Source organism: Mangifera indica, chromosome 11 (assembly GCF_011075055.1).
Source record: "Mangifera indica cultivar Alphonso chromosome 11, CATAS_Mindica_2.1, whole genome shotgun sequence".
NCBI lineage: Eukaryota > Viridiplantae > Streptophyta > Magnoliopsida > Sapindales > Anacardiaceae > Mangifera > Mangifera indica.
The window spans coordinates 11019893-11091981 of record NC_058147.1 but is presented as its reverse complement, the minus strand read 5'-3'; the positions used below and the strand labels follow the sequence as shown (position 1 = coordinate 11091981).

The following is a 72089-nucleotide window of genomic DNA, read 5'->3' as shown; positions in this document are numbered from 1 at the left end:
CAATGTGAATAGTTATCATTGATATTATGTTTAATAATCAATAAATATAGTTATAATGATGAAAATATTTATGGTTAATAGTATGATGATAAAAATATTTATTGTTATTACTATTTTTTAATGACAAAGCTTATGTCTCTTGCTATATATATATATATATATATATATATATATATTTATATATATATTAACAATGTGACTTATCTTTTTGTTTTTAATACTTTTAATTAGGAAAGCTTTTAACGATGGATAACAGAGAGATTTTTCTCTAATTAAAACTCTTCAATATATTTGCAATAAATATATATTAAATAATATAATAAATGACATGAAAATACAAAAGTATGTGTTTATTAAAACATATATATATTTGTAATAACATATTTGCCTAATATATTTCCATGACAAAATTAATGGACATGGCAAACAGATAAGCCAGATATGGGTAAAAAACCAATCACCCTATGATGATAGAAAATATGAAACACTTATCTAATCCTATGGGTATAAGTGTTTTTCGCAGGTAGTCATAATTGGATCCAAGTGGTTTTAAGAAACTCATCTCTTTATTTCTTTTCATATTCTAGAATTTTTATTCTCTCTTTAGAAACGTCTAATTCATATTTAATATCTTCTTTCTTTTTCAATTCTCAGTCAATCTTTCTCTCATACTTTTCCTCATGTTTTATTTCCTCGTCTATTTGATCTAATACTCTTATTATCTTTTCACAAACAAAGCATCTATGAGAACGGTTTTTTCATGGATAGAGTCTCTATCTTTTTATAAATTTTCAATCTCTCTCTTTTATTTTCTTCGTTTCCATCAATGCATTCCCTATTAAATGATAAACTTAATGCATAGTTGTCCTTAATAGATCTTTCTATTAGAAGTCTAACAACCGCTTCTCTCCTAGAGCTTTCTTGATTAATCTATAAGATTTTTCCTCTTGAGATCCAGAGGATGGTTTGTTAGCTGACATAATAAGACTTTAAATTGACGTGATGAATGCTTAGTCATTTGACTCACACATTGCAAACGGACAACCAAGTAAGGGTAAAAAGCCAGTCAACTTTTACAGGTAAAAAATATGCACACTTACTTGACCTTGTTGATACAGGTGGTTTCATAGGTACCTATAATTTGATTCAAGTTCTTTTAAAAAAACATATCTCTTTATTACTTTCAGTCTCTAAAACTTTGATTCTCTCTTTAGAAATGTCTAATTCACATTTAATATCTTCTTTCTCTTTTAGTTTCTTATCAATCTGTTTCTCACACTTTTTCCTTCTCTTTCAATTCCTTGTCTATCTTGACCTCATTCTCTTCGTCTCTTCTTTTTTAACAAAGTATCTATTTAAACAGTTTTTTCATGACGGGAGTCTTAATCTTGTGATAAATCTTTGATCCATCTCTTTTATTTTCTTAGTTTCCATCGGTACAATCTCTATTTGATGATAAAATTAATGTACAATTGTCCTTGATAGATCTTTATATTAGAAGTCAACACCCACCTCTCTCCTTTTAGAGCTTTCTTGATTGATCTTTAAGATTTTTCTCTCTAAGTTCCAATGTTTGGTTTGTTAGCCAAGAAAGAAAGACTTTATATTGATGTGATGAATGCTTAGACGTGTGACTCAACGGTGTGAATTAGTGAAAGAGAAAAAAAAGTAAGTAATCTTGAAGTATTTTGTGAAAAGCGATAATAAAGAAAAGTTAATTTTTTTATTCTGAATTACAGGTATTCATAGGTATACCTGACTCATCCACAAAAAGCAAGTATTTTATTAGTAAAATTCTAAAAACTTAAAACCCATATAAGCTTTTTTTTTTGGTTTACAGGCTCAAATTCTTGATTGGTAGAACTCAAATATGTTATAACTATTCATTATAAGAATAATTATTTACATTGATGAATTTTTATTTTATTTTTACTTTTACAAGTTGAAGTCATGTTTAGTTAAAAATATACAATTTGATAGAAAATATATTATCAGGCTTGCTCTACCTATGATGGGTTGACTTGACTCATGTCATAGTAAGGTGAAATTGTTTGAATTGCCCTTATAAATGGGATTTGACCAAACTACTCTTCACAGTTACCAGTAGTTGAGATTTTGAAATCCCAATTGCCTCCCAAATAAAATAACGCGGACACACAGGGTGGAAGCGCGCTGCGTATTTTCTTCTTCTGGTTTTCTTCTCTGCGCTTTGTGTACCAAGAACATAGAAGCACAAGCAAAACAAAGAGGGCAAATTGTGTTATGGAAATTCAAAAGATAGTGGCAGCATCTTTATCAGATGATCAACAATCCGGTAAGTCCTAAATTTTAATCCTGTGATTTTTCTGGAAATGCTAACGTATATATTAAACTAATATTCATTTAAACTTTCGATTTTCTAATGTTTTCTATAGATTTTAGATAAAAAACAATAAAAAATATACAACTTTTCGAGATTGACATATCCATGGGCTATGTCGGACCACATTCGACACAGCTCGTCACGTCCATGTTTCATGTCATGCTAAGTCCCATCGAAGGGAGGGCATTTGTTGGTTGTGCCAATCTATGCACGTGCTTTGCAAACTAGCTTGATATACTATATATATATTTTTTTTTTTGAATTTTTGAATTATTTAAAATTTATTTTGTAGGTGAACCCATGGTCTTTACTTTAATGTCCCTAATAAGGTTCACATAGTCCCCTGACTTGGTACAACCCACAAAATTGCAGGTCATGCCCTCGTGGACAAGGCTTTTTTGTGTTGGTTGGCCTAACCCCTCGGATATGTCTACCTTAAGGATGAGCTCTTTTGTTATTAATAGTAGAAAATTTTAACTTAACTAGTAACATATTTAAGGCTATCTAATGTAATTACAAATATTATATTGATCCAATTGTAATATGCAATAAAACTATATGCTTTAACAATAAGGGGATGTTTGATTTAGATAATGTTTTATTACCAAAATAGGAAGATTACCTTGAAAATAGATTACTGAGAAGATTATTTGGTATAAATGATTACTACGTTTGATAAAATTTGGTAAAAATGGATGGTATAAATAATTAATGCATTTGGTTAACGATAATAAAAGAATACTAGTAAATTATTTTACTTAAATACCCTTAAATATAATTATTTTTAAATATTTTTTTATATTATTTGTTATATTAATTAAAAATAAATTTATTTTTATCTTAAAAAATTAATAAATAATAATATAATTATAATAAAATCAAGATTACTTTGGTAATCTTTTAATAACTACTATATTACCTGTCACGTCAGCATTGGTAATAAAAGATTACTGTAATATTTTATTACTGACAAACCAAACAAAGTAATGTAAGTAATAAAATATAGATTACTAAGGTAATCTTTAAAACACTCCAACCAAATGACCCCTAAGTATTAATTTGTGTATTAACGATATAGTGTGACTATGTAATTAGATTGAATAAAATTACTTGCGCAAACAAATCTTATCAGCTTATCTATACAACATGTTGTGACAACAAACAATTGAGTGATTTTGATGTGAGAAAAAAAGTAAACAATTATATCACTCAATCATATGCTACTACCTCGGTTTGTATGAATAAATTAGTAAAATTTATTTATACGCATAGTTTTATTCAATTAGATGATTTTTAATTAAAATAAAGTAACACTTGATCACATAATAATATGTCATTATTAGTACTCAAATTAGTGCTAGTAGTTAATGCATATAGTTTTTTTTATATAAAAAAATAAAGTTTCTAATATTTATAAATTCTTGAAATCGATGAATTTGTTGCTTTTAAAATACTGCACTTGTGTTTCACAACTAGTATGAAATTTGATGGAAAATATGAAATCAACTCAATTACATTATCCATCTAAACTTTTCTTAGGTTTCCTTAGAATTTTCTGAAGTTTTATAGTGAACAAGAAGAGCTCTTGTTGTTCACTATAAAACTTCAGAAAATTCTAAGGCAACCTAAGAAAAGTTTAGATGGATAATGTAATTGAGTTGATTTCATATTTTCCATCAAATTTCATACTAGTTGTGAAACACAAGTGCAGTATTTTAAAAGCAACAAATTCATTGATTTCAAGACTTATTCCCATGAATATGACATTACAATCAAAAATAAAAATTTTGATTTATACCTTAATCGGATTAGTGACCAGAATTTTGAAACCACTAACGGAAGCCATATCTAGGTGCGTGATCTCTCTATTGATTTCTTGTTTGTGCAACTGCATTGCATAAAACGTGTATGTGATCTACTCTTGTGATGACACATGTAGATGATGTTGCCAAATCATTACAGTAATGGAGGTCCAAGGAAAGGAAATGGAAATGGTTTGTTGCATGCATGTCGTTAACTCCTTTGATTGTTAAATCTTAGAGATTCATAAACAATAATTTATAAATGTTTCTTTTTAGATGGAACTCATCTAGTAAAATTGACCTTTGCCTCTAAGATTGATGCTGAATGCTTGGAAGTTACTGTTGAAATCAGCTTGTCATTCTTCTGGGAATTCTGTGTAAGATATTTTTATTAGTGTGGTCCATGATCATGCCCTGTGCTTTCGAACTGAACATCGGTAGCGACAATGACGACCATGCACAGCAACATAGGCTTCTAATTAGAAAGGCTTAATTACATAATTACTAACCATCACTAGGTTTTTTTAAAAGTTTCACTTACACAAAGAATTTGCATCTTTTGTACAGAAACCCTGTTAGAAATTGGCCTTCTCATTTGAATGATTTTCGGATGATGGCTTCGTGTTCCATTTGAATTATTTCTTGCCTCATTGTACCACTTAATATTAAAGAATTTATTTTTTTTCATGTAAATATTAATTAAAATCAGCAAAATTTTTTCCGCTTAAACTTTTTTAGGCAAACGTACAGCGGTTTTACCTTTATAAGCAAATTTACTTTTAATTCCAAAAATACCCTCCTCGACTTATTATGTCACTTTCAACAACTTCTGTGTGCGTATCACAGTATATGGGGGCGTAAAGGGTGTGTTGGTGCGTACAAAGTACGTAGGTGCGTACAGGGTGTGTAGGTGTGTAGGGTGCGTACAAGGTGCATGGGTGCGTGCAGGGTGCATACAGGGTGCGTGAGTGCATGCAGGGTGCGTATAGGGTGCATAGGGTGCGTGTATGGTGCGTGAAGGTGTGCAAGTGGAGAGTTGATGCATGGGGTGCACGACTCTTGGAAAATGGTGAGCCAATAACTAAAAAATTGAATATTTCTAATCAATTACATAAACATATTTAAAAATATATATATATGTATGCAGGGTGCATAGGTGCGTCAAAAATATATATATATATAAAAAAACATAGTGAGGGTGCGTATGCACCCTCTTCGCACCCCATATATATATATATATATATATATATATATATATATATATATATATATATATATTTTTTTTTTTTTTTTTTTTTTTTTTTTTTACGCACCTTGCACTCCACACCCCGGACCCTGCATGCACCTTACGCACCACGCACGCTGCACGCACCTTATGCACCCTGTACGCACTCTATATGCATCCTGTATGCACTTTGCACACACCATTTACGCTTCATACACACCGTGATACAGCATCAGTTCACACTTATCATTCTTATCATCTATGCTATTTTTTCATTATTATCTGTATTTGAAACCTAAATAAAAATTTATCAATTTTTAAGTATGTTTTTAATCCTTAAAACGTGAATTAGTGATAGTTCGAATAAAAAATTATCAAATCTATTAAGAAAATTTTAGGCGATCGAGCCTAAAATTGCTGAGAGTGACACAATAAGCTAGGAGTGGGTATTTTTGGAATTAAAAGTAAATTTGTCTATAAAAGTGAAACTGTTGTACATTTGCCTAAAATGGTTTACGCGAAAAATTTTTTGCTGATTTTAATTAATATCTCAATTTTATATCTCTTAATCAATCCATATTTCAATGGCGATGCTTGATAAAGATCCCTAACTAACTCTTCTTTTTTCTTTTATTTAATTTTTTCCGTAAAAAAAATATATTGATAGTAGTACTAAATTTTATTTTTATATAATTCGCCTATGTATCTGGCTCTAATTTGGAAAAGAAAACATTATTACTTAAATAGACTTGCCAATAAGCCTGCTAACAAGATGATTCTTATTAATAATTTATAATAAATAGACTAGCCATAAAGCCTGTTAGCTCAAGTCCTAGAAGATCAATTTTTTTAGTCTTTTAATTTATAATAATTTATTTTTAATAGTGTTAATAATAATTTATAATAATATGGGTCTGTTGAATGACAATAATTTTCAATAACTTGACTGAGTTATTAATGTAATTACCAACATTATCAATCTGATATTCTCAGAATTTGTCAAACTACAACTATTTTTTTTTTGTATAATGCTTATTTATTTGGTTGTATTAATACATTACATATACTTCATAAATAGTATATATTTGTATATAAATAATAATTGCCAAGGTAATTAATTAAAATAAGCAAACGGGTTGTTGTTTATACGTTTTTAGGTAAGCATTTATTTATTTTACTTTTATAAGCAAATGGTAAATTCTTTACCCATTTTCTCTTTTAAGTTAAAAAACAAAATAACTAAGTCGAAAAGGGAAATTTCAAAGCCGAAAATGGAAATCTCAAACCACAAACCACTAGCGACTATCCTTGGAGTAGAAGCCTCGGGCAAGCAACAACACCTCCAACAAGAAGCAAATTTCAGGAAGCGGCAAAACATCGACAATGGCTTCAAAGTTAAGTTAGCATTTGTTATTTCATATATTTGGGTTTATGCCTATTTTTATTGAATGAGTGGAAAAACTCATTGTGGATATTGTTTATCGAGTGTTGTTTGATTGATTGGAATAGGATCAACCTCTTTCACAAATTATCACTGAAGCTTTTGATATTTATCCACAAAAAAGTTTTTCAATTCAAAGTTTTTTTAATGCAAGTTTCTATTTATATATAGGAAACTTTCTTGTTATATGATAATGATAAATGACAAAGAAAATAACTAGAATATGTTATTGTCGAAGTGTTGAGAAAAAAGATAATGACAAAAACAAGATGGAAATGGTGAAAATAAGTTAGTTAAGTGAAGTGAAAAAGTTTATTGGAACAAAAATATGAGTTTGCTTAGAAAGGTAAAAGGTACAAAAGTTTGCCTAAAAAAATATAAACGGTAGCTTGTTTTTCTATTTTAATTAATTTCCCTAATTGCCAAATATATTTTGATGGTTTTATGATTTCAAAATGTTGATATAAAATCTTGTAGATTTCTTGCTTACCTTTATTTATTTATTTTCCGAAATGTCCTCTCTTTAAATGGAAAGATAAAAAAAAAATTTCACTATCTTAATGTTTTAAGCTAATTTGGGAGTAAATTTAAAACATTAATTTGTTTCTTTTTTTACTTGATAAAAAATTGAAGAAATATGTATCTTACCAAACAAAATCTGCATATTAAGAAACAAATCTAGAATAAAATCAATATTAGGTAACAAAATCTTAATCAAAAGAAACCAAACCTAGGATGCATTGTCCACTTATCTGCAATAATGACACTATGCTTAGGGATGTATTCAACCTGAGCCACTCAAGGTTAGATTAAACGAGTCGAGTTCAAGCTAAGGTTTGAGCTTATTTTTATAAATAAGTTAAGTTCAAACTGATTTAAACATTTGAATTCAAACAATCTCAAATCATATCCCAAATTAAATTGTTTTTAGCCAAATTCAAGTCGTAGCCCATCAATATTGAGTTGGGCTTTATTCAAGCTTTTCCTAGACTAAATTTAACCCTAACCCTAACTATGTTTCAATGTCATTAACCCCACCCTTTTTAAAATAGGCCAAATGACTATGTCCCACCTAAGGCTTGATGAAATGACAAATTCTCATACTTTAAGTTTCAAAAAATCGAATTCTCTTCCGTCATTCACTTTCGTTAGTAAATTTTATTTAGTTTTTCTAAAAATAATTCTTTAACATTTTTATTGAAATTACAAAACTCTCATTATCACATAATATAAATGTCCAATTATAATTATATTCTTACTAGTTTAGAAATTATCATTTAAACTTATAAAAAATAATAAAAATCTAGTCAATTATAGAATGGTGTGTTTTCTTTAGTTTTTTGGAAGTGTAACTGTCATTTTTTAAATATTAAAGGGCATATTAGAATTTTAAAAGCATCCCCAAACTTTTTTTAGTTTCCAAAAGACTCTTAAAAATTAATAACACCCTTAATATTTTCAAAAATTATAGTTCATCCTTAAACTTTTGAACATGGAAAATAAAAATACAAGGGGGGAAATAAAAAAATAAGGGGAAAAAATGAAAATCAAAAGAATAAGAGAAAAAAAATAAAATAAAATATGCAAAACCTTTATACCCTTTCACTTAACGAAATTCACTAACTGAGTGAATAATAGATGAGAATCTCATTTTTTGCAACTTAAAGATAGAAATTTATCATCTCAATAAACTTAAATAGATAATTAAATTAGTATCATTTGAAATGTATATGAAATTTTAAATGGATAATTAATTAGTATCATTTGAAATGTTGTTGTCTATCAATATACTACCAAGCTTCGCATGGTAAGTATTAATGAACATATTTTGGATATATATTATTTTTACTAAATTAATTGAGAATTAACTTGTCATGATTAGTATCCATCTTACCATGATGGCAATCTCTACTATTATTTTAATGACAAGTAAATATAATTATAATAACTAGAATATCAATCATTTTTATAATTTTTAATGACTAATAAATATATTTTTGATAATAGTAGTAACAATGTTGTTATAATTTTTAATTACCAATAAATATAGTTATAACAATAAAAACATTTATCATTAATATTATGTTTAATAACTAATAAATATAGTTATAACGACAATGCAAAACATTCAAATCAAACCCACTATCCCAAAAGTATACTAGAATAAAGCACTGTAATTCAAACATTATATGGATAATATGAATAAAAACATCTAAATGTAAGTCAAAGTTTATACAAGTCAATCCAAACCAATAACAGTCAAATCCACATGCAGTAATACATATAAAGAATCCATAAAAGTGTAATGAATGGTTTATGAGAGTAACAATGAAGAACATCCAAGTCCATTGCCCTTATGCGCCGAAACGAGTTATACTTGTTGCTCCAAAACCCTACCTACAAAATCACACAAAAAACACGTGAGTGAATTTACACTCAATAAATAACAAAAGTAATGGGTGAAGTAGTGTTACTTCCTTCGTAAGGAAGTTCACGGATGTATTCTCCATCATCCTAGATGCCTATGTTCCAATAACAAGGTGTCATCCCGAATGACTAACCCTTACGATGTACATCGACGTCCTAAACGTTAGGTGAAAGCTTATGATATCTCGAATGTCATCCTTATGTGCAAATCATATACTTGTCGACTAAACTTGGGCTATTGAGAAAATATTACTTATATGATGGATCCTTAGACCTCTCTCTTCTTTGCACACGTATCCCAAATGCTACAACACCCGTCATTAATGTAGAATCACATTGATTTATTAGCCTTGTTGCTTTCATTGCCACTTTACATATAGTTTGGTGGCTTGTAACATTATTGTACATTATATCAAACTTTTCGATCTGAACTGGATCCTGGTAGATACGTGCCATCATCCATCTAGTTATGCATGCCCTTATTAATTCTCATTACCAATGACTCTCATTAGGGTCTTAACATTAGCCTTCCTTCCTTAATACCCCTCATAGGGGTAAATCTATCATTTTTCTAATCCGTATATTCATGAAAAAGCCTCATACATTCTAAATCCATTTCCAGAGATTACACTTTCAAGTTTTCCTAAAAGTACACAAGTGTATGTTCTTTATACATAGGTGTGTATTACCCCATCTACATGACCTGCGACAAAAACACACAGGAGTGTATCCTTGATGCAAGGCACATAGTTGTGTGTCCCATACCACAAAGGCGTGTGTCCATGCCTAATTCTACACCTCTGTGTACCCAATCTTACACTGGCAGATATTTCTAAATGCACACGAGTTTGTGTCACAGAAATTCCAGAAATTCCAAAATTTTGATCTGAAGTCTTCTGCATTTTCCACACATCCAAACATAACCAAAACCCTTCTAAAAGCACATACTTCATAACCAATACCTCACCATACCACCCTATTCTACACTACACACATGGTTTAATGATTTTAACAATATCAACATGGTACAACACATGCCCAATATGTTTATCCCACTCTAAACTACACATCAAAATCTCATTCTCCCACATACCAATTTCAATGAGTTTTCTATCATTCTACCAACCTAAACAATCCATTAACATTAAATTAAACAACCATACATAAAGGAAATCATTACTAAATCCAACTCAAACAATTCTAACTACAGATAAGACTAGATTCATGTAAAAACTCAATCAACCCTTACTTCTACTATCAATATAGATATATAACTAACCTCAGCCATCAAGTATCTGTTTTCATTCAATCCAAAACCATCAATAACACCCAATACATACCATCACAAGGAATCATGCTACTTACCTTGATAAAGCAATGACACTAGCCTTCCCATGGCTTGAACGACTCCCAAAAACTTTTCTCCTAGTGAAAAAGTGACTCTAGCTTGGTTGAAAGGTTTTGAGAAAAATAACAAGTGATGCCACTTCTGCAACCATTTTTATTTTCATATTAAACATACGTACACAATCGTGTATGCTAAACACACAGGTGTGTACGTCAGTTATCAAAACATTAAACCACATCGCGAGATTCCCATGGAACATAACCTTATCCCAAAATTCAAAATTTGCTGACTAGACACGACCATGTATCCAACTTACACGGGCGTGTATCCTGGCCAAAAATTGACCGAAACACACGATATGCAAAAAGACCATTTTTCCATTTTTGCCATAGCATACATGGGCATGTAGCTTCTCATACATTATCATACATGTCACAAATCAAATAATAGCTTCTCAAGCACAAATTCACATAGGAAAAAATACCAAAAGATCAAAATAACCTTAAACATTCATGCAGATGTTACGAAGTACAAAAGTATGTGGTTATTAAAAAAACAGTAAAACTATATGCACAAACAATGATACGTTATTATATGACTGAATTTACTTTATTTCTAATTTAAAACTACCAAATCACATGGTGACATGTCAATGTTTATGCATTAAGTTGTGCACATAACACTACTTTTAAAATATATATATATATATATATATATATATATATATATATATATATATATATATTTGTAACAGAGTAGTGTTATGTGTACAAATAATGATGTATCATCATATGATTGGATAGTTGAAAATTAAAGATAAAACAACACTCAATCATATAGTGACATATCATTATTTGTATACATAGTTTTATTGTTTATAATAACATATCTGCCTAATATATTTTCATGAAATGATGAATAGATATGACAAACGAACAAGTCGAGTACAGGTGAAAACCAGTCTCCTTATACAGGTAAAAAATATGCACACTTCTCTAATCTTGTAGGTATAGGTGTTTTCGCAAGCAACCATAATTTGATCCAAATTATTTATAAAAAAAAAACTCATCGCTTTATTTCTTTTCATATTGTGGAACTTTGATTGGCTCTGTAGAAATATTTGATTCACATTTAATATATATTCTTCCTCTTTCAGTTCCCTAGCAATCTCTCTCATACTTTTCCTCCTCTTTAAATTTCTCGTCTATCTTGATCTTATCCTCTTATTATCTTTTCGTGGACAAAATATTTATGTGAATGGTTTTTTTCATGGAGAGAATCTCTATCTTATGATAAATCTTTGATCCACCTTTTTATTTTCTGTGTTTTCATCGGTGCAATCGCTATTAGATGATAAAGTTAATTTAGAATTGCCTTTGATTAATATCTATATTAGAAGTCAACAAACCATCTCTCTCCTTCTAGAACTTTCTTGATTGACCACTAAGATATCTCTCCTTGAGTTCCAAAGGTTGACTAATGAATTCTTGATTGATAAAACTCAAATATGTTTTAACTATTTTTTATAAGAATAATTATTTATTTTATTTTAGTTTTACTTTTATAAGGTTACAGTTATGTTTAGAAAATATGTATTAAATTAGTATTAATTTAAACTTTAGGTTTTCCAATGTTTTTCTATACTATTTTAGAGAAAAACAATGGAAAACATACAACTTAAGATTGACTCATTTGTGAGCTATTAAGCGATTAAAAAAAATAAACAATCACATTAATCAATTACATATTACCATCTCAATTTGTATTAGACTTAGCAAAACGGGTGGGTCACCCACAATACCCGTAAGTTACCCATAAAAAAGGGGTACAGGTATTGAGTTTTTAGACCCGTACCCATATATATCTATTTTTTAAAGGCAGTTTGGGTATAGCCACGGGTAACCCACAATAATTTCTAACCACATTATCATTATTGATCTTTCCACCATTGTTGGCGGCTCTACAGGTTCTTTCATAGGTCAACCAAAATCTATAAATGTATTTCAAAATCTGGTACAAAGTATTGACAATCCTAAATTACTAGCATCAAGGTTGTTGAAGTGGCATGCGTTATTCGATCAAAAGCTGTTGAAATACAGAAGTGAAGAAAAAGAATGGGCTGTTAATAGTATGCATGGTTCTTCATTTGATTGCAAAATTGATGCCAGTATGAAGGGTAATGTAAATCTATTTCACAGGAGGATGCTTTATGCTATGTATGATCTTTGCAACACAAACTCTGATTACTTGGAAGCAGAACTTCCAGGGGGAAGATTCAAAACTTAGTTAAGTGGAATTACTTGATGGGTAACCTGCGGGTTTACCTGTATCTGTCGGACCGAGTATGGGTTTATATATTATCTACCCATATAAGTCAACTTGTTTTCGACAACACCAATTTCAACCTAGACTATACCTGACCTAGCCCGCCAGTTTGTTAGGTCTAGTTTGTATAGATAAATTAGTAAAATCTGTTTATAGATATAATTTTTTTTTAATTAAATGATTTTGAAATAAAATAAAATAACACTTAATCACATAATAATATATTATTGTTTGTATACAAATTAATACTAATAGTTAATGTATATAGTTCTTTTTTTAATATGTATGATTATGATTGAATAAAATTAGATGTAAAAACATATTGTTTACTAATTTATTCATCCAAACTGACATGATGGTTGAGTTAAAACATTATTTATAGTAACTCAAAGAGAATCTTGCATTGTTTTTATAGAATCTAATACTACAATTATTAGATTTAATTTGTTTCTAAATATTAATTTTCAAGGAAAAAAACTATGAGTAAATTAAATTTTTTCACATAAGTTTTCGCTTTAAAACCCTTTTTCACCCGTAAATAATATAAATAAAACTTGTTCACCCTAAATCAAACCCTATTAAATAAAAAATAATAGTATAAAGGTAAAATAGTATTTTATCTTATATTAATTTTGACAAAAATTTAAAAAATGATCTCTTTTTTAGATAGATTCAAACGTTTTAAATATGATAATTTAACTTTTAAAATGTTTAAAAACTCATAAACTAACTCCTAAAATATTTTGAACCCTATGTAAGATTTTGGTAACAAAATTAAATCATGTAGATCATGTTCACACATGCAATAATGGTAATACGAAATTTACATGTTGTTTCAAGAAATAAAATATAGAAATATGTAAACTACTTTGCACCTTGTAATTTAATTTAAAGTTATGAAGCTTGAATCACTAAAATAAGTAATCTTTTGACTTGCACCCTTAAAGGAAGAAAAATGGAGGTTTTCGTGGCTAAAGGAAGAAGAAAAGGAAAAAATCTATATTTTTCAATTCTTCTTTCCCATTTTTTAAGCTTAAATTGATATTTATCAAGTTAATCATGTGTCCATTTTCTATTGGTTTATAATTAAGAGTAACTAATATTTTGACATATGTTGAATAATTTGTGCCCAAAATTATGTATTCAACTTGCTAAACAATTTCAAAAGTGTAAAATAACAATTTTGCCCCTTTTCTGAATCTTATTTGAAAAACGCCTTTTTTATCCTCGAAAAGTCTAGCCAATCGTGGATAAATATTTTCATCTTCATAACACCATTTTCTTCCTTGAAATATGGTTGTGACCTTCAAGGCTCATAGTGATATAGTTGTAGGCCCCATATCGAATGATACGTTTTGTTATATCACTGTATAACCCAAAACTATCGTTAACCGATATACTTTGTTTTTCGCTACAAAACAAAGCTCCCACTAATCATGTGGTGTCATTTAGCAATGTCTCATGACCCCTACATCACTATGAAGTACAAGCTTCACATAATGTCAAATGATGTTTTCTTACTTATACTTACCATGTAGTCCAATCCTTTCGTCGTTACATCTCGATTAAACTTAGATTCATAGAATATCAAAATCCAATAGTTAATCTCTTTGAATATCAAGTAATACATCAAAACGTGCCACATCAAAACTCTACTCATGTGGAGTTTTATATGCATTGGCCAGTGTCTCAGATTTTCATGTTTCTCAATATTAGCACGGGAACTCGAGAGTAGTCGAGTCGACGGATCCCTGTATAGTCATCACTTTTCCTCTCGCTCAACAACATATGATCTATTCAGCTTCTGAATGAGACATTATTAGTCCCGTGGTATATACCATATGAACTATATGTCCAAGAATGAAGTACAATTATGATATCTCAGGTCAAAGGATCTATATACTAGTATGATTTACAATATATCATTGACTACATATCAATGCCTATGTGATCATTGTTTAGCAATCACGTTTGATAAACAATATAATATTATAACATTTGATCAATTATCCAACCATCAAACGGTTCTATTGTTTACCCATGTGTACATCGACCATGTCTAATATCATCTAATGATATTCTATGGTGATATAGCACACACCCACTATGTAATACTATTGCACAAATAGATTGCCTATATAGAGAACAATTTGATGACGTTTTTTTAAAACTCATCGGAACCTCTCACATGTCATATGTATGTAACTAATATGGATGTAATATACAACTACAATATAGATATAAAAATGACGCAGAAAATATGTGAAGTATGACAAAACTCTTCCTTTATTAATAATGTATATACAAGATATACATAGCCCTAAAACCGACAAAACGATTGGTTTGTAGCGTATACTCTAACACCCTAGTCGTAGCACCACTCTTTCTAAAATTGTCATATTCATTCTCATATATTTTAAAAATACTAACATTGCATTAATATTTTGTAATATGACATTTACAATTGTAATTTGTTACATTTTTTTTTTATTCCTTAGGGGTTTAACTATATTTTTTTGAGCAAACGAGAGGCATATCGAAATTTCAAAAACACCCTAAATTTTTTTCAAGTTTTGAAAAAAAAACACTAAAAATTTTATTAACGCACTAAATGTTTTTAGAAATAACTATTTACCCCCAAACATGTGATTATATGTCATTAACACTCTTATCCATAGAAAGAGAAGATGAAGGGAGTGAGGGAAAGGAAAAAAAAATAAGTGAGTTCTTATGTAGTTTAAATATTTAAAGTATTTCTTTTTATTTTTTTTAAATTTAAGGTTATGTGATAATTTTGAAAGATGAAATACTAGGAATAAAATAGTTGTTTCAATTTCTAATATTATCTTTTCATGAACAGAGTTTGACTTTAGAAGAAAAAGTATTATTTATTCTAACTAGATGTGTAAAATTGTTTTAAGGTCAAACATTGGATAGAAAAATATAATTTACTCGTATTTTTTCTTGAAAATGAATATTTAGATACAAAATCTAGCAAATTTTGTATTACATTCTGTATCAATGATGATGGATTTCCTTCAAGTTACTATAAATGGCTCCTCACTCTACCTTAACTCTCACAATCTCTTATGAATTTCTCTTTTTTGAGTAGTATTTTTTCTTTTGCTTTTATCTAAAAAAATTCAGAAAATTCTAGGGAAATCTAAGAAAAGTTTAGATGGATAATGTCATTGAGTTGATTTCATATTTTCCATCAAATTTCATATTTGTTGTCAAACACAAGTGCAGAATTTTAAAAGCCAAAAATCCACCGATTTCAAGAATTATTCCCACTGATAGAAAATTTTTTAATTATACCTTAATCGGATTAGTGACTCACCAGATTTTTTTGAGCCCACTAGTAGAATCCATATCCAGGTTCATGATCTCTCTATTGATTTCTTGTTTGTGAAAATGGATTGGATAAAATATTTATTTGATTTACTCTTTTGATATGTCTGGTAGAAGATGAGACTGAAGCGGAGGACAGAGGAAAGAAAAATGAAAATGGTTAGTTGCATGCATGCCATTAACGACGAAGCTAATTTAATTATTTATGAATGTTTCTTTTTAGTTGGAACTATCAAGTACAGTTGACCTCTACCACCAAGATTCACACTGAATGCTTGGAAGATTACTGTTGAAATCAGCTCGTCCTTCTTCTGAGAATTCCGATCATGCCCTTTGCTTTCTAACTCTATGAAAGGATATGCGAGATAAGTCAAACGGAGGATTCTTTTATCAGGATCTAACCCTAGATTTGCAGACAGAGTGAGCGAATAGAAGATGAAGAGAGTGAGGAACTCTCTGGAATGTTTTAGAAAAGAGAGAGAGATAGGGTTTTTATTTTATTTAATTGCAAATCGTTTAATATATTTACAATTACCACCGCCTTTTATATGCGTGTGGCTAAACTACCAATCAATGCCTCAATTGTTTACACATAACAGTTAAGTCCTCTTCATTTCTGGAGCTCACCTCTTAGTACCTCAAGTTTGGCCATCTTACAGTTACACCCTTATACTAACATCCCCCCTTAAGCTTGACCCTCTCTGTAGGTCCATCTTTCACCAGCACTCTTTCTCCATTCCAGAGTGCACCTCAGTTCGAAAACTGGAACAAAGCTAGAGGAGACCAGGTGTTCTGCCTTGAGTCATAAGCTGACCGTGAGTTAGAGGAGACCAGGCGTTATGCCTGTAGACACACTGTAACCTCGAGAGAACAGTTATTGTGTCTTGGTTGAGCAAATCATTACAACTTGCAGAACATAGCACGTTCATAAGAAACCAATACTGCTACAGTGACTTCCAAACTGGTATAGGATACTGAATGAGGACAGACTCAGACTCTTCCTTTCTTTCTTCTTTTTTTTTTCAATTCTTTCCTCTCTTTTTTTTTCAATTTCAATTCTTTCCTCTCCTTTTTTTTTCAATTCCAATTCTTTCCTTTTTTTTTTTCAATTCTTTCCTCTCTTTTTTTTTCAGTTCCAATTCTTTCCTCTTTTTTTTTTCAATTTCAATTTTGTCCTATCTTTTTTTTTTTTAATTCTTTCCTCTCTTTTTTTTTTTTTAATTTCAATTCTGTCCTCTCTTTTTTTTTTTAATTATTTCCTTTCCTTTTTCTAGAAAAGAAGATTACCTTTGTATACCTTCTGATTGGCAGATTTCTTCCTTCTAACTGGCAGATTATTCATGTTCCTTTCCTCTCGGTTTCCCTTTTTTCCTTTTTTTTTTTTCATTAGCAAAAAACCACAAGTTATAATTGAGAGTACCAGAGATACTACCTTGCATACCTTTCAATTTGTAAATTTGTCAGCTCTTTTGATTTCTTCCTGATTAGCAGTGTTTTCAGATTTCTCCAATGCTTGGACACAATGTCATTCTTTTTCACCAAGTAAGGTGGTGCTTCAAGTTTCACCACTCAACTTATTCACACCTCAGATCAACCAGAGTTAACAGACCAGAGCACACCAGAAAATTACAACCACCATAACAAATTTGTGACCATAACAAATTGTGTACAATTATGATACCAATATTAAACAATTCAGACCTCACAAATTTGTGTTACAGAATGATTACTTAATCAATTGCTTTGAGCCCAATTCAGATGCTAATGTAGATCAATGCAAACTTCACAGCCTTCATGTTCACAAAATGATTACAAAGAAAAACTTGTAAACAGTTCAGACAAAACAGTTCAGGCACTAATACATCTCAATGCAGATATTAAAGTCAGCACACACAATTTCAATAAACAAAAAAACTTGTAAACAGTTCAGACAAAATAGTTCAGGCACTAATACATCTCAAAGCAGATATTACAGTCAGCACACACAGTTTCAATAAACCACAGTTCGGACAAAACAATTCAGGCACTAATACAGCTCAATGCAGATATTATGATCAGCACACACAAACTTCAATCAAAAACATGATCAGTCACCATTCCTAGAGTTTTCCAACCAACTCATACTGCACACATTTAACGAATTTCGTATATTCTCAAATTTAACAGCAGGCAAGGCTTTGGTAAAAATGTCTGCCTTTTGGTATTCAGTAGGCACATACTGAACCACAACATTTTTGGCAGTGACTTGGTCTCTTATATAGTGAGCATCAATTTCAATATGTTTTGTGCGAGCATGAAAAACAGGATTTGCACAGAGTGCATTAGCACTTTGGTTGTCACACCAAATAACAGGTGGTTTGAAACATTCTAAATGCAATTCACTAAACAAAGATTTTAACCAGGCAATTTCAGTTGTTGTGTGTGTGAGAGCACGATACTCAGCTTCTGTGGAGGATAAGGCAACCACTTTCTATTTCTTTGAACTCTATTGAACCAGATTTTTTCCAAGAAAAACACAGTAACCAGTTGTGGACCTTCTATCATGCAAACTGCTAGCCCAATCAGAGTCAGAATAACACTCCAACTGAAGATTAGATGCATTATGAAATAAGAGACCATAGTCGAGTGTTCCATTGATGTATCTCAGTACCCTTTTACAAGTTTTCCATTGTAACTTAGTGGGAGCTTGCATAAACTGACTGAGTTTGTTTACAGAATATGTAATATTTGGTCTAGTAAATGTTAAATACTGTAGACCTCCTATCAGACTCCTATACAAAGATGGATGTTCAAATTTTTCACTGTCTTCTGGATACAGTTTGGTTTCTATTGAAAAAAGGAGTAGTACATGGTTTGGACTCAAGCATATTTGTTTTTGACAGAAGATCTTTTGCATACTTAGTTTGACTCAAATGCAGACCAGTGTGATTTCGCAGCACTTCAAAGCCCAAGAAGAAATGTAATGCGCCCAAATCTTTTAATGTAAATTCTTGATTTAATTGAGTAATGACTTGAGTGATCACAGAACTATCATTGCCAGTTAACAAAATGTCATCCACATACACAAGCACATACACAATCACATGACTAGACTTATAGATGAACAGACTTGCATCTGAGATTGATGAAGTAAAACCCCATGTTATCAGAGCATTTCTCAGCTTCTCAAACCAAGCTCTTGGAGCTTGTTTTAGCCCATATAGGGTTTTATTTAACTTGCACACCTGCTTACCACTCTCAGACCACTCAGAAAATCCTTCTGGTTGGCTCATAAACACAGTCTCAGTGAGATCACCATTTAAGAAAGCATTATTCACATCAATTTGTTTAATTTCCCAATTGTAACTTACAACAACACTCAAGATTATTCTAATAGTGGCAGATTTAACAACAGGACTGAAGGTTTCAAAATAGTCAATCCCAGGTGTTTGTTGAAAACCTTTGGCAACTAACCTGGCTTTATATCTCTGAACAGACCCATCAGGTTTATGTTTAACTTTAAAAACCCATTTACACCTAACTACGTGCATATCATCAGACAAAGGAACTAAAGTCCAGGTGTTATTAGCTACCAAGGCATTATATTCATCTTGCATAGCTTGCTTCCAGTCTGAATCAAGTAAAGCTTTTGTAACTATTTGAGGTTCAGTTTTGGCAACAGAGGAAGTGACAGATATATGTGCAGAGCATCTTGTGGCACTAGAGGTAATACATTGTTTTGGTTTTGGAAGTTTTCCTGTTTTAGTTCTAGTTAACATAGGATGTGTGTTGATCACATAGGTTTCATGTTGGTTACTTTGACTGGTGGTAGTAGGACTTGGTAACCTGAATTGGGTAGTATTTGAACAAGGTTGTGGTAGGTTAGGGTTGGATGAGCCTGGTTGAGACATGGAAGCAGCTGGTTCAGACTGACCTAGAGGAGATGCTGATGTAGCAAGGAATGGAATGTAGTTCTCAGAGAGTTGATGAACATCATTAGGTGCACAAGCAGATAATTCAACACCAGAAATACTGGAGTTTGATCTGTTTAACTCTGGAGAACAGTTTGTTTGAGAACTAAGACCACATGACTTACTCATTTGTGGAGGAGGAAATTTATAAGTTGTAGTACACCTATCTTCTGGTTTAAGAAAACTCATCTTTGAAGAGAACTCATTTTGTTTAAAATCTGGATCATGTAGGAAAGGAAAAACAGTTTCATTGAATTTAACACTTTAAGTGATGTAAATTTTTCCTGAGGAGGACAGGCATCTATACCCTTTGTGAGTTAGGTTGTACCCAACAAAGACACATTTTTCTGTGTGAAAGCTAAATTTATGTGACTGATAAGGTCTTATATAAGGAAATGCAGCACACCCAAACACTTTGAGGGCAAGATAATTTGGACTTTTGTGGAACAGTAATTGAAAAGATGATTGAAAATCAAGAACAGGAGAAGGTAACCTATTACTAAGATACACAGCTGTTTGAAATGCAAGCCACCAGTATTTAAGTGGCATACCACAATGGGCTAACAGAGTAAGACCAGTTTCAACTATTTGCCTATGTTTTCTTTCAGCTCTTTCATTTTGTTGATGAGTATGAGGACAGGGATGCCTAAATGCAATTCCTAGATTAGCTAAGTATGGAGCTAAGGATCTATATTCTCATCCCCAATCAGATTGAACGCATATAATTCTACTGTTGAACTGTCTTTCAACTAACCTATGAAATGTCATGAAGGTGGTCTTAGTTTCAGACTTGAGTTTTAGCGGAAAAATCCACGTGAACCTACTATAGTCATCAATAAAATGAATGTAGTACCTATATCCCTCAGGTGACACAGTTGGGGAAGGTCCCCAAAGATCAGTATGTATGAGTTCAAGAGGTTTGGAGGCTCTAGACTGGGACACAGGAAAACTAGACTGCTTTAGTTTACCAAATTGACATGCATTACAGAAGAAATTCTTGCTAGAGTGTCTCTGCAAGGGACAAATAGATTTGAGAATTGTGGTAACAATTTTGGAACTAGGATGACCTAGTCTAGGGCGCCAGAGAGCTTGAGTTGATTCAGACTTGGAAGATTTAATAGTAGCTTCACAAATTGTACCTTTGTCTGTCTGATTCTTAAGAAATTTGTCATTAGAAGTGGCATGAATAGAATTGCAATCAACCTTATTTGTTGTAAAAACAGAAGTACAATCAACACAATTTGTTGTAAAAACAGGAGTACAATCACCTTTGTTTTTAAAATTGTCAACATTATTTTCATTCAAGAGTTGTTTGTTTTCAACAGTAACGACATGATAGTCATTATTCTTGTGAGTCACAGGACAGACTGGTTTGTTAATGCAATCACTTTGTTTGGGATGCTAACAGGACAGTATGAGACCCTTTGAGCCAATATTATTTTTAGTCTTGTTTTGAGTTTGGGAACCAGATGGTTTGGGCAGAGACAGCATATAGAGGCCATCTCTAAGGGTTCCCTGCAATAAGACAGCATTACTCAGTCTATCTTTAATCACACATTTGTCAGTTGAAAATTCAACTAGAACATTATTGTCTTTGGTGATTCTAGATATACTGAGGAGATTCCTAGTAATGTGGGGAACACAAAGTACATTCTTCAAGTGAACAGCTTTGTTGTGGATAAAACTTGGTAAGACTAACTGACCAGTATGAGAGATAAGAAGATTCTCACCATTTCCCACTTGGAGTTGATCAGTGCCTTGATAGGTGAAGGCTGTTGCAAGCTGAGAGGGATCAGCAGTGACATGATCAGTAGCTCCTGAGTCCATAAACCAAGCACCATCTTGCAGGGTAGTAGGACTGGCTATAGGTGTATTGATAACACCTGGAGCATTATTGGAAGGGGTTCTGACAGTGTTATGAGGAGTAACATTGGGTTGAAAGTAATTCTGGGTAAGATATGCTTGGTGAGCATTAGGAGATGTTTGTGCAGTGCCAAAATTCGTGAGATGAGTTGCTGGAAAATTTGTACTATACTGAGGAGTGTGGGGAACTAACATTGGTTGGTATTGTTCTGACTGATGATAGGTATTGTGTGATAGGGATATGGGTTGAGAGTAATAAGATTGAGTTGGTGGAACAGAACCAGGGTAGAATTGGGGCATGACATTTTGATTACTGTAGTTATGATTATACCTATGGTAGCATTGTATGGAAAAATGTCCTAGTTTATTACACAGTTGACAGATGACACGACCTCTTCCTTCACTTCTTCCTCTACCCCTAGCTAAGCTATTGTAAGACTGGTAAGGGAAATTGTTCTGACCAGAATGTCTATAGTTAGGAGGACCAGGGAAATGTGTTTGATTATAGTACGGTGGTAGAGTCTGATTGTAAGTGTGTTGACCATAATTCAAGGACCCAGGAGGAACACAATTTCCAGTGTATGAATGTTTGTTCTCTTCAGTGTGAGTAGCAGAAGGTTTGTGACTATTTATTGTAGGTTTAGGGGATTTATCCAAAGGTTTAACTAAGTTGACAGAGTGGGCACCATGAAATTCCAAAGACACATTAGATGTGAAAGATTGCTGGGCTTTGGAAAGTCTAAGTTCATGTTTTTGTAACAGATATTGGGCATCTTGAAGAGTGGGTTTGTCATATTTCGACTCCATTCTGGAGTTAAGGGTGATTACAGCTGAGTCATAGTCAAATTCTAATCCATCCAAAATGTGACTTAAGACCTCATCATCAGTAACATTGTGTCCCCCATACATAAGGATCTCAGCATACTCTTTCATTTTTTCAAAATATTCAGTAATGCTCATATTGTTCTTTTTTGTAGTTTGCATCAAGTTTTTCATATGCAACAGTTGAGACTTAGACTCAGATAAGAATTCATTTTCAAGAGTGACCCAAAGATCATGAGCATGTTGACACTTGGATATTACCCTAAACATGCATGCAGAGATTGAAGATAGAAGCCAACTCATTAGCTGTTTATCAGTCTTTTGCCAAAGTGAGTACTCAGGATTTGGCTTTTTTAAGATTAACTGATCTTCAGTTTGAATTTGTATGTAAGGAGGAGGGCAGTTTGAGAAGCCTAGAAGGTGATTATCTAGACCATGAGCACCAACAGTAAACAGGATTTGGGATCTCCAAAAATTGAAGTTAGACTTATCAAGTTTGGGACTAATGGATTGTAGGTGAGAGGAGCAACTAGAGGTTCCCCCACTAGTGGAGATACCTTCTACAACAGAACTGGCTGAATTTTCCATAGAATTAAAGAAAACCACACCGGGATAGGATAAATTTGTAAGGGCTTAACAGATTTAAGAGAAACACACCAGGATCACACTACAATGCACCACAAAAAAAAAAAACAGTAATATTACTTGTATTATTTTTCAACATTTCAACTAACAGTATAAAGTGGCAATTATAAATGTTATAACCATTGTTATAGCTTGCATCAGAGTTACAGAACCTTGTTATACCAGAGGGACGAGGTTTTAAATAAACCTCCTCTTTCGCGCCAGTAGCACTACACCCTCGAGTTGCCAGTTCATGTAACTAGGAGGCAGACTACACACTGATTATACTACCAAGAGACAAGCAATGCACACCAGAGACATAACATCCAAAAACTAGATTTATTTTAAAGGAATCAAAGCCAATTAACAAAAAAATCTCAGAAAACTAGACCTAAATAATCACATCCAGAAAAAAGAGTCAACCTATTTAAGGGAAAGGACCTAATAGGGAACTTCAGCACTGAGATAACAGCTTAACACGTTGAACTAACTGAAAAAAAAAAAATTTTGCATATAGGCAGTATATCAGATGCACACAGATTGAAGAGGACATCAAGCTATCCTGTTATATATGCAGAAAAAATCCAGTATATTAAAAAAACAGATAAAGAAAACATGCAGACCAGATAGTACTAAATCAAATCTGATACTTTACATATTAAAAACAAAGAACCGAATCAAGTTCAAATATCTTGGAATCAAACAGATCTAGTAAAAGGAACTGAATAACGTGTAACTCTTGCAGAGGAGTATCATGGAATCAAACAGATCTAGTAAAAAAGGGACTGAATAACGTGTAAATCTTGCAGAGGACAAATCATTCATTATTAACAAACAAACAGAAAACCTAAATAGCATGCAAATCTAGTAGAGATCAAATCATTCGTTATTAACAATCAAACACTGAACTGGCTAACATGCAAACCGACTCAAGTTCAAATATCTTGGTGTCAAACAGGTCTAAAAAAAACTGAATAACGTGTAAATCTTGCAGAGAACAAATCATTCGTTATTAACAACCAAACAAAAAAATGAATAGCATGTAAATCTAGCAGAGAACAACTCATTCCATGTAAATCTAGCAGAGAACAACTCATTCCATGTAAATCTAGCAGAGAACAACTCATTCCATGTAAATCTAGCAGAGAACAACTCATTCGATATCAACAATCAAACAACGAACTAGCTAACATGAAAATGTTATAGAGAGCAAATCATTCGTCATCTCATGACCAAGAAAGGAACTGGCTAACATGAAAATCTTACAGAGAGCAAATCATTCGTCATCTCATGACCAAGAAGGAACAAACCAAAAAAAAACAAAAAAACAAAGTATACAAAAAGCAAAATATACAACAAAAAATCATTATCACAGTAATCGTTTTTTTTTTTTTTTGATACCTCAGCTTTTTCCACACACAGGTCCAGATCTGAAGACGTGAGTCTTTGGCTCTGATACCATGAAAGGATATGCGAGATAAGCCAAACGGAGGATTCTTTTATCAGGATCTAACCCTAGATTTGCAGACAGAGTGAGCGAATAGAAGATGAAGAGAGTGAGGAACTCTCTGGAATGTTTTAGAAAAGAGAGAGAGATAGGGTTTTTATTTTATTTAATTGCAAATCGTTTAATATATTTACAATTACCACCGCCTTTCATATGCGTGTGGCTAAACTACCAATCAATGCCTCAATTGTTTACACATAACAGTTAAGTCCTCTTCATTTTTGGAGCTCACCTCTTAGTACCTCAAGTTTGGCCATCTTACAGTTACACCCTTATACTAACACTCTACAACACTAGCAGCATCAACCTCCACGTCACCGCCACTGCAGTCGAAACAACAACCACTACCACAAGCATGATAGAATATTAACTTCCAATTAGGTGTGTTCAGAAATATCCAAAAATCGAATCGATATCAAAAAAATATGATAATTGTAAAACTAGTTCGTTTACCAAGTTGGAATATTGAAAACTGAGAGTCAGATTGATTCAAGAAGAAGTTTATGAGAAATCAAGATTCGAGATTTAAGTGAAGTCAACGCAGAAGAAGAAGAAACAGAGAGAAAACGAGAGAGAAGTCATTTCCTTGATTTAGAGGAGCACATGTTTAGTGCTGTTCTAATACATTGGGTCATTTTTCAAAAGATTAATCGGAATGATGCAACACTGGTTATTCTGTAAATATGAAATGCATTTCTGTTATGCCAGGGGTATGTACCAAAGAAAAACAAGATTCAGTGCTCTGGACCGTTGATGCCTCTTGGAGAAAACATGGATGACATACTAAAAGAGCATGAGAGACAAATACAACAGGCTGTTCGTAAAGCTTGTGTTAAGAAGGCTGGAACCCACAAAAACAATGAGGTTCGTAGTCAGACATACAATCACGGAATATAAGCCCAATGATTCTCCAGAGCTCTTTACTCTGCTTTCTTTTAAACATGGTATCCTCCTGGAAATTCAACTAATTTTACTGGGAAAGGCGGCTGATCTCTCCAAGGAAAGCTTCTTTGCTTGTGATCGTCAGACTGGGGAGAGCGATATGCCATGGTTGCTTAACGAATGATTTTGAATTGGTCTTTCCTGAATGGTACTTGTGAGATTCTTTTGCAGTAAAAAAAATGGTACTTGTGGGAAAACTTACTTTGTATAGGGGAAAGGGGGTTGGGCAGAAGCCCAATATTTTATGAACTCATTGAAACAAAACTCTTGTTTTCTGTTCATATTCGCATTTGGGCTAATTTCTCCAAGTTTATCAAGCTGTATATTTATTTCGGAGAATCAGAATCCTCCATTGATTAGAGTTTTTAATATTTAAACAAATTCTTTTTCTTTATTTTATATATATATAGAAAAATTCTTTGACAATTAATTTGTCTCTGTCTATATATAAAAGCTGGGATTAGAAGAACGATATGATCACTTAAACAAGCCAAAGCAATCCAAGAAAGTTGATAAAAATAGACTGTTATAAAATACATGAAAGGGAACTGCAATGAATATGATTAAAGAATAGTGGAAAATCACCTTATTCAAATCAAATTCCAGAGGCAATATTTGTTCATTGTACATTTTTAGACCTGGCAGTTTCGAAATAGAATCATGTTAAAAATTTTTAACCCTAAACCAAATTAAAATATTTTTGTGTTAACCTGAACTGACCTAAATTAATTCAAACTATATAATAGGTAAAGTTGTTTCAAAAAACAATATGTAATGATATAATTAATTACAAAACAAAACACTTAGTTAAATGTCAAAAAATAATATAATCTGTTGCAAAATAATACACAATGAGACATTGTGACATAAAACGATGTTTTGTCTAAATAAAATTGTTTTATTTCTAGTTAATATTAATAACTTGTTTATTGTCTTTTTATATGATAAATTGTATAAATTAAAAAAAACATAATATCATGATCAAGAATTCAAATAAATCTACAACTTTAATTTTAAAATAATACAATTGATAACCAATATGATTAACAACTACTTGTCAAATATTTAAGAAATTTAATTTGCAATTCATATAATAAATGTGATTGTCACAAATATTAAAACCATTAATAGGTATATGAATATGACACATCAAACCTAATAAGCTCAAATAAGTAGTATTTATAACACACTAATTAAAAAAAAAAAAGAAACAAATAAACTACAAATAATTTTTTACAAGTCTACTTAAAAGATTTGTAAAATAAAAATGAATGTCTTTGGGTAGAGGTAGCAACAGGTCGAGTCAGGCCAGCTATGGCATGGCCCATCGAGCCGAGGGGATATGTCGAACCGACCCTATAAATATATAAAGCCCACAACACAAATCATACAATTGAGGATTTTTAATTACAAGTCAATCTTCCAAATCACATTTTATTTATATTTTCAAATGATATTAAATCATTGTGTATTACTAATTATCCTATCTAATTAAACAAACTTTTTTATTTTATCGATGATGTTGCAATGGATTTGTTTTTTCTAACTACATCCTCTTAATTTACCAGACACTTAAGCTAAGGCAACTATTTTTTATACACTCAACCATCAAGAAGAACAGAATAACTCACACGAGTGGGCATCTGATAGTGTCTCTTGCATCTTTTCGATACATGCTATTGTCACCATTCCATTAATGTCTATTAAGAACTTATTTCTATTTTGCTTTTACAATTTTATTAATTTTTTTTAAAATATTTTGATAATAAAAATACTTAATATGTTCAAAACAAAAAAAAAAAGGCCTTTAAATGATTGGAACGACTTCATTTTTGTAGAATCAATTGATTAAAAATGGGTGCAATGTAACACTATAACAGAGATAGTGTAACATAGACCTTACACGGTCTTTGTTAAAGTGTTTATATTACACTTATGTTCGATTAATTGAGTCTACAAAGTTAAGTCATTCTAATCATTTGCATACCTTTTTCCCTTTAGAGTAGATTAAATTTTTTTCATTATAATAATATTGTAAAGAAAAACAATAATTAACAAAATTGTAAAAACAATAAAGAAATTATGTTGTTGATAAACATTAAGAGAATGGTGACAGTAATCGAAACAACAAAAATTACAAGTGACATTGTTTGAAGACCAAACACGCAAGTTAGTAGAATCTTCTTGCTAATGGAGTATGTGAAATGTAGTTGTCTCACTCAAGTATAGGGTAAATCATGAAGACGTAGTTATAAAAAAGTAAGTCTATCACAACAGCATCAATAAATTTAAAATGTTTTTTTAATTAGATACGATAATTAATAATTTAAAATAATTATACATTATTTGAAAATATAAACAAAATATGATTTGCAAGATCGACTTGCAATTTACGGTCTTTGGTTATATTAATTTGGAAGAAAATTTATATTAGTAAATTTAAATATTTATTTAAAAAAATTTAAACCAAAGACCTAAAAAATAATACAAAAATTGAATGAATAGAATGTAGAGGAAATTGACATTGAAATTAAAATATTAAAATTGAATAAAAAAAATGTTGAATATAAAAGAGATTGACATAAGAGAATGTAGACAGAGAATGAAAAATTAAACTGGATATGTATGGTTTAGTAATGTTTTTAAAACTAGACCAGTGATCGAACCGATTGTATCATTGGTTCATAGTTTGATCGGTTCAACCAAAGAATCAACCAGTTCAACTTATTATCAAATTATAATGAATAAATTTTGCTTAAAAATTTATAAAAAAAAATCAATTAAAATACTCACACTTATGGAGATTAGAATATGTCCTTTTTAAGAAGTAACAATTATTCATTTGATTTTAATAAAACAATTAAAATTAAAAAAGTCTTAATCTTATGATACAAAAAAAAAAACATAATTCTGTAAATTATTACCTATAGAACACATTTCAATGAATATGAGATACTTTTTTTTCTTTTTTTATTTTATTTTTGAACTTATTTTTCCTTAAAAACATTTAGAAATTCATCCAATCTAATAAAAAATAATTAAATTACTCAAAAATATTCAAAATTTTGATCAAACCCAGTTTGACCAGTTCAATAAAAAAACTATTTTTTTATATTAATCAAACCGAATTTGAAACCAGTTCTTGATTCAATCGATTGAATCGACTGATCTAATTTGATTTTAAAACCATTGTGGTTTAAAGAGTGGAGAAGGGTGAATTTATATAAAAAATAAAAAAAATTTAAATTTCCCAAGCTGCCCAATTATAAGGTCTAGTTTAGTTTTTTTTGTTTTTTTAATTCAATTTGCGTGATGCATGGGCTGGGTCAAGTCAGCCCATGAGTCTGATGCCCAAGCCCAAGGCCCAACCTTGCAGACCCATGGGTCTAACACAACTTGCTACAGTGGAGGGACGTGCCCTTCTGAGCCGGGCCATTTTGGCATGCAGTCAACCCAACCCATTTATTATGTCTATCTTTGAGTGATGCAAATTTAGTGTTTGATATTCCAATATCAATTTATTTATTGATTCAAATTAGGGAATATAGATTCCATGGATTTAAATTATTTCTATTAAATTAAAAAAATAAAGAATATTGAAGTTTTTAATTGTTATAATATTATGTAATATTTTGTTTAATGTTTTTGGGTCAATTTGAGTCGACCCTATGTCAATCCGAACTTGATCCAATTTTTTTGGGGTCAACCCAAGCCTAATTCGAACTACTTTTCATATAAAAAATCATAACTCTAATTTGATTTTTTTCATGTGATATCATGTTAGGGTAACGAGTCATGTCAACTTGTCAAGTCTATTATTTTATATAATTTTACCCAAAGACAATTTGCTGCCTAATTCCTTCTTGAAAAGAAAAAATGTAAGATGCAAAATCATTTTACCACGAAAAGATTCATCAAATTCCAGGTTATGTCAATTAATTATGTTGTTTTGTTTCTGTTAGAAAAATTTAATCTTGAGAAATTAGTTTATATTATTTACTTATTTTTATTTCTTAGTACTCTTCAAGAATGTTTTAATTCCCATCTACATTTTCATTATCCCCAGAACTTATGTAACCCCACTTCAGTCTTTAAATATATTTTTGCTTGATCTTCATTTCAATGTTTTCAACTTGACTCATTTGACTTCTGGAAGCATTCAAGAAAATTGCCTAACTGTGACAAAGACTTTTAATTAGCATAATCAGATAATAAGTATTATTACATACAAGAGCTATTAACTAGCAAACTTCTTATGTTGGAAAAACATGAATAAGAGATCTACTGACTAAAAAAGCCAGTGAAATTTCTGTACATTCTTATGTTGTGGCGTTTGATAGTAATCTACAATATAAAAGTTGGTGAATATGAAAGAAGGTCAAGGGAGACTTGAGGTGAGAAAAATGACTCTAATAAATTGAATATGTATAAATAGCATCATCTAGAATGCAAGAACTGTTCATTTGTTGAATAGATTACCAGCAAGACAATTAAGGAACAAAAGCTCACCTGTTCCTGAGCAAAGATTTGCTCTGAACTCTCTCCAGTCCAAGTTTATGCAATGGGACTTCTGGGATGCAGTGTCATTGGATTTGTTGTCTGAAGAATTATTACGTTTCAAATTATCTCCCTCTCGATCACCATTTCCTGAATTAATCATCATGCACAAAGTTAAATATGTTAAAAGTTACTTAAAATAGCTGATTATCACTAATGATCTAGTGAACGGCACTATGAGAACTAGAATCATCAAGGAGTTAACACCTTGTAAACTATTACAGTTAGTGTTAATTCTCATGCATAGCCAGAGTATAAAACTTCAGTAGCCTACAGATCAGTGTTCAGGAACAAATGACCATTTTTATAAATGCACTTCAGTAACTAGGTATACCACAAAAGTCTCTAGCAGAGCTTATACATATATACTGAGGACTTAACCAGCCACTATCAATGGAAACTTAATTTGTTCACTTATCCTTTCTTTCATCATGCAAGATTGCAGCAAATCATCACACTATCTTTCCTTTAATTGTAACTACTGCTGTTTCAGAAACACACCCCAACCCCCCCACCCCACACCCCCCCACAAAAAAAAAAGAACCATTTAAAAAATTTTTGTATGTACAGATCAACAACATTATACAAACTTATAATCTTTTGACAGCACAGAATCCAGATTAAAGAATTCTGTTACCTGTATGAAATATCCATATGACTTTTATAGAATTATTCCTTGAGGCAATTATCAAGATCAAATCTCTGTTTTAATATGCTTACATCTACAACACGCAGTTTGAGATTGAAATGATTGTTTTTGAAAACAATTCCAGAATTAAAAGCTTACAGAGTCTTCGGCTAAACTAAACAGAAAAGTAACTTACAAAGACTCCTCTCTTGTACAAAGAGAATTGGAATTAATTTCTAAAAGAGCAATTCAAGGATTGAATGATCCATTAGCTACTATTTACTCCTAATACAGAAGCCTTGCATGTTCAAATGAAAACACTTCCTCCCTTAAACAATAAGGACACAGTCTTCCCTACAAGTTTAAGAGTGTTGTGCTGCATTAACAGAAGAAAAGAGTTTTCCATATTCCATCCCATTCCCATCACCGTTAGCTATACAAATTTTCAGTTCTTGACAGATTCTTTAGACAAATAAAGGAAAACCGCTGGGCAATTAAAATTTTACTTCAAAAAGGAGTTGAAGACTGAACTTAACCTAAAATTAAAACATTAAGACCAAGGGAGTTGAAGATGATTTTGCAATAGACTGCAGAAAAATTCTTTTTAAAAGAAGACAACTTGCACATACAGATGTCACACAATCTCTCATATAAACAACCAAAATTCCCTTTCCACATTTGGCCCATCTATAGCAGCACTCATCAACTAAAGATTGTAATCTATCATTGTTGCTAATGGCTCCTTTTTTAACCAGCTTTAGTGCGTTATGCCAGACATGCATTGTGTCAAAAGCAATTGCTTTTCAACTAGGAATAACAATCAACATCACCAAATGCACAACCTTCACCTACGGAAAATCTAAAACAACAAAAATTGCAATAAGTTAAATCACTAATATATCAATTAACATTTATATATTTTCAGTTTCCGACAACATTCCAGGTGCTAATTTTAAGAATTTCACAAAAGGTTTCAAAATTTACAGCAACTATTAACGCCCAATAAGTTAAAGTCTTCCAAGAGCAACAATTTATTGCGAAAGGAAAATTATACTATACTATAGCATGAATGCTGGATACGTTATGCCAAATCAACATGGCCTGCTATAGAGAAAACTACTTCACCATTATTCACTCAATATAACTGTGTAGTTGAACGGTCGTAAAAAAAAAAAAACTACTTTACAACAATTCAGTCATGTTATCCAATCATGTCAATTCTGCAAGTATAATACTGTATCAGCATTAAAAAAAAAAAAAAGAACTCCTTTTAAAATTACTTTTCTCTACTTTATTCTATTCCTCCAATCTTCACAAACCGAAAACCCCCAAGATTCAAAATTTGCAAAATCTACCACAACAAAATCACATCATCAAAACCACACAAACACAAAATTAACCAGAAATTTGGCATTCAATTCAAAATTGGAAACTAACCCAGAATTTTAAAATCAAAATTACCAGATGGGTTGTCGTGATTCTTCTTAGCCATTGCTTTGACAAGCAAAGAATGATGATAAACGTTAGAAGAAAAAAGCACTCTGGTTTTCAAAAGCCTGATCTCGAAAACACCAACTTTTCCCAAATTTGCCGAGCTGGGTTTCAAGTTTCTCATCATCCAAACAGGTGTTAAGCTTGTGTTCTTCACCTGAACAGTCCACAGACCCATTTTCCACTGAGAAAATTATATTTTTTTCGCTGTGCTGGAGTCTATTTTTGTTTCCAATTTTCTTGGAAAGTGTTAAAATATGAAAAAGGATTGTATTTTTGGTATTTATTAAATTGTCTGAATGATACAATTTATACAGGCACAAAAAATTAAATGAGGGAATAGGAATCTACGTAATAAATACACAATAATTCTTAACGGGAAAACAAATATTCTAGGAAACCATATATATTCAAAACAGAAAATATCAGAAAGGAATCCGTAATCCGTTAGACACGATGAAAATGAGGGGGAGGGTGATAAAGCAGATATATTAAACAAACTAGTCGATTAGGCCCCATTATTTTTAATGAATATCGTAAACTCCTTCAGTTTTCAAAACACTAATATCTTGCTTGCACTATTCATTATTAGTTTTTCGTTGGAGTAGGACTCCATTCAATCTAAGATAGCTTGTGCTTCAATTCGATTAGATCGAACCCAAAAATAAGTCATCATGGCTTGAGCTTGAACTTGAGCAATAGTTTTTAAAAAATTTTAACTTGAGTTCAAACCATGAAAGTTGAGCTCAATTTTTTTAATTATTAAAAAACAATTTTCAAATTTTCAAATTTATGTTTTCTAACAAAAAACAACATGTATGTAAGTTTATTTGTGACAAGAAATAAAAAATTAAAAGGCACTTAATAAAATATTGTAACTGGTGTTTATAACAGCTAATTGTATCTACAAGTTAAAGGATATTATAACAGATGTAGTAGATAAATACAAAATTAATATCTCATATACTCAAATTTAGTATGTAAAAAACTAGACTTTGAATGAGATTTGGGATTCACTTGAGGAATCTTTCCAATTATTATCGACATATTGTTACAACCTATCATAGAAAACCGCCTAAAATGCATGTGAACAATAACAATCGTCGATGCCACATCGTTTTCCTCTTTCTCTAGCCAAAAATACCAACTTACACCACAATACAAACTAAATCATTATCCCTAGGCAATATTCGACATCTTCTGACACAAAAACTAACCAAATCATAGAGAAATCCAAGCAAATTGAACTAACAACACAACATCTGAAAAAATCATAATCTGATGCTGACAACATTTTTCGACTTCATCTGGTACAAAAACTAAGCAAATCAATCTAAATAATCACACAACAAGAACAAAACTACTTTCAAACAGCAAACAGACAAAATGTCATGAAGAAATCGAGTAGAAAAAATAACAAGATGCTTCTTTCCAGTTATCAACAGCTTTGGCGTGGCATAAATGAGTGTGGTGTGAAATATGAAATCGCTTTTGGGTTGTGGTATTGGATGGGTAAAAGTTGTAACCCACCATTAGTTTGCTCAAAAAAGTTGAATTCAAAATCTTTTGCCTAAAAATGTATACTGAATAGGCAGGAAAATTTTTGTTTAAATTAATTAATTTCCCTTATAAAAAAAAAGAACTTCTAATAAGGCAACAACATGATATCACTTTTCCTAAATAAAATAAAGTAACAAATCCATACCCAATTTATTAGATGCTCCAAAATTCTGGTATCTTAACAAAAATCACTTTGTAATAAAAAACCCTAATCACAATCAAGCTTTGGATTTGTTCAGGTTTTAAATTTGGCGGCAAAAGAAGGCCATTCAGTTATTTTAGTTGAATTCCGACACGTGTCAGTTTCTGAACTACTTAAAAGTCTTACTCACACCTGCTACCCACTTATTGCTGTGCACGTCTACCTTGTTTGCTCTTAAGATCGTCATCGCCTTTTCCTCCCGCAACTAACAAACAAATATTATAAAATTAATTAAATAAAATAACTAATAATGTATTCTAAAATTACTTAATTATAATAATAATAATAATGAAAAGAATTTAAAAAATTGTATAAATCGATATATAAACAGTATAATTTAATCTAAAATATTATTTTCATTGAAATTAACCATTTTAATTAGAGGGTATAAACAAATCAATAAAAAAAGACAAGTTACAAAAGAGAGTCAATATGGTCGAATATGACAAATTTCACCGTCTTTAATTATAGTTTCAAAATTATAAAAGTAAAATTGTTACTTTTTAAACTTAAGATATAAGAAAATTATTATTTTTAAATTGAGAGAGTTTTAATTAGAGAGTATAAACAAATAAGCAAAAAAATATAAGTTATAAAAAAGAGTCAATATGGTCGGAGATAATAAATTTCACCATTTTTTAAGATAGTTTCAAAATTCTAAAAATGAAATTATTATTTTTTAAACTTTAGATATAAGAAAATTATTATTTTTAAATTGAGAGAAGAAAATATAATAAAATTTTAATTTTTTAAATATTTTTGTTAAATAATGATTTTATTCTTAATTTTAATTCAGTTTTTTAATAAAATTTTACTAATAGATGAGTATTTGAATTTTTTGAAATCATATAGCATGACTTTAGGATTACTCATAAGCTTGGGTTTTGGCCTAAATTTATTATAAATAAACATGACTGATAGAAATAAAAAGAATGTTACGTTGTTTACAATTACATGTAAAAAAGCTGTGAAAAGCAGAAAATGATTGGATTTCCGGAGATGTAGCTCCGCAAATCACTCTTCTTCGTCCCTTTGATACACACTGGACACAACTCATATTGCATCATCAAAATTGAAATTTTAATTTGTTTTTTATTTTTTTATTTTTTTTATTGATTTTTCCATTCATACCCTCTCAATCTTTCAATCGTCAATCTCCACAAAAGAAAAATAATTATTTTCCCCATTTTGATTCATTGAATTAAAAAAAAAAAAAAACCAGCCACCCACAAAGGCCGGTCAGAATCCCTGCATTGAAGAGCATATTGTTTTTTTTTTTGGTTTATGTTCAGTGTTAGGACTTGTGGGTTGGTTTGGATATTGCCTGGTTTTGTGTTAGGAATAACTTCTCCTTTTAGCCTTCTTTAATTTGTGATTTTTTTTTAAGTGTTTTGTTTTGAAGAAAGTTTCGAACTTTGAGACTTGAATTTGAAGAGGTTTCTAGGTTTTGACATTTTGATGATGTTAGTGCGTTAATTCAATGAGGTAACGAGATTGGTCTCTTGATTTGGAAGTAATACGATTGTTATTTGGTTCGAAGTGAGAGTACCCAGATTGAGAAATTTACAGGAAATGTGTTAGTTACTGAAATTTGGAAGATTAGTGAAGATTTTGGATTTCTGTTGAAATGCAAAGGCACCCATTTGCTTAATGTTAAAGTTATTGCAAAAGGGTGGCCTGTATATCTTTGCAACACACTAATTTGGGGAGAAGTTAAAGATTATGGGCTGCCTTTGCTCAAAAGAGGCCGCTCCAGAGGATGATGTAACTGCGGATGACAGAAAGAAAGAGTTTAAAATTGCTTCTGTTCAATTGATTGCACCCGCCCCTTCATTGCAAGATGAGTCCATAGCGAGAAAAAGTGCTGCGAAAGAGGATTCTGTAGTGAGGAGATTGAGGGAGGATTCTGTAGGGGGAGGAGGCAGACGAGGAAATGTATCAGCACGGCCGTCCTTTAAGAGTGGTGGTGGTGGGGGAGGAGGAGGAGGGGTTGCATCAGCAAGGCCGTCGCTTAGAGCTAATCCAAGTTCTGTAAGTGTTTTTTTGGAAGATGCAGAAAAGAAGGATTGGATTGTAGAGAGGCCAAAGAGATCATATCATCAAAGAAGTGCTACAATGGATGCTGGAGCTTCCATTGCAGGCGTTGGAGGACGATCACATATATTGAGGCCACTTCTTGGTGCTGAAGGAGAGCAAGTTGCTGCTGGATGGCCATTATGGCTAGCTTCAGTTGCAGGTGAAGCTATAAAAGGGTGGGTGCCTCGACAAGCAGACTCCTTTGAGAAGATAGAAAAAGTTAGTTCTTGTTATTGCTTGTTAGTAGTTCAATTCTTTAATCATCTTCATTATGGTTGGATAAGTGGATTAACATTCTTGTAATTGTTGATTCTTATGTAATGATAAATTTTACTATGATTTTGATGATTTGTTGCTTTACAACAAACCTGCAACGTTGAATGGTGTTACTAGTTGTCGTTAGTAATAGAAACTTTTCAAAATACTTTTCTTTACTTGGGCATCAGAAAGAATGTATCTTCCTCATGTTTTCTTAATAGCTACAGAATATGTTGAACAAAATTCGAACTTCTTTTCTTTTTTGTTGATATCAAATCTCTTTATTCTAATTATCAGTGAAACTCAGACTGAAAATCAGTTTATTATAAAGCATAAAATAATACCAGCTAATGTTGTTGCTGCCATTGTAGTGACACATTGATATGATGATGAAACTAAACCCTTTCGAATGCAAACTATTGAACTGAAGTTTGTTGGTTTGTTAATGTTGTGATTTGTGGGAACACCATTTATGTTTGAGTGCATATGGGTTTCTGGTTGCTTTCTTGGTGTAAGCTGGTTATGAATTTGCACGGATTGTTCTGCTCTCCTGTACTAATTTCCAAGTTGTATGATACATGTGCAGATTGGGCAAGGAACTTATAGCAGTGTATACAAGGCCCGTGATCTTGAAACTGGTAAAATTGTTGCATTGAAGAAGGTGCGGTTTGTCAACATGGATCCAGAAAGTGTTCGTTTTATGGCTAGAGAAATCTACATTTTGCGTAAAGTGGATCATCTAAATGTTATAAAGCTTGAGGGAATAGTCACTTCAAGGATGTCAGACAGCTTGTACCTAGTCTTTGAGTACATGGAGCATGACCTTGCCGGGCTTGCAACGACACCAGGCATCAAATTCAATGAATCTCAGGTAGTTTCTTTTCTGCTGGTTTTGAAGTTTTAACTTTCATAATTTTTATTTAATGCACACAGGACTCTATAGTGGGCAGGATTTGTCTTTCATCCACAAAATTTCTGAATTGCAATTATGTAAAATGATCCTGGAGCTCTGAAAGTTCTCTCTCCTTTTCTCTCAACAAGTTAGTTTGGATTACTCGATATGCTAATTTGTGTTGCAGATCAAGTGCTATATGCAACAGTTGCTTCGTGGACTTGATCACTGCCATAGTCGTGGTGTCTTGCACCGAGACATTAAAGGTTCAAATCTTTTGATAAACAATGATGGAGTTCTCAAGATTGGAGACTTTGGTCTTTCAACATTCTTTGACCCTAATCGAAATCAACCATTGACAAGTCGAGTTGTGACTTTGTGGTATCGGGCACCTGAGCTTTTGCTTGGCGCTACAGAGTATGGACCTGCTATTGATTTGTGGAGTGCCGGTTGCATCCTTGCAGAATTGTTTGCGGGAAAACCTATTATGCCTGGAAGAACAGAGGTAATGTCAATAGATCTCTATGCATGCTAGACATAAACACAAGTAAAGGAACATTCTCCATAAGTCTAGAATGAAGTTCGTATATAGATATGTTTCTTTTCTCTCTGAAATTTGTTTTGGATTGATTTCCATTTATTGCTTTTACTGTTCTTTCCTATTTTGTTTTCTGTTGTCATATTGATAATTATATTAAGGTATTCATGAATAAATATTCAAATGGAGATGATAAAATAATTTTGATTTATTCATTGATAGGTGGAGCAAATGCATAAGATCTTTAAGCTTTGCGGTTCACCCTCTGACAAGTACTGGCAGAAAAGAAAATATGTTGATGCAACTAGTTTCAAACCTCAACAGCCTTACAAGCGTCGCCTTTCTGAAACGTTCAGAAATTTCCCTCATTCAGCATTGTCTCTAGTTGATAAACTTCTTTCAATGGAACCTGAAGATCGGGGATCAGCTACTTCAGCGCTAAATTGTGAGGTAACATAAAGTTTACTTACAGATATATTGGATGCTCAAAAGTGACTTTTAACATTAATATCTTGTTAAATTAGACTTGATCTTTGACCACATTGTTATCATACGGTTCATATCATAGAATGAACAAGCATTAAAAGTTGTGTGTGATGTTATCGTGGGAAAATAAGGTCTCAATGATGGCAATACCAATGTTTTAGAATAATGATGCTGTGAGTCTTTTCTGATCGTTCTATCTCTTGTCACAAGCTTACTTCTAGTAGTGTGATGATAACTCCATAGCTCGAATGATCATTTATTAGGCTTCCCTTTGTAGTGCACAAATCATTCAAGTGATTGATCTGCTTATTTTTATTCAGTGAATTACAGGATTCAATTTAACTTTCAACATGGCTATAGCAAGCCATGTTGAAACCCTTTTGTTTTTTTGACACTATAAGAGATTTTTTATTTTAATTTTTAAGTATAACACCTGCAGTATATAAGTCTGTCTCCGTATGCCTTGAAGTTGAATCCTAAAAATGCATTTTGGGAAGAACATTTGAAGTATCTGTTTTATTTGTTGGATTTTGTTCTTTTGTTCTTTGCTGATTAAACATATATGAAGTACATTAATGTTCTTGAAATTTGAATTTGGTTTGTGTTTAATTTTACTCCAGTTCTTCACAACAGAACCACTCCCTTGCGATCCATCAAATATGCCAAAATATCCACCGAGCAAGGAACTTGATGCAAGGCGTCGTAACATGGCAGAAAAAAGGTATTATTCAAGACACTCAACATTTGAAAAATCTCAACTCTTCAGAAATTACTAACACACTAATTTGCGAAGTGATAGGCTATAGTAGTTCAGCTATTATATGTTCTATAATTATTTGTCAAGGTTGGAACATAAGCCCATGATATTGCTGTCAACTTATTTCTGGAGCCTAGGAAAATTATACGTTTTCATTTTGGAAAGATACCAGCAGTATACAATAAACACATTGTCACATATGCCTCCTCTGCTTTGATTTTAGGCAAAGGGAAGATCCTGCAAAAAGATGTGAACCCGAATCCATTAGACAGATGTCAAGAGATTCGCATAGACCAGAATTCATGGCTCAGGGACAATCAAAAACCTTAAGCACCAGACACAAGTACAATTCACAGGATGATGCTGGGGCTGGTTTTCCAATTGACCCACCCGGGGGACATATGCGGAAGGGTTACTATCAAACTAGCTCAGTTGTTCACCCTATTGCCACTCGGAATAAGAATGCTTCTAACAGAATTGGTGCAGAATTGAGGTCGGAGAGATCTCAACATCCTCAGGCAGATGCTTCGCTTAGAAGTAATGATAGAGTTTTCACTCGAGAACCTGTTATGGTAATCAACTTATCTAACTTTTCTGTCCTCTTTGCCTGCTTTGTTATACTCGAAAATCATATGCAAAGTGTACTGTGACATGAAACCTAATGAATGCACCCTCTGCACCAACCACTTCCCACCTACATCGATACATTGTCATTAAGCTATGTGTTTATTGTCCAATTCCTAGTTCTCTATATATGAAATGCGTTTCTGTTATGCCAGGGGTATGTACCAAAGAAAAACAGGATTCAGTACTCTGGACCGTTGATGCCTCCTGGAGCAAACATGGATGACATACTAAAAGAGCATGAGAGACAAATCCAACAGGCGGTTCGTAAAGCTCGTGTTGAGAAGTCTGGAACCAACAAAAACAATGAGGTTCGTGATCAGACATACAATCGTGGAAGATATGCCCAGTGATTCTCAAGAACTCTTTACTCTGCTGCCTTGTAAACATGGTACCCTCCTGGAAATTCAACTAATATTTCAGGGAAAAGCAGCTGATCTCCCCAGTGTAAGCGTCTTTGCTTGTGTTTTTCATACTAGGGAGAGCAACATGCCATGGACGCACAATGAATGATTGAATTGGTCTATCCTGAAAGGTATTTTTGAGATTCTTTTGCGGTAAACAAAAAAAAAATGTTCTGGAAGTGATAAAACAATAAGAGTTTCTTCATAAATTTTCTTCAATTATCAGTGTTTTGCACCACATGGTTGGGAAAATTTACTTTGTATAGGGGAAGGGCTCTAATTCCTTATTCCAAAAAATGTGTAAGATGGAAAATCATATTTACCACAAAAAGATTAATCAAATTCGAGGTTATGCCAACTAATTTTGTTGTTTTGTTCCTGTTAGAAAAACTTAATTATGAGAAATTAGTGTTTATTATTATTTCTTAATACTCTTGAAGAATGTTCCAATCTCAGCTCTGTTAAATTGAGTAAATTTGATTCCTATCCACATTTTCATTATCCCCAAAACTCACTTCAGTCTTCAAATACATTATTGCCTGATCTTCATTTCAATGCTATCAACGTACCTCATTTGACTCCAGGAAGCATTCAAGATAATTGCCTAACTGAGACAAAGATTTTTAATTAGCATAATCAGATAATAAGTAGTATTACGTACAAGAGCTATTAACTAGCAAACTTCTTATGTTGGAAAAACATGAAAAAGAGATCTACTGACTAAAAAAGCCAGTGAAATTTCTGTACATTTGGCTTCACAGATACTTCAGTTCTATATCTTAAATGATATATAATTTTAATTCTTGTGAAACCATTAAGCTAAAATGTACCTACAGATCTTGCTTCGGCTTCCGGCTCAATTCCGAATAGTGGCCGCCCATTAGTTGCAAAATTTCCTCCCATAAACTTTCTGATGATGAAACTGACGATGCACCACAGATCAAATCAGAGCTACAGGCAGCAACATACCAGTAATCTGATTCGATCTCCTCTCTCAATTGATCCAGCTGCCATCCGGCATAACCAACAAAGAATTTGAAATCCTGAGGCTTAAGCACCCCTTTCTTCACTAGCCCTGCAGCTTCATCCAAACTGTTTCGAGCTCCAAAAGATAGGCCAGGGATTACCTCTTCAAACCCAGAAAGTTTAGACTGCCCCGTTTTCAAAAGAAACATGCTGGCTTCCAGAGGTCCACCAAAATGCAATGAACAATCGGCAAAAGTGGTAGCTAGTTCATTATTCGTAGGTTTCATGTGCTTGATCCTTTTGTGAAGTGGGCGGTTGATGACTATTCCAAATGGGCCCTCTTGTGGATGCCTCGTTCCAGACCTGAGAAGGAGAACAACAGTTCTCTCAAAGGTACGAATCCCATCAAGCTTTTCAGTGGCAACAAGAACACAGCCTGTCTCAGGAACTGGAATAGGGTGGGCCCATTTTAGGCCAACAGGTTTGGACTCATGGGTTGTCCCACCCTGGTTTTGAGGATCAGACTCTGTCTTCTCTACCTGTTGAATGTAATAACAGATTTAAGTTTTAAATTATGTAGTATGCTTCATTGTTTACCACATTTCTCGTCATAATATACGAGGTGTCCTTTCTTTTTTCCTTATTATTATTATTTTTGTATTTTTCAGGTCAAGGAATGAAAATAATTTACCATATCATCCTATAAAGGAAAAAACAAAAGAATCCCATCAAAATCTTAAAATCCCCTTGAACCTTCCAAACTAGAATGGGTCACCCCAGTATGTTGAAACTGCTGATATCAAACACAAAGCTAATCAAGTAGGAAAGTAAGTCAGGTTGCAGGCTGTCAAACTGAACCAAAACAGAAATCTTCACTGACAGGCAAAAATGCTATGCTATGATCCAACAACTCTCAGTTCACGGATATTTGTTTGGATCTCAGAAACTAGTAGGGAGAAAATGAGAAACCACAACAGTCTTCAGAAATTAGGCCTTCATTCTTGTGCGCTTACATACTTATGTTCCCCAAAACTAAAGAACATGAACCTTTTCTATATTAAGTCTCAATATTAATCTATATTCCATCATACAAGTAAAGTTTTTTACCAACAAAGATCAGATAGGTATAATACCACAGAAAATAATATCCAAAATATGTAACAACTAAAGTTACCATCACAAAGAGCGTATTGTACTAACCCTCTGAGTTAAGCAGTTAAACTTTTGGTCTTAACTTATAAGTTGGTCTTAAACAATAAGTCTTAGGTTTAATTCCCCTCCAGGCCTCTCTGTCTAACAAGTTTGTAATGTTTGATAGTAATCTACAATATAACTATTGGTAAATATGAAAGAAGGTCAAGGGATACTTGAGTGAAAACAAAATGACTGTGTAATAAATTGACTATATAGAAATAGCATCATCTAGGGTGTCAGAACTGTTCATTTGTTGAATAGATTACCAGCAAGACAATTAAGGAACAAAACCTCACCTGTTCCCGAGCAAAAAGATTTGCTCTGAACTCTCTCCAGTCCAAGTTTATGCCATAAGACTTCTGGGATGCAGTGTCATTGGATTTGTTGTTGTCCGAAGAATTATTACGTTTCAAATTATCTCCTTCTCGATCTCCATTTCCTAAATTAATCATCATGAACATAGTTTAATATGTTAAAAGTTACTTAAAATAGCTGATCATCACTAATGATTCAGGGAAAGGCACCATGAGAACTAGAAACATTGAGGAGTTAACACCTTGTAAACTATTACAGTTAGTATTAATTCTCATGCATAGCCAGAGTACAAAAATTCTGTAGCCTACAAATCGGTGTTCAGGATCCAATGACCATTTTTACAAATGCAGTTCAGTAACTAGGTAAACTACAAAAGTCTCTAGCAGAGCTTATACATAGAAACTGAATACTTAACCAGCTACTATCAATGGAAGCTTAATTTATTCACTTTATCTTTTCTTCCATCATGCAAGATTCCTTTCCCATACACAGTATCTTTCCTTTAATTGCCACTACTGCTCTTTCAGTAAGAATAGAAACCTCAAATAAGTCAAAGCAATTGATTGAAAAGAGCTAACAGAGTGATGCTAAATACCAATACCACACCATGCCACTCCCCCACCCAGCACCCCAATTGTGTTTCCAAAACCCATTTAAAATTTTTTTGTGTATACAGATACAAACTTATAATGTTTTCACAACACAGAATCCAGATTAAACCATTATGTTATGTGTATAGTTGACATAAACACTTCCTTACTCCTGATTCTATAGCAATAACCACCATATCCTATGAACAGATAATAAAAAACTAGTTTAACTATGCCAGAAACTAACCATTGTTGAAGATATATCCTCTTTTTTTCCGTTATAACTCATCAGTTCCTGAGATTGGTCTGGAGCTTTTAAAAAACTTGAATTGAATGCTCATAATACGCTCGGATTTGATACTGATAAAGCACTACATTTGATGCAGGTGTGAGGGAATAAATGAATTTTAGTCTCGTGACTCATATGTTCATGCATTGAGTGGTTCTGCTGCAATGGTTACAATTGGTTTGGCATTTTATATAATGGACTTAAGAATTGATTAAAAAAATACTAAGGGTAATTTTAAAATTAATGTTAATGGGTCTTACATTGGGGGCTAATATAATCACTCAAGAACATAACTGATCTCATGAAATGTCCATACGACTTTTATAGAATTATTCCTTGAGGCATTTATCATGATCAATGTTGTGTTTAAATATGCTTACTTCTAAAGCACAGTTTGAGATTGAAATGATTGTATCTGAAAATCAATCCCAGAATTAAATGCCTACAGAGACTTCAACCAAACTAAACAAAAAAGTTACTTATTGAGACTCCCCCTCTTGTACAAAAAGAATTGGAATTAACTTCTAAAAGAGAAATTCGAGGATTGATTGATTCATTAGCTACTATTCACTCCTAATATAGAAGCCTTGCACATTCAAATGAAAAAACTTCCTACCTTCATCAATAAGGTCACAGTCTTCCCTACAAGTTTAAGAGTGTTGTACTGTATTAACAGAAGAAAAGAGGTTTCCATATTCCATACCATTTCCATCACCATTGGCTATACAAGCTTTCAGTTTTTGACAGATTCTTTGGACAAATAAAGGAAAACCACTGTGTAATTAAAATTTTACTTCAAAAGGGAGTCAAAGACTGAGTTTTAGCTCAAATTAAAACACAATGACCACGGGAGTTGAAGATGAACTTGCAATAGACTGCACAAAAATTATTTTTAAAACAAGACCACAAGCATATACAGATGTCACACAATCTCTCATATAAACAACCAAAATTTCCTTTCCACATTCAGCCCATCTATAGCTGCACTCATCAGCTAGAGATTGTAATCTATAATTGTTGCCAATGGCTCAATTTTTAAGGAGCTTTCATGTAAAGGATTGCATCAAGCTAGACATGCATTGTTTTGAAAGCAATTGCTTTTCAACTAGGAATAATAATCGATATCACCAAATGCACAACCTTCACCAATGGAAAATCCAAAACAACAAAAATTGCGATAACTTAAATCACTAATTTATCAATACACATATACATAATTTCAGTTTCTGACAACATTCCAGGTGCTAATTTTAAGAATTTCACAGAAGGTTTAAAAAATTATGGCTACTATTAACGTCCATTAAGTTAAAGTCCTCCAAGAGTAACAATCTCTTACTAAAGAAAAATTATACTATACTATAACATGAATACCGGATACATCTTGCCAATTCAAGATAAACTGCTATAGAGAAAACTACTTCACCATTATTCACTCAATATAACTGTCCAGTCGAACAGTTATTAAAAAAAAACTAATTTACAATTATCCGATCATTTATTTAATCATGTCAACTCTGCAAGTATAATACTGTATCAGCATAAACAAAAAAAACCCTCCTTTTTTCATACTTTTCTCTACTCTATTCTATTCCTCCAATATCTCACAAACCAAAAACCCGCAAGATTCAAAATTTGAAAAATCAACCGCAAGCATAATCACATCATCAAAACCACGCAAACACAAAATTAACCTAAACTTTGGCATTGAATTCAAAATTGGAAAGTAACCCAGAATTTTAAAATAAAAAATTACCAGATGGGTTGTCGTGATTCTTCTTAGCCATAGCTTTGACAAGCAAAGAATGATGATAAACGTTAGAAGAAGAAACGACTCTTGTTTTCAAAAGCCTGATCTCAAAAACACCAACTTTTCCCAAATTTCCCGAGCTGGGTTTCAAGTTTCTCATCATCCAAACAGGGGTTAAGCTTGTATTCTTCACCTGAACAGTCCACAGATCCATTTTCCGCCAAGAATATTATCACTATTTTTTGTTTCCACTCTGTTGGAGTCTATTTTTGTTTCTAATTTTCTTGGAAAATAAAATATGAGAAACAAATCCGTTAGAAACGATGCGGATGCGGAGGAGGTTGAATGGCAAACTCTTGGCCCCGATATTTTAATTAGTCTTATCAAACCCCTTTAGTCTTTAAAACACTAATGTCTTTCTTGTACCATTCATTCTTAGTTTTAGGTTGGAGCGTTTGTTTGTCGCACTCATAATTATCAATATCCTATATAATAAAAATTTTACTATATAATACAGATTGAAAATAATAAGTATCATGAGATATATTATAATTAATATCATACAATAAATATATCATACAATATGATACATATTTTATGATAATATGTATTTAACAATACAAATCGATATACTTTTAGAGAAAATAATAATGTGATAAAGGTGTATATAAGAAATTTTAAATTTTTATAGATATTTGTGATATTTTTTAAAATGATAATATGTTAATTATATTTTTTTATTAGTTTATTAATATTTTATCATTTTATTTCTTAAAAACTGTATTATACGATACGATATAATATTTAATACATGATATATAAAATTAGATTTTTTATATATGATATGATATACAATTCTATTATCATGATTACACTATCTAACTCAAATTAATCAACTATATTGTCTATCCGAAAAAATTTTCTACCTGTTCACCTAAAATACACTTATTGGTATTTTTTATAGTAGTATTGAGACTAATTAGTTAAATGATGTAATTTATTCAAATATTCATGGATAAGTCAATGAAAAAGTTTTAAGTTATGCGAAGTTTATGTAATTGGCATAAGATAATTAATTTTTCATCGTATGTATATTTATCTCACCTGAAATGAAATTATTTTAACAATAAATTTTGAAAATTTAATAAAAAAGAATTCTCAATGAACTAATTAAATCCCAAAAAGTAAATAATAAAAACCTAATGGGTCTAAAAGATATTTGTTGTAAATCTGGACAAAGATGAAAGTGAGTGGCTTTGGCATGGGGAGAGAATATGCTTTGGTTTTAACAGAATTATTATTGGGGTGTGTGTGGCAACGTTGGCAGCACACGTCAGTGTCTTCTACTCGGTTTAACAACCTACGATTGCGCGCGGGTGGTTGAAGGACACGCTCCGGCCGCGCGTTCAGTGGAGAGTGGACCGAGTCGCTTGACTTTTTACCGGGTCGTTGGTTGGGTCTTTTCAAACTTCTGGAAACGCCACGTGTCAGTTGAGATTAGGTTGGACTTTTCTAAATTTCCAACTATGTTAGTTTGATTTGATTTTTTTTTTTCAACTAAAATACTTAAGATTTTATCTTATATAAATATCTCACTATGAATGGTTCAACAATGTTATGAAATTCCTTAATAGTTGAAGATGAGCAGGGCCATTATAGGTTGACTTTTAGTAGTTGTTAGAGTATCACAATCCTTTTAGACCATGTTCGAAGATTTGATTTGATCTGATCTGGTGAATTATAATTTGATGTTTATCAATCACTACTTTTTTAGAATAATATTGTGTATTCTTGATTTAAGTAATTTGGTTATGTTTTTGTTCTATATTTTATAGTAAAATGCATTCAACTTTATCTTATGTCAAGATGTCACTATGGAATTAAAATTGTAAGCAAACAAATGGTATCCTAAAGAGGAATTAAAGTTATACTCACCACAATAGGTAGGTGGAGCTACCAAATTTTAGAAAAGAGTTGAACAATTTTATTTAATAAGATAAGATCGATCAATGAGGTAGAGACAATAAAGGTCATACAAGTAAAGTTTGACGGAAAATCACTTTTTTTTATCTTGAATTTTGTCTTGATGATACTTACCCACCATTGAACTTTAAAAATGATTTTTTTTCCACTTATCGTATGTTATACGATCATTTCCTATGCGTAGAATGTCTACTTAAAAACTAACTATTTTCAATTATGGCATCTCATGCCTTAACTAATGAATATGCATCTCATGTTTGAAAAATGTAATCTAGTAATAGAAATCGCTTTTGTGTCATTTATCCATTATGTAAAATAATAAATTGTTATTTTATTAGCTTTATATTGTTATTTTACCTCAGTTGTAACCAAATAAGAAATTTTATTTGAATTTGAACTTTGAATATAATTGATAAAATTACAATTATTCTCACTCATTCTTTAAATAAAAAAGATTATTGAGAGGGAAGGAATAAAGGAAAAGCATGATTTAGCATAAGAAAATAATTTTAAATTATGTACATCAGTTACTAGTTCATGATGAGTAATCTCCAATAATTTGGTGCTAGAAAGAGGGTTTTCCATCAAACATAGTGGCATGTCATCAATCTATAGCATACTACTTTGCCAAATACTTACTACAAGGCAAGCAAATTCCCCTAACTTGTCAACTTTATGCAAACATCTCTTTAGAGGTTCTCCACTGATGTCATAGTGGAAAAGTTAGATTTGAGTCGAGTTTAATTTGAATGAACCTAAAATGAGCTAGACTCAAGTGAGCTTGTGTAACACACCTCTTCAGAAGCATAGCCCTTACGGTAATTATCTCAAAAAGACATGTCACGTTTAAATAAATATTTAAATTAAAACACTCATTAATTGTAGATGAATTAGTAATATCATATATTTATTAGAATTAAATCAATGTGCAACGAATATCCCAAAAATTAGTTTAGCAATTTCGAATAAATATATTTTTCCCCAATGTGCATAATTTCATAAAAAAAAATATTAATTAAGACAATGAAAAAACAGTAGCCAAAATTGCCATTTAGTGTGTCTATCCAATCAGTTCTTCGTTGTTTCTCTTACGTACAAAAATAGGGGAAAAAATACAGTGCGTATAAATACTCAGTAGATCCTCATGATTTCGATAGTATTCTCCATTAACCTTTTCCCCCCGACAGAGTCGCACTGTCAAAAGTGCCTGAGAGCAACGGTTCGACACTCTTCTCAAGTGCCTCTTATAGACATCTGTCTAGAATTATGATTTTTAACATGAAAAGTAGTTCAAATTGGGTTTGAGTTAACCTTTAAAAAATTGGATTGAGTTAAGATTGACACAAAGCTAACTCGAATTAACCTGAACTAACCTGAATATTTTAAACAAAATATTATATAACATCATAATGGTAAAAAATTTCTAATATCTTTTATTTTTTTCATTTCATAGAAAGAGTTTCAATCTAAAAATTCTTTATCCCTAATTTGAATTAACAAATAAATCAATATTGTATCATCATACGCCAAATATGAGTAACCCGAAACATTCATTTTAATTTAATAACTCTTTTTGTCAAAATTGTAAAAAACTATTTGTAGTTTTTTTTTTTGTTGTTGGTGTGTTATAAATACTATTGATTTAAACTTATTTGTGTTTAATGTGTCATACATTTATTAATAGTTTTAATAGTTATGACAGTCACATTCATCATATAGATTATAAATTAAATTTAAATATTTAAAAAGTGGTTGTTAATCTTGTTTGTTATCAACTGTATAATTTGAAAGTTGAAGTTATAAATTTATTTGAGTTTTTTATTATGATATTTTATTGTTTAATCTCTACTAGAGGTTTGTATAATTCGGTTCAAACCGTAAAACTGGATTGAACTATTTAAAAATTATAGTTTAGTCTAGAAAATAGTTTTTTTTGAATTAATAAATTTTTTAAAAATAATTTTTAGTTTGTATTATGGTATAGACAATTTTCAAACCAAAGTAAACTGTAAACTATAATTTTTTTAAATACATATATATAATTATATTTGATAAAATCTTTTAATAAGCAATTAGATGTATAATTTATTTTTTTATATTTATTTTGTGATTTTCTTTAAATATATATATTTCATATTTATTTTACATGTTAATATTATGTTCTAGAAAATTATAATTCAATTAATTTTATAAAATAATATATATTTATAAATGAATTATTTTAATAGATTCAAGTTGTAATTTAGATCGAACTAAACCATATTTTTTTAATTTGGTTTGAAACCTAATATGGTTTGGTTTGATTAAAAAAAATTTCAAACCATTTTTTTCACTTTGATTTGAAAAATTCCTCAAACCGCACTAAATCAAAATGTGTATACCCCTAATTATACAGTTGATCATATAAAAAGATAATAAACAAATTATTATTATTAACTTAAAATAAAACAATTTTGTTTTAACTAAATGTCGTTTCATATGAAAATAGTTTTTGTGTATTTTAATTTAGTAAATATGTCTTTTTGTATATTATTTTATAACAAATTGAGTTATTTCTTAACATTTAACAAAGTATATTGTTTTGTTATAATTCATGTCATATCTTGTTATGTTTTGACACAACTTTACTTATTACATAGTTTAGGTCCAGTCAAGTCAACACGAAAATATTTTGATTTAGTTTAGAGTTGAAAAAATTTGACACAATTTTATTTCGGATAGGGTTAAAGTTTAAGGTTTTCAATCCCTTGCTAGTTGTGGTTCATGGCAGAGTTATCCTGCAATTTTGGTTGATTTTGATGAGGTTAGCATTTTTGAGTTACTTCAAAGTTTACTATAGAGGGTTTCAATTCGCTTCTACTATCGATTTGGCCAATAAAATGTACATTCTAGCCCAACTGAGGAATAAACTTTGGGTTCTTTGTTTTATACTTTTATGATAATAAGGGTGGGGAGCCACAACATAATTGGGTATGTACACAAAATAGTTAGATGTGAGGGCAAATTAAGGTGCAACTGGTGGCATGATGATCTCATTTACTTTGATTCAAAGTTAGTTTGTTTGGATTTGAAATGAGTTTTGCTCGAATAAATTCAAACACAATTGTGAGATAATGAGCTTGAATATGAGTACAGCTTAGAAGTACGAATGAAAACGAGTCCGAACTTGAGACAAAACCCAAATAGGTTTCTTGCTCGGCTCACATGACTCAATTTTGTTAATAAATAAATTTTAAAACGATGTCGTACAATTGAGTTAGCCGAGCTTGAAATACGAACTCGAGTTATTCAAAACGAACTTAAACTTGAACATATGAACTTGAGCTAAATGTGAATCAATCATGAATACTAAAATTATAAAACAAGTTAAACATGAATATATATTCAACGAGCTAGCTGAGTCTGGGCCTCGACCCACCAAAAATGGGCCAAAAAGAAGTCGGGCCCTATTCTTCTTCGGTGAGCCTTTATTGTTTTTGTCTGATGTATATGGTCTATAGTATACTGTGTAGACTATCCATCTATGGCCTTTATTATATATTTAGAAACTAACAAAATGTGGGAAGGAATAGCCATAGCAGAAAGAGAAAAATTTCAAGGATTTGAATATTCACAGCTTTATTGCATTTATGAGGCAATTTATCTAAAATATCACCTCTTAATAACAAATATATACTTTTGCGAATATATATACTAAACAGGACTTTCTGGCGGCTGACTTAGTTTAGTCGGTCATTTGGAAAATAATTTGTTGGGATATTAAATAGACATAAATTTTTTTTTAAAATATTTTAAAGTAAACTTTAAGTAATTTTATTTTTTAAATAAATGTTATTTTATTTTCAATAATATCCTTCTCTACCATTACGTTAGATTTGGTATAATTTTTTGATAACTTTTCTTTTTAAAACATACTCTATATTTAATAAGTTATGATTTGAAGATTTAAAAACTTATTTAGAAACAGATCAATTTTTGGTGTAATACAGATTGGAACGAAAAAATGAACATAAGTGTAAAGAATAGGTGCAAGTGCGAGCAAGTACGAATATAAAATATATTCTATTATATTATATAAATATTCTATTATATTATATTATTATTTAATTCGGTCCCACTTTTTAGCAAAATTATGACTTTTTTGTACCATTTAATTAGATTTATTGATCCGAATATAATATTTACTTTACTCTTAATTGGTGATAAGGTTAAGAAGAATTTCTTTTTATTTTAATATTGTGTGTGTTGTTGTACTATCTACCAGACACATGTTTTCATCACCAGCTTTTGAAGTTAACGCTTCAATTTTGAAATTCATTTTTTTTCATTTTAAAATTTACATTAGTCATTACGAAATTTGAAAGGAAGAAATACATTGTACTAATTACACACCATAATATACATAATTTTTTAATCTTGAAAAAATTCTAAAATATTAAAGTTCTCTAGATCAATAGGATCTGAATTATCAATATAATTTGATTCGATCTTCCTGTTTGTATTTTTTATAGATGTTTGGTATAAATCCACCAAATATCTAAGCATACGACATGTATGTGACTAATGGCCTTTGGAATCACATTTATAACATTTACTTTTATAATTTTGTGATTTATTACTACATAATTTTTTCTCTGTTCTATTTTTCTTCATCTTTGATCCATTTATGGTGGAAAGATTTTTATTATGACCACCTTTGGATCGAAACTTATTTCGTCCAAAATCTCGTTTGCACCCATAATAACTATTATTGATAGTTGCGTTCACTTTAAGAAATAGTGCAGTGCCAGTGGGGCGTGTCTAATGATTTGTTAATAACAATTCATTGTTTTGTTCAACTATCAATAAACAATATATTAATTTAGAATATTTAAAAAAAAATCTTTTTCCTATACTAGTGCTGTAGGAGTATATTTAAGGGATGAAATATAGAGAAAATTTTCTCTAATATATTTTCTTCGGTTATTTTTTTTCCACATAATCTCATTCGAGAGACTATTCTGAACTTAATAGAGTTATATTTACTTACAGATTTAAAATCTTGTAAGCGTAAATAAGTTCATTCATATTGGGTCATTGACAATGTTATTGACTTATGATGATTAAATTTTTTTTTCAGGTTTCTCCATAATTCTAATAGATCCATAATATCTATATATTTTACTCGTAACCCTTTATGGATGTGGTGATGCAAGAAAATAGTAACCTTGGATTTATCATGTTATGATGTTTTATTTTTTCCTTTTATTGTTTCTCCAATGCTTATAAATTCTAAATAGAGAACTGTGTCCAGGGCTCATTCGGTGTAATTTTCTTCATCTAATCGAAGGACAACGTAGTGAAGTTTTACGAGGTTTATCATTTTCAACAATTGTAGGGTGATGAAAGAAATAAAAATTTGTGATATGATGAAGTAAAATTATGTTAGAATTTCAAGTTTATATTTGTCGTATATTTACAAAACTTATAATTTTGTAATTAATATTTATAATATTATAATATGTAAAACTTAAATAATATTTCAGACTTTAATTTCATTCTTTTTATCATTTATACAAACTTCAGATTATAAATGAGATAAATTTATAATAAATATTTTAATAAAACTTAGGACTTCAAGCCTATATATATATTTTCATGATTTTGTAAACTTCATATTATAAATGATATAGAGTCCAAACAGAGAAAGAGAAGAGGCTAACAGAGAAAAAATATTTGATTGGCTGGTAGTTTTTCCCAATTAAAAAAACAATAAAACTATGTGTACCTACTTTGGGTACACAAATATATACATATTTATATGTGTCATCATGTGATTGGATGATTTTAAATTAAGAATAAAATAATAACCAATCATATAATGACACATATAAATATGTATATATTTATATACCCAAAATAGATACACATAGTATTACTCTTAAAAAAAATTGTTAGTCGAAGAATTAAATTAGATAAACTTTCAATGGACCAACTGTGTTCAGGCCGGTGTCAGGTCTTACTGGCCCAATAACATAATTAGTTGGCAAGAGACACCAGGTGGCTTTCTGCCACCTACCAATAGACAGCAATCAATCACCAATTCTCCAAGCTTCAAGCAATCATCTTCTCCTTACGACGCAATTGACCAATTATATTATTCATTTCTCTACATCCGACTGCATGTGATCTCTTTTTTTTCTCTTAGAAATTATCACCGTTAGATTCGGATTTCCCTGTTTTATTGGTCTGACACGAAGACTCTCACTTTATCCCCTTCTCAAGAGACAAAAACACGAAGCTTGATCTGAAAGCGAAGAACAAAAAAATTGTCTCTCACTTTACTCAGTCCGTGTCGACTCAGATACGAGGTAGAAACTCACACTCACTTTCTTTATTCTTCATTTTTGTTTCTTATTCTGATAAATTTATAATTTATATAATTTTTTTTAATCTGATTTCTTTTTTACTATTGATTTGGACCATAATTCTTCTGAAAATATTTGAATTAGCTGAACATGTAATGATTTGTCGTTAATGTTCTCTAAAAAATTAGAATAATTGTCACTTGATTTCTTACGAGGCAAGCAAATTCCCCTAACTTATCAACCTTATGCAAACATCCCTTTAGAAATTCTCTACTAAAGGATGCCATAGTGGATAAAGTTGGATTTGCATCGAGTTCAATTCAAATAAACATAAAATGAGCTAAGCTCAAGTAAGTTTATGTAACACTTTTCTTTAGACACGTCAATTGGGTAGGGTCAAATGGAAGCCCAACCCGAAGTATGAAAAAAGTTCGGGCACGAAAAAGCCCGACCGGATACTGTAAAGTATCGGGTCGGGCCTTGTGCTTTAATATTAGGCCCATGGGCCGGCGACATAATATTGTTTACAATATAAAATTTTTTATTTTTTATTTTTTCCTGGCCCAAGCCCAACCATATCCTGTCGCAAGGCAGCAGAAGCCAGAACGGCTACTGGCGCTAGTAACCGTTGCTTAACTTTTTTTTAAAATCTTTTTTAATTAATTTATTTTTTCCCTAAAAAAACTTATTCAATTTTTTATTTTCACTTTCAATTATAACTACAAATTTCTCAATCTCTCAAACTCCCAATCTGTCAATCTCAATTATTTATTATATTTTTAATCTCATTTTATTTTAATTTTATCATTACAAAATATTACAAATGAATCTAATGTCAAATGAATTCAATCTATTTGAATATTAATTTTAATAATTAAAAAATAATTTGTGTTTAAAAAAATTAATTAATTTTTTTTAAAATATTGATTAAATGGGCCGACCCGACCCATTTAAAGCATGTTAGTATATGGGTTGGGCTTTGGGCCTTCATATTTTAACGGGTCGACCCCGAAGGCCCATTACTGTTTGGGCCTCGAGCCCGGCCCATGAACCCAATGGGCCAAGCCGGAGTTGACCCAGTCGGGCCCATTGACATCTCTACTTCTCTTCTAAAGCATACCCTTAGCGGTAATTATCTCAAAAAGAAATGTCACATTTAAATGAATATTTAAATTAAAACATTCATTAATTGTAGATGAATTAGTAACATCATATATTTATTAGAATTAAATCAACGTGCCAAAAAGTATCCCGAAAATGAGTTTAGCAATTTCAAATAAATATATTTCTCTCCAATGTGCGTAATTTCATAAAAAAATATTAATTAAGACAATGAAATAACAATAACCAAAATTGCCACTTAGCGTCTTTATCCAATCAGCTCCCTGCTATTTCTCCTACCTACAAAAATAGAGGAAAGAATATGGTGCGTATAAATACTCAGTAGATCCTCATGTTTTTGATAGTATTCTCCATTAACTTTTTTCCCCCGACAGAGTTGCACTGTCAAAAATGCCCAAGAGCAACGATTAGATACTCTTCTCAAGTGCCTCTTATAGGCATCTGTCTAGAATTATGATTTTCAACATGAAAAGTAGTTCAAATTGGGTTCGAGTTAACCTTTAAAAAATCGGATTGGGTTAAGATTAACACGAAGCTAACTTAAATTGACCTGAACTAATCTGAATATTTTAAACAAAATATTACATAAACCATGATAGTAAAAATTCTCTAATATCTTTTATTTTCTTCATTTGATAGAAAGAGTTACAATCTACAAATTCTTTATCTTTAATTTGAATCAACAAATAAATCGACATTGTATCACCATACACCAAATTCGCATAACCTGAAACATTCATTTTAATTAATAACTCTTTTTGTCAAAATTGTAAAAAACTATTTGTAATTTTTTTTTGTTGGTGTGTTATAAATACTATTGATTTAAACTTATTGTGTTTAATGTGCCATATATTTGTTAATAGTTTAAATATTTATGACAGTCACATTCATCTTATAGATTATCAATTAAATTTAAATATTTAAAAAATGATTGTTAATTTTGTTCATTATCAATTGTATAATTTGAAAGTTGAAGTTATAAACTTATTTGAGTTTTTGATTATGATATTTTATTGTTTAATCTCTACTAAAGGTGTGTATAATTCGATTCAAACCGTAAAATTGGATTTAATCGTTTAAAAATTATAATTTACTCTATAAAATAGTTTGGTTTGAATTGATAAATTTTTTAAAAATAGTTTTTAGTTTGTATTATAATTTGTAAATTATAAATTGTAAATTATAATTTTTTTAAATACATATATATATAATTATATTTGATAAAATTTTTAATAAGCAATTATGTGTACAACTTATTTTTTTATATTTATTTTGTGATTTTCTTTACATATATATATTTAATATTTATTTTACATGTTAATATTATGTTTTAGAAAACTATAATTCAATTAATTTTATAAAATAATATATATTTATAAATGAATTATTTTAATAGATTCAATAGTAATTTAGACCAAACTAAATCATAGTTTTTTAGTTTGGTTTTAAACTTAATATGGTTTTGTTTGGTTAGAAAAATTTTCAAACAATTTTTTCACTTTGATTTGAAAAATTTTTCAAACCGCATTAAATCGAACCATGTATACCCCTAATTCTACAATTGATCATATAAAAAGATAATAAACAAATTATTATTATTTACTTAAAATAGAACAGTTTTATTTTGACTAAATGTCGTTTCATGTCAAAATAGTTTTTGTGTATTTTAATTTAGTAAGTATGTCTTTTTGTATATTATTTTATAACAAAATGAGTTATTTCTTAACATTTAACAAAAGGTATTGTTTTGTTATAACTCATGTCGTATCTTGTTATGTTTTGACACAACTTTACTTATTATATAGTTTGGGTCCAGTCAAGTCAACACGAAAATATTTTGATTTAGTTTAGAATTAAAAAAATTTGACACAATTTTATTTCGGATCAGGTTAAAGTGTAAGGTTTTCAATCCCTTGCTAGTTGTGGTTGATGACAGAGTTATCCTGCAATTTTGGTTGATTTTGATGAGGTTAGTATTTTTGAGTTACTTCAAAGTTTACTATAGAGGGTTTCAATTCGCTTCTACTATCGATTTGACCAATAAAATGTATCTTCTAGCGCAACTGAGGAATAAACTTTGGGTTCTTTGTTTAATGAGGGCAGGGAGCCACAACTTAATTGGGTACGTAGACAAAGTAGTTAGATGTGTGGGCAAATTAAGGTGCAGCTAATGGCATGATGATCTCATTTACTTCGATTCTAGACGCCACTGGGTTCTACAACAAGGGTAGGCCTTAAGGTTGGAGTCGAAGTTAGCTAGTTTGGATTTGAAATGAATTTTGCTTGAATGAATCCAAACACAATCATTAGATAACGATCTTGAATATGTGTAGAGCTTAGAAGTACGAATGAAAACAAGTTTGAAATCGAACCAAAACCTGAATAGGTGTCTTGCTAGGCTCACACGACTCAATTTTATTAATAAATAAACTCTGAAATGAGGTCGTATAGTTGAGTTAGCCGAGCTTGAAATACAAACTTGAGTAATTTAAAACGAACTTAAACTCGAACACATGAATTTGAACTAAGTATGAGTCAATTATGAATACTAAAATTATAAAGTAAGTCAGGCCCACTAAAATTATAAAACACAAATATATATTCAACGAACTTGATGAGTCTGAGCCTCAGCCCACCAAAATTGAGTAAAAAAGAAGTCGGGTCCTATTCTTCTTCGGTGAGCCTTGATTGCTTTGTCTGATATATATGGTCTATAGTATACTATGGAGATTGTCCATCTATGGCCTTTATTATACATTTAGAAACTAACAAAATGTGGGAAGGAATAGCCATAGCAGAAAGAGAAAATTTTCAAGGATTTGAATATTCACAGCTTTATTGCATTAATGAGGCAATTTATCTAAAATATCACCTCTTAATAACAAATACATATTTTTGATAATATATATATTAAATAGGACTTTCTGGCGGCCAACTTAGTTTAGTCGGTCAGTAGGGAAAAGTTTATTGGGATATTAATTAAAATAGATATAAAATTTTTTAAAATGTTTTAAAGTAAATTTTAAGTAATTTTATTTTTCTAAGTAAATTTAATTTTGTTTTTAATAATACCCTTCTCTGCTAATTACGTCAGATTTGATATAGTTTTTTTGATAACTTTTTTTTTCAGAACATACTCTATATTTGGTAAGTTATGATTCGAAGATTCAAAAACTTATTCAGAAACAGATCAATTTTTTATGTAATACAGATTGAAATGAAAAAATAAATATAAGTGCGAAGAATAGGTACGAGTGTGAGTGGGTGAGAATATAATATATATTCTATTATATTTTATAAATATTTTATTATATATATTATATTATTATTTAATTCGGTCCCACTTTTTAGCAAAATTATAACTCTTCTAGACCCTTCAATCAAATTTATTGATCTGAATATAATATTTACTTTACCCTTAATTGGTGATAAGGTTAAGAAGAATTTTTTTTTCTTTTAATATTGTGTGCGTTGTTGTACTATCCACCAGACATATGTTTCTATTACCAGCGTTTGAAGTTAACATTTCAATTTTGGAGCTCATTTTTTTTCATTTTAAAATTTACATTAGTCATTACAAAATTTGAAAGGAAGAAATACATTGTACTAATTACATACCATAATATACATAGTTTCTTAATCTTGAAGAAATTCTAAAATATTAAAGTTATCTAGATCGACAAGATTTGAATTATCAACATAATTTGTTTCGATCTTCTTGTCTGTATTTTTTATATATGCTTGGTATAAATCCACCAAATATCTAGGCGTACAACAAGTATGCGACTAATGGCCTTTGGAACCACATTTATAACATTTACTTTCATAATTTTATGGTTTACTCTGTATAATTTTTTCTCTGTTCTATTTTGCTTCATCTTTGGTCCATTTATGGTGAAAAGATTTTCTATTATGACCACTTTTGGATCGAAACTTATTTCGTCCAAGATTTTGTTTACACCCACAATAACTACTATTGGTAGTTGCATTCACTTTAAGAAATAGTGCAGTGCCAATGGGGTGTGTCTAATGATTTTTTTAATAATAATTCATTGTTTTATTCAACTATCAACAAATAAGATATTAATTTAGAATTTTTTTTCCTATATTCCTGCTATAGGAGCATATTTAAGGGATGAAATGTAGAGAAAGTTTTCTCTAATATATTTTCTTCGGTTATTTTTTTTCAAAGAATCTCATTCGAGAGACTATTCTAAACATAACAGAATTATATTTACTTACAAATTTAAAATCTTATAAGTGTAAATAAGTTCACTCATATTAGGTCATTGACAATGTTATTGACTTATGATGGTATAATTTTTCTTTCAGATTTCTTCATAATTCTAGTGGGTCCATAATATCAACGTATTTTACTCGTAACCCTTCGTAAATGTGGTGACGCAAGAAAATAGTAATCTTGTATTTATCCTGTTAGGATGTTTTATTTTTTTCTTTTATTGTTTCTCCAATGCGTATAGATTCTAAATGGAGAATTGTGTTCAGGGCCCATTCGGTGTAATTTTCTCCATCTAATCGAAGGACAACATAGTGAAATTTTACGAGGTTTGTCAATTTCACCAATTGTAGGTTGATGAAAGAAATAAAATTTTGTGATATGATGAAGTAAAATTATGTTAGAACTTTATGTTTATATTTGTCGCATATTTATAAAACTTCTGGTTTTGTAATTAATATTTATAATATTATAATATATAAAACTTAAATAATATTTCAGACTTTAATTTCATGCTTTTCATTATTTATACAAACTTCAGGTTGTAAATGAGATATATTTATAATAAATATTTTGATGAAACTTAGGACTTCAAGCCCATATATATATTCTCATGATTTTGTAAACTTTAGGTTAAAAATGATATTCAGGACTTCGAATTCAAATTCAGGATTTTGCAAAATTCGGGTTGCAAATATAATACAATTATAAATGAAAAATTAAGTAGAAAAATAACATAAATTAAAACAACTGTAGTTTGTATTTTGCAAACAAGACAATATCATAACTGAGATATTTGAATTTGTAATATACAAATAAAACAATATAATAATTGAAAGATTATGATATATCTAAATGAATTATGCTGATAACGTGTTATAAATGTAACTAATAATAATGATAATTGCAAATAAAGAAAGAGAATTAAAGTGACCAAAACTAAAGTGAAAAGAAGGAGAATTTAAAAACTAGAAACAGAAATATGAAAAGTAATTGGGAGAGTGTGGTGCATTTCCATCAAGACAATGCAACAATACACAAACTCAATTCTGAAAATTACTGTTCATTTGGCACAGTAGCAATTTGTCTTTCAATTTTACCTAATCAAATGACCTCCAAATTATACAAATTATATATCATTAGAAAAGACATTTAAAGAGCTTTCTAATGGTATATAATATCAATCACAACTCAATCAACAAGACATTCAAAACTAGTTTTAAAGTTTGCTGGCAAAAATTAAAAATTGCAAAATCATACATTGTGAACTAGGGCTGGATACGAGCCGAGCCGAGCCTGAACAGGGCCTAACTAGTTTTCGACTCGTTTTTAGTGAGCCCAAGCTTAGGCTTAGGCTCGGGCTCGGGCTCGCCAAGCTTTCTAAACACATGTTTGTGTTCGGCTCGTTTCATAATTTTGGTGTTCGGGCTCAGCTCGCACTTAGCTCGAGTTTGCTTTGGGCTCATATTTCAAAGAACAAACAGTGTCATTTGTTCTAAGTTAAATGTTTTTTTATTTGAGTGCTCGACTCGTTTAACTGGTGTTCGAATTCGGGCTCGTATTTGTTTTTTGCTTAAAATTTAGGCTCGTGTTTAGGCTCGGGCTCGTTCAAGGCAAGCTTGGGCTTGGGCTCGGGCTCGTTCGAGCAAAGCTCGTTTCGAGCCCGAACAAGCTCGTTTCGAATCCACCCCTACTGTGAACAATATCCGAGGCATACAACACACATTCACATATTCACACTTTAAATTTCAAGGGTAATAAGAAAATTAACCAAGACATAAAGGAAAGTTCCACCAACCTTAAGATTTTTCACCACCAATTCTTCCTCCAAGATGAATTAGATAAAGGAATAAACAAATAAAAGCTACAAAGCTTTGCTTGAAATTTTCACCATCAAAGGAGTCTAAAGTTTACAAGTGAAAAAACCACACTTATATACAAGAGGAAGTGGCAGCAAAATGAGCATTCATAGGCCATTAATTAGATAAGTAAGTTATGACCTTCATTTAAGCTTAGCCAATTAAATAAACTAATGTCATACCATATTAATGAAGAAAATGACAAAAAAGGAACAACTTTTCCCTAAAAAATGGAATTATGTCCACCAACTAAAGTTACTTGCTTCCTTTTTGGTTGCAATTCAACTAAATGGGCTTCATGGCATCTTGAACTCCAATTTAAGTAATGGATGACTGTCTCATCTACTTGGGCCTCAAAGTGGGCTTGTAGTTGGCTTCTTGGACTCATTTAAGCTTCCATTTCATTAAGGCCTTGGATACAAGTAATGAGAGTGCACCCAAAAGTAAAGTTGGGCCAAATTGGAGATGACAAAGGTTTTTTGGGCTTGTATGGAGCTTTTCTCTCATTCCCTTCATTAGCTTGGGTCGAATGGTGTATGACTAAGAACTGGGGGCCGAAAATGTTGAAATGACCTAAAATACATCAGAGTGATTATGCTTTAATTGAAGGAGAGAATGTTATATGTATTATTATTCAAAATACAAGTGATGGAGAGGGTTTATATAGGCCAAAAGACTATGTCACCTCCAAGTTTTAGTGTATTCTTAAGTCACACTCTTGAAATTTAAAAAACCCGAAGTTTCACCCATAGGCAAACTTCTGTTAAAAAAGTAAGGGTAAAATTATCATTTCATTAATTATATTAAATCATTCCCCCCCATAGTTTTAAAAACTAACAAAGTTACCCCTGTCTAAAGTTTTCTAACTTTCAAAAGTAACATCCCCCCTCCCAAAAATCTTGGGTTTATTTTCCAGAGCTTTTCTGGCCACCATCTCACCGACCACCTTCGAAGCTTTTAGATGTCGCACCGAAGACTTATCTTTGTCAATTCTAGAAGAATCGACGGAGACAAAGGTCTTTGTTGATTCCAGAAAAATCAACGAAGATGCTCATCTTCATTGATTCATTTAGAATTGACGAAGGTTTCGTTGATTCAAATGAATCGATGTGTCTTCGTTGATACGTCTGAAATTGATGAAGATGCGTCTTTGTCACCTGTTCTTCCACTGGAGAGTGAAAATCTGGTGGCCAATGAGTAGTGGGTTGAAGGTTGTCATCGGTTGCCAGAGATGGTGGTCGGAGAATATCTGAAAAATAATCCCTAGGTTTTGGGGTGGAGAATGTTACTTTTAAAAGTTAGAAAATTTTAGGTAAGGGTGAAGTTGTTAGTTTTTAAACCTGTGGGAGAAAATATAATAAATTTTATATTTTTTTAATATAATTAATAAAATAACGATTTTACTTTTATTGTTTTAATAAAAGTTAGCTCGTGGGTGAGATTTTGAGTTTTTTAAACCTCGCAAATGTGATTTAAGAATGCACTAAAACTTAGCGATGAAATGGTCATTTGGCCGTTTATATAACACTTTTCCGCCGCCATTATGCCCTAATAAATTGACCTACACCCTTTGCCTTAAATGTGTTCACAGAACACGTTAATTAATTTTGTTTCAATGAAATGAATTCATGTGTAATAAATACACATTTAATCATAAACCTATCATAATTTATTGCTTTCACATTTGAAAAAAATCCATCTTATATGTTACAGAAACTAAGCAAACATAATGCTAATGCTAGTTTAACAATTATGACTAAACTACCCTTTTATAAAATCAACGTTTACCCTCACTTAAAACATTTCTATTTATATTAACGAATAGTATAAAATTTATAGTAATTGAAAATTATTTATTTTATTTTTAATTGAAAGTTATTTTAATAATTTTATTTATATCAATTGGTATTTAAACATTTATATATGAAATATTATAAAAATTTTATGACTGAAATTCATATTTCATATAAACATATTAAAACAAAATATATGCTTTTCGCACCATTTATGATTATCGGATTATGATTATGAATTATGATTATAAAAATAATTAAATATATGGTTATTGAATTATAAATAATCATATTTAAATTGTGACAGTTTAATAAATAATAAAAAAATATATTTATTTATATTGAAATATTAAATATGCTTAATACTTTAAAATTTGGATTAGAAAGGTAACAAATTTATTAACACATTAAATAATAAATTATTATGTCATAATTATTTTTTTAATAATTTAGTTAACGTACTATATTATGCCTACAAAATCAGATGGATAAAAAAATCAATACCATGAAAAACAACTATAGAAAAAGACAAAAATCCCCATAAGGAGGAAAAAACCGCTGACGTGCGTGACATAGCGAAAACTTGCAGCACCGAATCACTCAAATCAGGCTGGCAAAAACCAAAAATCGATCTACATGGGCGAGATTCCAAGAAGAGAAAGAAACTGACGAATTTGAGGGCTGACGTGGCGACAGTTGTCTTTGACGTAGTGTGAGGCCGGCAGCAGACTGTGGCTGCCTTTTAGACTGCGTTTGTTACTGAGGCCAGATTGCGATTGGTTCAGTTAAGTGAAGTCCTAGCAGAAAGAGGAGATGGACACAGCGTCTTCTTCTTCTTCGAACAAGAAGAGGAAGGAGGCATTGGGGTGGATGGAATGGCTTAGAGGATGGTGCTATGTGATTAATGAAATGCTCTTTCAAAGAATCTTGGCGAGTCATTTGCAGAACCCCTTGTCTTTGCCTCCGGTTAATGATCTCACCTGCATTGTTACCGGATCTACCAGCGGTATCGGCAGAGAAATCGCTCGGTATCACTTCATTCTTTAATTTACTCCTTTTGGTATAATTTATTTTTCGACTTTTATAACTTTTATTTACAACTTTGTTACATGTAAATAAATTTTGTTTACAACTTTTATATTAAGTATTTATGTACAATTTTTTTTTGGATTAATTTATTTACAAATTTGAAGGAGGTTTCTGTTTTCAACTTATTTTTTAAGTGAGATGGTTTGCCATTGAGTAAGATTTAGTGGAGGTTTGTGAAATTTTGTGGGAATTGAGGAGGTATACGAGGATTTTTGAGTTTATTTTCCTTAGATTCTTGAGTTTTAAGTAATTGCATTTGGACATGTGTAGTTCGGATAATAGGTTATTGGAATTCAAGTTTTATAGACTTTATCAGGATTCAAAAGAGTTTTATTTTTGGTAGTTTTGGAATAGAGCAAACCTTAAAGGAGATGAGTGAAATTTATGAAATTTGTTGAAAGCAGAGGGAATATTTCTGATGATCTTTATAATTTTATCAATGATATTTTCCTTTCATTCTTGCATGACTGAGTAACAAATGCTTTGTTATCTGAGCAAACCCTATGGGAGTTTAATCGAGTTTTGTGAAGAGTGAGGGGAGTGGTCGAAGATTTCAGGGGGTGTTTATGTTGAATTTAAATAGATTTTAGAGAGGTATATGAAGTCTTACTCTTTCTGCTTAAATTACTAACGGACTTGTGTGTGCTCAATGAACAGGCAATTAGCAGAATCAGGGGCTCATGTTATTATGGCAGTGAGGAATGTGAAGGCAGCTCATGATTTGATTCAGAAATGGCAGGATGAATGGTCTGGGAGGGGCCTTCCTCTCAATATTGAGGCATCTACTAAATTTTAATGATTGTGGCCTTTTTCTATGCCAAATGTGTTAATTTATTTCTTTAAAAGTGTCTTTAGTTGAAACATAGCACCCTTGCGCATTTATATGTTTTTTGTTTCTGGTTCATTTGTTGACCATCCTAGAGATGCATATTGGGAGTGCTTTTGCAGAACTGGTCTAGAGTAAAAATTGTTTCAATTAAATCACCTACAACCTTTTGTAAAGAAATAATTTTCAAAATATTGCTTAAAAGTACTTCACACTGATTCATAAATGCTTGATAGAAAAAAACACATTCCAGTTGATTCAAAAGGCAATTTTGTTTGTTAGGCAAGCCATTACTTGAATTGCTTGTGACTCTTAAATGCACCCTTAAAGACAATAGATAGTTTTTTGGAATTGTATGCATAATGCTAGCTGTTAAATATATTCTTATCTTGGTGGTACATTGTTATTCTTTTTAACATTTCATTAAAGATGGTTTACATGACATTTGTCTCCTCAAGGTAATGGAGCTTGATCTGCTCTCCTTGGACTCTGTTGTGAGATTTGCTGATGCATGGAATGCACGTTTAGGACCATTGCATGTTCTTATCAATAATGCTGGAATATTTTCCATTGGAGGTTTGTGTTTCTCAATCATTCCATAGGTGTAACTCTACTTCACTCTTGATGTTTCCCATCTTGATGTGTGGGTTTTTATTTATTTTTTGTTATAAACTTTCAGGTTTGCTATGACTTCTATAATTATTGTTCATAGTGTAGAATATGTTCACTTTTGGCATGCTTTTACTTGAAGGTTTTGCAGTATCTGGGATGCCAAATTATCTTTGAATGTGCTTGTCTAAGAAAATGTATTATTTGTCTGAAACGTGTTATTTGATTGCCAAGTACTACAAGTGTAATGATTTGTTTCATTTATTAACTCTTTACTATAGTAGTCAAACTGTGATGCTGTGAATAAATGATACGATGATGTGATAGTTGCATGAGAACACCGGTTGAAAAAATTTGAATAGATGAGTTATAAGCTTAAATGATTTGTATTGAATTAAAAGTCATGTTCAATTTCAGCATATCATCATCATGAACATTCAAATTGGGTTGATAAGTTTTTCCTTTCTTTTTCTTTTTTATTACACTTTCTGATCACAAAGTTTTTATGGGCCTATGTTTATTCATCAGAATGAAAGAGAATATTGGGCATAGAAGGTCAGTCACATACTCTGTTTGCATATGGGCCTTTTATATTTTTGGACTGCATTCTTTGGCATTCCATGTGTTCGTCACTGTGATTTAAACTCAAAAAGTTTATTTAGGTTGTTTGAGTAAAATATGTGTGTGTGTGTGTGTGTATTCCTTGACCATAGGATCAGTGACTTGTAGCTTGGGTTGATTGTCTACCAAAAGGCCAGGCCCTCTATGTGTTGAGTCTACTCCATGTTGATCTGAAATGTGTGTGTGTGTGTGTATTCCTTGACCATATGATCAGTGACTTGTAGCTTGGGTTGATTGTCTACCAAAAGGCCAGGCCCTCTATGTGTTGAGTCTACTTCATGTTGATCTGAAATCAAAAGTTTCCTTGTTATTCATAACACATGTTAAGGCTTTGATTTTCTTCTTGTTATCATTTACATGGGTGAATAAAAGTTGTTGTTATTACTTCTTTTTATTTTCTTAATCATTTAGGTTGAGATGCTGTGAGTGATCTATTTTTAGGGTTTTTATTGGAGAAATTTCATGGAAAATGAAATTGAGTGTCATCAACATATTTTGTATTTAATTTAATAGAAATGAACATAGAGGTCAGTATCTTTTCCAATCCTGCCCCTTCTCACATATATAGAAGTTTTGGCCCTAAATTAATCTCCTGTTCTTTTAATAAAGTTTAAATATTTCTCTCTCACCCTTTCCTTATGTTGTTTCTCAGAGTCAAAATCTAACATGATTATGTGTTAATGTTCATTACTGACACAGTTCCTTTTATGCTTATATCATCATAATACTTTTCCCTCTGTTCATTTTTATTATTATTATTTTTCCAATTTCTTCATAGAAGATGTATTATCTTCTCTGCATGTTCTCTGCCGTTGGTATTATTTTGCAAGCTTTCTGGGTGTTACAAACAATTTAGGTGTTATCTTATTGGAGGGATTTTTATTTTTTAAATTTGGCAACCATATAAGATATTGCAATAAAAAATGTTTATAGCTTCCAATTGTGTTTATATAACATTTACCATCATTTACTGCTTTGCTTTGACTTTGCTATGTCCAGAACCACAAAAATTTTCAAAAGATGGGCATGAAGAGCATATGCAAGTGAATCATCTGGCTCCAGCACTGCTTTCAGTTTTGCTTTTGCCATCCCTTATTAGAGGCTCTCCAAGTCGAATTGTTAATGTGAATTCTGTTGTAAGTTACATAATTGAAATGGCTGAGTGCATAAAAGCCTTCTGGTTTTTGTTTTCTTTGTATCATGTTTATTATTATTATTAAACAAACAAAAAGAAATGAAAAGAGTTTATATTCCTTTCTGTACATTATATCTGTCAAACATTATTTATGTTGGGCACATGGCCATGATATTGGAGTGCAAGAAATTTTGGCATGCCATTGATATGTTACAAAGAGGAATGATAAAGATGTGCTCATCTTCTGATTGGTGGATTGTTTTGCAAAATATGTTAACAAATATCAACCATTCTGTCTCATAGTGTCCTTTTGCTTGGTAACTAGGGCTGAGCATCTTTTCTTGGCCATACACTTCTCCTACTTATCTGTACTCATTGGAAGAGTTTTTGCCTCTGAGGGAAGTTGGAAAGTAAATGGCATGGGATTGTGTAGTTATAGCCATTCCCTAGGAGTATTTTTCTTCCTGTTCTTATACCCCCACAACTACTGGCCATTATGTACATAATGCAGAAAAGAAAAGAGTTTACTATCTGTCCATTGTATCTGATTTCACTGATGTTTATTTGTTAGATTTTAGAGCTTTGTTTTTCAATTCTTATGTTGGTGCTCTCTTGTATCTTATGAGAAATTCTTCCCATTTTATATATTTTGGAGATTTTTTAATGAGATTCTGATATAACAAAAGATTATAAGTTATATAGTTTGACAAGAATTGCAGTTAAGAGTATGGATCTTCATGTTGTAAAAGAATGTCTTCTGATTCTGTGTGGATGATCATTTGATTGGCCATGCCAAAGTATCCCATTCTCTATGCATGGGATTGTGTAGTTATGTACATATGTACTCATTGTGTAGTTTATATTCCTCTTGATTTCTCATTGTTGTTGGCAAAAATCTGTAAAAAGGGTGGAATGAATTTCTGTACATAATGTACATAATGCACCTAATGCAGTAGTTGATTAACCGTATTGCACGTGAATCCAGCTTATAGTTTAACCAACAACTGTTATTGTGTATGTCTGAAAGTATACTGCCTCCTCTTTTTGGGTGCAGATGCATTATGTTGGCTTTGTTGACCCAGAAGACATGAATATTGTTTCTGGGAAGAGAAAATTTACAAGCCTATTGGGATACACAAGCAGCAAGCTAGCACAGGTGCAGTTACATACCAGTGTTTTATTCTTTCATAAATTTGAATACCTGGAATAGGGTTGCTTTCACATTTTATTTTGTTATTTTGCTTATCGGGCAGCTTTATTGTGATGATCAGAGAAAATATCAAAGCTTCCGATTCTGTCAAATGCCTGCAGATAATTTACTGATTCATCCAACTTCTTTGGTGTTTTCATTATAACATTAATGCCAGTAGTATTATATCATACCTGGTCGATGAGTAAATAACCTTATATTTTTTGTATAGGTAACAGAGAAAGAATTAATTTATTAAGGGAGATAAACAGTGCACCAGTGTTAGGCACAGAAAACAAATCCATCTATTAGAAGGGTCTGTAGGTTTAAAAAGGCACACTAGAATCTGTGTTATTTGGTAGTATAAACAAACAAAAATTGACTATTACTACAGCCTGAGTAGCTCCAAAACACTGCTTGCCAATCAGAGTTGAATTAAGAGAAACCAAAAATCTTGAAGGTCTTTTGGAATAAAACCTGTTGTGATGCCAAGAGCTTATTCTGTCTTATTAATGCTGATTTTTTCTCTTCTACTGTCTTCAAGTAATTTTCTATTTCTTTCACCCCTAGTTGTCCTCAAAACAGCTAGAACCACAAATATTCTAAGGGTTTTGACATTTTTTTCCATTTCCCTAAACAGCATAATTTTCCATGAGTCTGATTATTCTTGTTTTATGTCATTTGAACAAAGATTTGTTTTGGACTCGCTTTCTTTGGTTGCCTGACAGGTAGACTTGAAGCTTAAATAGATGTCTGTATCTGAAACAAAGTTGAGCTATTTTTCTATAATAGATTTGTGTTTCCTTGCTTTTGTCAAAACACATACTAGTAATGGCTATGCAAGTAATTGCTTTAGTCAAAGCACTTTTTTTTGGGGACTTATTTGTTGGTTGCTAGGTCATCGAATGAAATGTATTGTAGAGTTAAATTCAGTTTCGGCTCAATTCAAAAGATTGAGAAAACTTGAGGGATATTTCTGTCACAGGAAAAGGAATCTTTGATCCTCTTTATAATTTTTTCTTGGTTTGGGTGATGTTGGCCTTTGTTTTTAAGTTCAATTTCTTCTTGTTGGATCTTCTTTGTTCGTGAAATTTATTTTTGACTTGAAAGCATTGAATTTTGAATAATATTATAATTTCTTCAGTGGTGTGCACATTTTTTAGCAACTACTAGAAGCTAGTCCATGTAAGTTCTTGACACTTAGGTGCTGTAATAGTTTATAATTCGGATTTCCATGCTCTGCTTTTACTGTTTTTAACTTTATGTTGAAATCCGAATATTGTTAGGTTGTGAAAGCTGTTCCTGAATAGCTGTACAATGAACCAGAGCAACAACTAATTCATATCTTGTATTGCTTATTTTTTGAATTGCCTGCAAAGAATTGCCATCTGATGGCCTGTAGATCACTTTGCAGATTATGTTTAGTAGCATCCTTCAAAAGCGACTGCCTGCTGAATCTGGCATTAATGTATTATGTGTATCTCCTGGAATTGTCCACACGAATGTTGTAAGTTTCTCGTCGCCTTTCAGTTGCCTTCTTATCTTGACAAAGGATGTTGACTTGATGTACGTATAAACCTACATGTGCATGTTTCTCTACATGTATGTTTCTGAACCTGCTTTGAGAAGTTGTAGGACAATGAAAGATGTAATATCTTTTTGACAGAAAAAAGATTCTGTTATATGAGTTTTCCTTTAAAAATTGTTGCAAGCAGAACTTTTTTATTCTCATCATATTATATTAAGTTAAAACTTGTGTAATTCTCTAGACATCTTACATGTGCTATTATAAATATTGTGCAGCTTCTAGCATAGAGCTTAAGGTTTCAATTTATGTAACATCTGGTTTTGAGAAGTTCACTAAACAGAGCTTTGAATATATTGCTTTTTTTAGAGTTATTTTATTTGGTATATAATCTTCTGTAGGAGGCAATATTATATAGCTTTTGCATGTTTGTTGGATTGGGAATGCATCTTCATCTAATTGGTAAATTTGTGAAAGTCCAAATAGTAGGAAGCAGGAATGTATCACTGAAATTTTGATTTGGTGTTTATCGATTTGCCTTCTTGGTTTTGATAGGAAATAAAAAGATTTAATTTCAAAGACCGAGAAGAGATAAAACAATTGAACTGAGTGTTCAAAAGCCAGAACCCTTGTAAGAATAAGGGTCTGTTGCTTTACAAGAATCTTGGTAATTGATGCTTTAGGAACATAAAACAGGAAAGATGAGTATAACTTGGACAACCTCACAAACATTTAGAATCATTCTGCAAGCCCTTTTCAGCTGAGATGAATGAAGAAGAATGAAGTGTTTTGAGGGTCGTTTTGATTCAGCTCACCATTTGCAATATGTTTAATGTCTTTGAATTTGTTAGTTTTAGAGTGGATGGAAACTAATTTTAAAGTAATACCATGCTAAGTGTACAAGTGCTTATATACAAAATGGCCTAGCATTGCTTGTTTGTTGCCTTTCATCTACTTTAATTTGCCTAATCTTTATTTATTTTTTTCTTACTTTCACACTTCACAATTGTTGATATTCTTTCGGCATATTGATTTCCATATTCAGTTTACAAGATTATTCTTACTGTTAATGTGCACCTCATTCAATGATCAGCAATGATGAGGTCTGATTAAATGATTTAGTTGGAATCAGATATTTAGTAGAAAGATATTTGAAACTAGAATGATCTATATTTTACTCTTTTGGTTCTGCCTTTATTCAATTGCAGGCAAGGGATCTTTCCAAAATTGTGCAAGCTGCTTATCATCTTATACCATATTTCATCTTTAGTCCACAAGAAGGTGAGTCTTTTCAAATGCTAGTGCATCTATCTTGTTTCCTCAGTTTTATTAGTGATGAAAGTAACTTTTATCAAGCTTAATGATAGACAACCCAATCAATTATTCCACCAAAAATTGCAAACAAACTCAAACACAGGCAAATAAAAATGATTTTATTGATAAAAGGGGATTAAAATAGAATAAACCATCATTTTGAGGAGTCAAAGCCTCTCAATTTTGTTGATTTGAGGCATCGGAAACCTCCCTAATCTACCCCAAGGTTGTCCACAGTCAATGGCTGTCCACAAAACCCTAGTATATTTCTCCCCACTTTTACAATCCTAACTACCTTTTATATGTGAAGCCTTACCCTCTAAAATTGGGACGTGTCTTCTCTAAAACCCTAGCCCCTAACATTACTCATCTCTTTGACAATCACCCTGTCTTTAGGGGTGGGAAAATTGAAATTTTTTTTTCCTTCTTTTTTGCTCCTTTGTCAGCTATCCTGAATATATTAGCTCTTTTTTTCCTCTTATTTTTCCCTTTTTGCTTCTTCCTCCCTGGCTTCTTCTTCACTTTTTTTCATCAGTTTTTGACCATCTTCCTTAGCCCTTTTGACAACTTTCATGGTGTCGATTTGACTACCTTCCATGATTGATTTGCTCAACCAAGCCTCCAACTGCAATGTTTCAACTTCTCTGGCATTTCATCCCTTTTTCTGACAACTCTCCACCTCCCACCACCCTTTTTCTGGCAATGATCAACCTTCTTCTTTGTTGATTTAGTCCATTCCATGCTGATCTGCTAATCCCTTGGCTTTCCAAATTTTGAGAAGCTTTTTCAGGATTCTTCACCATATTCCAACACCGATCTGTCTCCTCACACCCATTCCAGTGCCTTTCCAGCTCCTTTAGCTGTCACCTAGGCTTCA

The 72089-nt window shown here is 31.4% G+C and overlaps 4 protein-coding genes across 5 annotated transcripts in view; 2 read left to right on the top strand and 2 right to left on the bottom strand.

Annotated features, from left to right (window-relative positions):
• Positions 1-30169: 30169 nt before the first annotated feature.
• Positions 30170-33105, bottom strand: LOC123229471. Its single transcript, XM_044655295.1, has 3 exons — positions 32636-33105; positions 30499-30636; positions 30170-30333 (listed from the first exon to the last, which is right to left on the bottom strand). The coding sequence occupies exons 1-3, from the start codon at positions 32841-32843 to the stop codon at positions 30278-30280; spliced, it is 402 nt and encodes a 133-aa protein (XP_044511230.1). The 5' UTR covers positions 32844-33105; the 3' UTR covers positions 30170-30277.
• Positions 33106-36149: 3044 nt separating this feature from the next.
• On the top strand, positions 36150-40852 carry LOC123228707 (probable serine/threonine-protein kinase At1g54610). The gene is made up of 7 exons (XM_044654179.1): positions 36150-36722; positions 37348-37632; positions 37841-38158; positions 38414-38641; positions 39298-39398; positions 39658-40006; positions 40214-40852. Exons 1-7 carry the CDS (start codon positions 36150-36152, stop codon positions 40409-40411), a joined length of 2052 nt encoding a protein of 683 aa, XP_044510114.1. The 3' UTR covers positions 40412-40852.
• Positions 40853-40857: 5 nt separating this feature from the next.
• On the bottom strand, positions 40858-45934 carry LOC123229470 (UPF0301 protein Cpar_0662-like). 2 transcript variants are annotated; one of them, XM_044655293.1, is made up of 4 exons: positions 45570-45934; positions 42919-43061; positions 41293-41967; positions 40858-41070 (listed from the first exon to the last, which is right to left on the bottom strand). In XM_044655293.1, the coding sequence occupies exons 1-3, from the start codon at positions 45775-45777 to the stop codon at positions 41293-41295; spliced, it is 1026 nt and encodes a 341-aa protein (XP_044511228.1). In that variant the 5' UTR covers positions 45778-45934; the 3' UTR covers positions 40858-41070. The 2 variants fall into 2 exon arrangements, with proteins under 2 accessions (XP_044511228.1, XP_044511229.1); XM_044655294.1 differs by having other exon boundaries at positions 40858-41066.
• Positions 45935-63420: 17486 nt separating this feature from the next.
• LOC123229755 (dehydrogenase/reductase SDR family member FEY-like) overlaps positions 63421-72089 on the top strand; it is a 10558-nt gene continuing 1889 nt past the window's right edge. Inside the window, exons 1-7 of the mRNA XM_044655688.1 lie at positions 63421-63932; positions 64651-64771; positions 65278-65395; positions 67049-67185; positions 68239-68340; positions 69788-69880; positions 71107-71179. Of these exons, the coding sequence (XP_044511623.1) occupies positions 63718-63932; positions 64651-64771; positions 65278-65395; positions 67049-67185; positions 68239-68340; positions 69788-69880; positions 71107-71179 (859 nt within the window). The 5' untranslated portion in view covers positions 63421-63717. The remainder of the gene's footprint in view (positions 63933-64650; positions 64772-65277; positions 65396-67048; positions 67186-68238; positions 68341-69787; positions 69881-71106; positions 71180-72089) is intronic.

Bases quoted from the DNA above. Each gene is read 5' to 3' on its own strand.
- LOC123229471 (XM_044655295.1), bottom strand. From the start codon at position 32,843: ATGGGTCTGTGGACTGTTCAGGTGAAGAACACAAGCTTAACACCTGTT. The intron at 30,637-32,635 runs GTAATTTTGATT...TGATTAATTCAG, and splicing joins GAATCACGACAACCCATCTG to GAAATGGTGATCGAGAGGGA. The intron at 30,334-30,498 runs GTGAGCTTTTGT...TTTATATTGTAG, and splicing joins AAATCTTTGCTCAGGAACAG to ATTACTATCAAACGCCACAA.
- LOC123228707 (XM_044654179.1), top strand. From the start codon at position 36,150: ATGGGCTGCCTTTGCTCAAAAGAGGCCGCTCCAGAGGATGATGTAACT. The intron at 39,399-39,657 runs GTATTATTCAAG...CTTTGATTTTAG, and splicing joins CGTAACATGGCAGAAAAAAG to GCAAAGGGAAGATCCTGCAA. The intron at 40,007-40,213 runs GTAATCAACTTA...CTGTTATGCCAG, and splicing joins TCACTCGAGAACCTGTTATG to GGGTATGTACCAAAGAAAAA.
- LOC123229470 (XM_044655293.1), bottom strand. From the start codon at position 45,777: ATGGATCTGTGGACTGTTCAGGTGAAGAATACAAGCTTAACCCCTGTT. The intron at 43,062-45,569 runs GTAATTTTTTAT...TGATTAATTTAG, and splicing joins GAATCACGACAACCCATCTG to GAAATGGAGATCGAGAAGGA. The intron at 41,968-42,918 runs GTGAGGTTTTGT...TACATTCAACAG, and splicing joins ATCTTTTTGCTCGGGAACAG to GTAGAGAAGACAGAGTCTGA.